This window comes from Saccopteryx leptura, chromosome 1 (assembly GCF_036850995.1).
Source record: "Saccopteryx leptura isolate mSacLep1 chromosome 1, mSacLep1_pri_phased_curated, whole genome shotgun sequence".
Taxonomy (NCBI): domain Eukaryota; kingdom Metazoa; phylum Chordata; class Mammalia; order Chiroptera; family Emballonuridae; genus Saccopteryx; species Saccopteryx leptura.
The window spans coordinates 245,996,770-246,065,777 of record NC_089503.1 but is presented as its reverse complement, the minus strand read 5'-3'; the positions used below and the strand labels follow the sequence as shown (position 1 = coordinate 246,065,777).

Sequence of the window (69,008 nt, the reverse complement as noted above, 5' to 3'; positions counted from 1 at the left end):
CAACCCCTTCTAGGCTGGGGAGCCTCCAGCCAGGCTACCCTCTCTCCAAGCCTCTATTGAGCTCATTTGCAAAATAGGTTACTAGTAAATTAATGAATACATGAAGAAGATTTAGAACAGCTCCCAGCACATAGGAGGCCCCTGCCATCAGCATCAGCATCATTGCTGTTTGTTCGTTTATCTTTCCTGGACTTTGCAAGTTATAGACAGAACATGCAAGGACTGTGGGAAGAAGGGAGCTGCTCTCCCCACTGCAGGGCTGGACTCAGGAGAGATGAGTGAGGTGTTTACCTGGGGTTCAAGGTTTAAGGGGGCTAATCACTAGAGCTGGAGAGGACATGGAGAAACTAGAACCCTCAGGCATTGCTGGTGGGAATGAAGAATGGTGCAGCCACTGTAGAAAACAGTCTTGCATTTCCTCAAATGGTGAAACATAAAGTTTCCATCTGACCCAGCAATTCCATTCCTAGGTAACCACCCAAGAGAAATAAAAACCTATATTCATATGAAAACTTGTACATAAATTTTTTTTTTTCTGAAGCTGGAAACGGGGAGAGAAAGTCAGACTCCCGCGTGCGCCCGACCGGGATCCACCCAGCACACCCACTAGGGGGCGACGCTCTGCCCACTGGGGGGCGATGCTCTGCCCCTCCAGGGCGTCGCTCTGTTGCGACCAGCCACTCTAGCACCTGGGGCAGAGGCCAAGGAGCCATTCCCAGCGCCCAGGCCATCTTTGCTCCAATGGAGCCTCGCTGCGAGATGGGAAGAGAGAGACAGAGAGGAAGGAGAGGGGGAGGGGTGGAGAAGCAGATAGGCGCCTCTCCTGTGTGCCCTGGCCGGGAATCGAACCCGGGACTTCTGCATGCCAGGCCGACGCTCTACCACTGAGCCAACTGGCCAGGGCCTGTACATAAATATTAATAGCAGCTTTTCATAATAGGCAAAATATGGAAATAACCCAAATATCTGTCAGCTTGTGAATTGATAAAATGTGATACATATATATAATGATAAATATATATATATAATGGAATATTATGCAGACATTTAAGAGTGATGTACTGAGACTTGCTACAAACATGGATGAATCTTGAACATATGACACTCAGTGTGAGAAGCCAGACACAACAGGCCACACAGTATGTGATTCCATGTGAAATGTCCAGAACAGGCACATTCAGACAGAAAGCAGATTCGTGACTGCCAGGAGCTGGGGAAAGGCTGGAGAGTGACTGTTATGATTGTTAATGGGGACAGGGTTTCTTTTTGGAGTGCTGAATGAATGAAATAAGCCAGTCACAAAGGGAAAAATACTGTAATTCAACTCATAGGATGTCTCTAGAGGAATCAGATGTATAGCGACAGAAAGTAGTGTAGATGGTGGGTGCCAGAAGCTGGAGGAAGAGGTTAGAACTAGTTTTTTGTTTGTTTGTTTGTTTTTGCTGTTGTTGTTTTTGTATTTTTCTGAAGTTGGAAACAGGGAGGCAGTCAGACAGACTCCTGCATGCGCTCGACCGGGATCCACCCGGCATGCCCACCAGGGGGCGATGTTCTGCCCCTCCGGGGCATCACTCTGTTGCTACCAGAGCCACTCTAGCGCCTGAGGCAGAGGCCATGGAGCCATCCCCAGTGACCGGGCCATCTTTGCTCCAATGGAGCCTTGGCTGCGGGAGGGGAAGAGAGAGACAGAGAGGAAGGAGAGGGGGAGGAGTGGAGAAGCAGATGGGCGCTTCTCCTGTGTGCCCTGGCTGGGAATCGAACCCAGGACTCCTGCACGCCAGGCTGACGCTCTACCGAGCCAACCGGCCAGGGCTAGAACTAGTTTTTAATGGAGACAGAATGTCAGTTTGGGAAGACGAGAAAGTTCTGGAGACAAGTGTTGGGGATGATCACACAACAGCGGGAATGTACTTAATGCCACAGAGCCGTATACTTAGAAATGGCTGAGATGGCCTGACCTGTGTGGCGCAGTGGATAAAGCGTGGACCTGGAAATGCTGAGGTCACCGGTTCGAAACCCTGGGCTTGCCTGGTCAAGGCACATATGGGAGTTGATGCCTCCAGTTCCTCCCTCCTGTCTCTCTCTCCTGTCTCTCTCTCTTCTCTAAAATGAATAAATAAAATTAAAAAAAATAAAAAAGAAATGGCTGAGATGGTAAATTGTATTTATCTACTAATCCATCGACGGACACTTGTTTCCACTTTTGGTTGTTGTGAATCATGCTGCTACCAACATTGACATACAAATATCTGCTTGAGTTCCTGCTTTTTTTTTTTTTTTTATCAAAAGAGAGAGAGAGAAAGGGGAAGGAAAGAGAGACATGAGAAGCATCAACTTATAGTTGTGTCACTTTAGTTGTTCATCGATTTGCTTCTCAGATGTGCCTTGACTGAGGTCTCCAGCCGAGCCAGTGACCCCTTACTCAAGCCAGCAACCATGGGATCATGTTGATGATCCCTTGCTCAAGCCAGAGACCTCAGGGTTTCAAACCTGGGACATCAGAGTCCCCGGTTGACACTCTATCCACTGTACCACCATAGGTCAGGCTTGAGCTCCTGCTTTTAATTCTTCATGATATAAACCTAGGTGTGGAATTGCTGGATCACACTGTAATTCTATGCTCAACTTTTTGAAGACCCGCCATTCTGTTTCCCATAGTGACTGCCGCATTTTCCATTCCCACCAGCTGTGCCTAAGGACTTCAATTTCTCCACAAAAAATATTATTTTCCATTTTTGATAATACCATGCATATGAAGTGGCATCTCATTGTGGCTTTGATCTGCACCTGCCTAATAATTAGTGATGTTGAGTGTCTTTTCACGTGCTTCTTGGCCATACGTATATCTTTTTTTGGAGAACTGTTCAAGTATTTTGCCCATTCTTGAATTGGGCGGTTTGTGTGGCTATTGTTGAGATGTAGGAATTCTTTATATGTTCCAGATAACAGACTGCTCAGATACAGCCACCCCTCTGTCTGTCTTGCCAGCCCCATCAGTGCTGACCACCACCCCGCTGAATCCTACGTGTGTCCGACCCCTTCCCTCCCCACCTACCCCCCTGCTTCGTCCAGCCTCCACCCCATCTCCACCTTCCCACTTCCTCTCTGCTCTCTGAGGTTTTTCCTACCAGGGCTAATGTATCCACTGGGCACAGTGCCCAGGACCCATGGTACCTTTAGCAGTCTGTAACATATTTAAATTTTTTTTAAAGTCAGAAGAAAACAATGGATATAATAATCACAAATATATCATTATACACCCAGTCTAGATGATATCTGGCTGTATACCAACACCATGGTAAAATATCTCAATTTTTTTTTGGGGGGGGGGGAAGAAAGGACCCATGAAACTCATAATGCCACTCTGCTTCCCGCTCTCCTGGAGGCAGCCAGAGGGAAGTTTCGAAAGTCAAATCAGATCATGTTGCCTTCTTTTGATACTCACAAGCCTGTGACTCCCAGCACCCTCTGAATGAATGCGGAGTCGCAGGCCCTGGTGGTCTGCCCTCCTGCACTCCCCATCTCCCCTCTTCTCTGCCCCTTGCCCCTCCCCTCCAGCCTCCTCCTGCTCCCCAGTCTCAGCAGCTTTGTCCCCTCCTCTGGGCGTTTGCACACACACAGTCTTCTCCAACTGAATCGATTGTCACCTAGGTAACCCCTCCCTACATTATTCATTTTAGGGGAAGCCCCCAGGACAAACCTCCAGGCCCCAGCCAAGGTCAGGTTCATTGTCATAAACTCTCCGGGAAAGGGACTCTCCACCTTCTTCTTCCAATTTGTCATTTGGCTCTTATTACAGCATCAAGGCCTCTCCTTCTTTGTAATGGTGACAGTGGGGCTGGGTCACTCTCTGTGGGTACTGTCCTGGGCACTGTGGGTTGTCGAGCAGCATCCTTAGCCCCCACCCACTGGATGCCAGGAGCACTGCCTCAGAGTGACAAACACAGATGTCCCCAGATCTTGTGAAATGTCTTCTGGGGGCAGAGTCACCCCTGGTTGAGAACCACATTAGGGTGGCAATCAGATAAATGCCGCCTCCCCAGCTATGCTTGCACCAAGCGGACTGGGAACCTTTCCTTCTTGCTCCTTCCAGAGGTTTCAAGGCACATACTCTGGGCAGAAGGGACAGCACTAGTCAGTCATGTCCCAGGAACGGGGCTGCATCCAGCTGAAGGAGCGGGTCTCGGAGCTGTGCCAGGGACAGAGGTGGATTAAGATTGGTTGAGGCCCTGGGCACAGAAAAAAATATTGAGCCCCTTAAAAAAAGAGAGAGAGAGAGAGAGAGAGACAGGGAAAATAAAAATACACGTTAACCATATTTTTTTTCATGTTAACCATATTTTTAAATAAATAAAAAATATTATGTACTATCAATGTTAAAATTGCACATATGAAACCAAACTTGGTGTCATTAGAAAGAAGTGTAAAGTTGGAGTTTTGGAGTTTTGTGGGGCCCTTCAGAAGTCAGGACCCAGGGCACTCGCGCCTCTGGCCAGGGACTAAATTATGTCCACCCAAAGCTCTGTGTTGAAGCCCAATATGACTGTGTCTGGAGATGGGGCTTTTAGGAGGTAAAGTTAAATGAGGTCATAAGGGTGGAGCCCTGATCTGATGGCACTAGTGTCTTTATAAAAAGAGGAAGCTAGAGATCTCTCCATAGCACTCACCAAAAAAAGGCCACAGGAGGACAGCAAGAACGCAGCCATCTGCAAGCCAGGAAAAGAGTTCTCACCAGAAACAGAATCAGCTGGCACCTTGATCTTGAACTTCCCAGCCTCCAGAACTGTGGGAAATAAATGTTTATTGTTTAGAAGCCGCCAGGTCTGTGGTGTTTGGTTACAGCAGCCTGGGCTGACTCAGCTGCATTCTGCTTTGATTGGGCAGCCCAATCCTGACAAAGGTAATTTTCATATTGAACAAGATTCATTGAGCACCTACCATGTGACAAGCGCTGTGCAGGGAATGAAAAAGACTAAATCTCTGCCTTGAAGAGGTGATACACAAATGGGAACAATAAACACGAGTAGAAATATAAAGACAGAGATATTACTATAAAGGAAAACATAGATGGGCGAATGAATGGGTGTTGGGAAATTTTAGGGAGGTTCAGAATGGCCTGTCTAAGGCAGTGATAGCTAAGTTGAGACCTAGAGGAAGCGAGGTGAAATCTAAAGGAAGATCTTGCAAGGCAATGAGCACAGCCCATGCAAAGGTCCTGAGGCAGGGTAAGGCCTGGCATGTTGGAGGAACAGAGGAGAGGCCTGTTTGGCTGGAGCAGAGTGAGTGAGAGGGAGAGAATGAGGAAGTGAGGACAGCAAGGGGATGGCGGAAGGTTGTACAGGGCTATGTGGGCCAAGGGGAGGACCTGGGCTTTTACCACAAGGGAAATGGGAGCCCTGGAGGGCTGTGGGCAGAGGAGGGATGGGATCTGAGTCAAGTTTTAAAAGCCTGTCGGCTCTGTAAGGGAGGGATTTTGGTTCTCCTTGGTCACTGCTGTTAGCTTCCACTTAGAATCATGCTTGGCACACAGTAGGTGCAATAAATATTTACTGAAGTAATGAATGAATAATAGCTCCACTGGGGGTGGGGATGGAGGGTAAAAATCATATGACCCCAGGTCACCCAGCCAGGTAACTGCAAGCCAGAGGCTGAACCCAGAGCTGGACAGCTGAGGCCCCAAGAGGGAGTCCCTGTGCCCAAGTGGTGGCCACCTGTTTCTTCCCCTGCCTGTGATTAATGGCCATGCAGCCCCATCCATCACTTGCCAGCCAGTGCCTGGCTCTGCCCGGGAGGCTGTGGGGCCCAGCACTCATTTGTAAGCAGGCGGCCAGACTGGTCTCAGATGGTTGGTGACATGAGACAGATCCTTGCTCCAATTTGGCCCCAGATGCGGCCCTAAGAACCCTAGGGAGAGGGAAGACCAGGATGTGGACCCAAGGGGTTGGGGATGAGTGGGGGCTAAGGGGTGTGGAATGGCAGCCACCTAGACAGTAAGATTTTCAAAAGCCCCAATTCTACCCCAATTAATTAACTGAAACTGTTTCCTCCTTGGTTGCAGCATTCCATCCTGCCTTTCCCTCCCCTGCTGAGTTCTGTTCTTTCTACCCCCTCAGAAAAGCTCCTTGGCTCGGTGGACCCAGCCAGCCTACCCCTCTCCTGAACCTCGGTTTAGTGTCCCCCTCATCTACTCTCCTTGCTTTCTCCCATTCCCACTACCAGCAAAACCTTCTATCCTTCGGGGATGGTGGTCTCTCTGCCGTTCTAAGTCAGGGCTTCTCAGCTGGGGACAAATTTGTTCCCATCCCCATCCCAATCGACAATGTCTACACGTTTCTGCTTCTCAAGACTGGACAGGGAGCCTAACCTGTGGTGGCGCAGTGGATAAAGTGTTGACCTGGAAGGCTGAGGTCGCTGCTTCGAAACCCTGGGATTCCCTGGTCAACGTACATATGAGAGTTGATGCTTCCTGCTTCTCCCCCTTCTCTCTCTCTCTCTCCTCTCTAAAATGAATAAAGTCCTAAAAACTAATAATAACACATAAAAAAGACAAGACATGGAGGATAGGGAGGTGCTCCTGGCAAAGAGTGGGCAGGCCAGGGATGCTGCACAACACCCTACTGTGCCCAAGAGAGTCCCCCACAGAGAACAATCTGAGCCAGCACGTCAGGAGTGAAGACAGAAACCCTGCTCCAAAACCTCCCACAGCGCTCGTGCCCTCCAGGTCAAATCCCATCTCCTCAGTCCAGGAGGCAGGTTCTGCATTGTTCTGGCCCCTGGGCCTCTCCTGCCTGTATCCCACCATGCCCTGCCTCATGAAATTATGGAAAGGCAATAATGCAGAGTCAAGTCTAAGTACCTGGGTTCACATCCTGGCTCTGCCACTTACTGGCTGTGAGATTTTGGCCAAGTCACTTAACCTATTAGTGCCTTAGTTTCCCCCTCTTTCAAATGTCATAATGGCAATACAGGCAGTCCCTAGGTTGCGAACAAGATAGGTTCTATAGGTTTGGAAATGTTTAAGTATTTATAAGCACAGAAAGGTAAAAACAAATGCTATATTAAGACAAACATCTAAGTTGCATTTAATAGGTAAATGTACCTGTTCCAACTTACATACAAATTCATCTTAAGAACAAACCTTATAGAACCTATCTCATTTTTAACCTGGGGACTGCCTGTACCTAGGGTTAAAATACAGAGCCTTGTGTGTAGTAAAAAATACAGGTGTGCTATTTTATTATTATTCATCATTTGGGTCACACTTTTGGACTTTACTATGTGCCAAAATTTCCTTTTATCCTGAAAATTACTTTTTCATAAGTGTGCTCCTTCAAAGGCAAAACCCTGAGTCCCTCTCTGTGGCCCAGTCCTGACCCCACTGTCCTGGGAGTGTCAGTGATCAGCTCTGGAGTCTGTTAAAATAAAAGTGTTTGGTGTCACTCGAGTGCCTTAATGTTGGGAGGCGCCTGCCAAGGTGAGGTCAGATGCAAGTGGCCTCCCAGGAGAATGGTTGTCTGGTCCCCATGGTGTGTGGGAGGTATGTACTGGGGGCAGAGCTAGCTTCACAAACAGGCAGCTCATGCACTTAAACAAGCTCCTGTCTTCTCCAAGGAGGGACCCTGCCCTTGCTCTAACACTCTGTTATCATCATCTCGAAATTCCTAATCATTTTTGATCAAGAGGTTATACATCTTCATTTTTCCCTGGGATCCAAAAATTCTGTAGCCCATCCTAACTGGGGACCCTCATATGACATGGAATCTGTATTCCAGAACCAGATGGAAACACTGAAGAACTTTCCAAAAGTTTGCTTCTTTTCTCTGACAGCATCAAGACTGGCTGCCCTATATTTTCACAGCTTGTCTCTGGCCCCATCAGATCCTGTCTTTATTTAATAGGTTGGAATTTTGCTCAACATGCATTTTTATTTCTTTATTCTTATTAAATTTATTTGGTTAACATTGGTTAACAACAGTATATGAATTTCAGATATACAATTTTATAATCTGACACTTGTATACTCCATTGTGTGCTCACCAACCAAAGTCTAGTTTTCTTCCATCACCATGATTTTTTGGGGGGCATTAATTTTTTTAAAATATTTTATTTATTCACTTTAGAGATAGGGGAGAGAGAGAAAGTGTGTAGGGGGAGGGAGCAGGAAACATCAATTCATAGTTGCTTCTGTTTTGTGCCTTGACTGGGAAAGCCCTGGGTTTCAAACCAGTAACCTTAGCATTCCAGGTCAATGCTTTATCCACTGCACCACCACAGGTCAGGTAATTTTTATTTTTATTTTTAAATTGCATTAAAGTATTATTTATCTTGAATGTTTGTTTTTATGGTGGGGGAGGGGTGCTTTAAATTTTGCTTATTCATTTCACCCTTATCCTAGCCCCTCATCTGCCCAGGAAAAGTGAAGGGGTCCTAACTTTCCATTTTACAGATGGGAAAACCCCAGCCTCATCGGTAGAGGGCAAGCTGCATAGTTGCTGGTGATGATATGAGAATTAATCTGTGTATTTAACACTTGGTGGGGTTGTAACATGCATTGATTCAACAGTTTCTCTGAGGACTGATCTCCACATGGCAGGGAGAGACATTCTATCAAAGCTGAGTCAGGTCCCATCCCTCCTCTGCCCACACCCCTCCATGACTCCTACCTCCCTCAGAGTAAAATCTCAAGTCCTTCCTGCATGCAGCCCACAAGGCCCTGCACCATCTATCTATCACCAGCCACAGAATTTGCAGGGCCCAATGCGAAATGAAACTTCAAGGCCCCTTGTTCAAAAATAATTAGGAATCTCCAGACTTCAACAGCAGATCATGAACCCAAGCAAAGACCCTTCTGGGAGCAGGGCCCTTGTTCCGTGCTGGAAGATGCTAGCCTTGCCCCCTGACCTCATTTCCTCCAAAGGTTCCCCAGCTCCAAAAGTAGGGCTGCCTCTGGGTCTTTGCACTTGCTGTTACTACCTCCTTAAATAAGCCACCATACCCCATACTCCTATTGGCTCACTCTATTACCTTCAGGTCCTTTTTGCAGGCAAAGAGGCCCTCTTTGACTTCCCCGTTTAAAATTGCACCTTCCTGTACATCCCTCCCCTCCTCCCCCCACACGTTTATGTCCCCCATAGCGGCTACCACTACCTGACCTGCCAGACTGTTTGTCTCTTGTCTGTTTCAAGTCATCTCCACCAGGGTTGGGACTTTGTACTACCCTACCCCCAACCCGATGTCCTAGGGTAGAGCCTGGCACACAGTAGGTCCTATACACGTTGTTGCAGCTATGATCCCTAACTTTCTACAGATGAGGAAAATGAGGTTCAGAGAGAAAAGCCAGAGAGCCAAGGTTAGGGAACATGTCTCTGGCACGAATCCAGGTATCCCCGAGAGCACCTGTGGTTTTAGATGGGGGCCACGGAGTCCCTTTTTTGACATGTAAACCGAGGCCAAGTTGGCTGCCAGGGCCACCTAGGCCGGAGGGGCGGCGGCCGGGGGCTGGGGCTGGGGGCAGAGGCCGAGACCGGCCCAAGGTCACCGCGCCGGCGGCCCGTGGGCAGCGGGCTGGGTGGGGATCCGCAGGCCTCCCCGGGCGCGCGCCCCCCCCTCGGCGGCGCGCACGGGGCCCGGGCGGCAGCAGCAGGTGGAGTCGGAGCCTCCGCGCAGCCGAGGCCGCGGCCACTGCCGACGTCGCCGCCATTAGACAATAGGAGCGGCGGCCCGGCGTGCGAGGAGGCGGGCGGCGGGAGGGGCGCCGGGCGCGCAGGAAGCGGGGCCCGGGTCGCGCCGAGGCCGGGCTCACGGAGAGGGGGCGCAGGAAGCGGTCGAGGCCGGGCGCGGGAGGCGGCGGCGGCAGCCCCGAGAGCTGCCGATCAGCGTCGGGACAAAGGCGCGGCCGCCCGGCGCCCCGAGGCGCCGGAGCCGGGGCGCACAGCCGGGGCGCAGCCCGCGCCCCCCGCAGCGACTGACATGATGTTTCCACAAAGCAGGCATTCGGTAAGTGGGGCCCGCGGCCCGGCTCCCCCACCCCCAGGTTCGGGCCCTGCGCACCCCCAAGCTCCCGGCCCGGCCATCCCCCCCTCCCCACTCCCGGCCCTAAGGCCCCCCAGGTCCTCGCCTGGCACCCCCCACCAGGCCGGGGCTTGCGCCCCCCAGATCCCCGCCGAACCATCCCCCTCCAGATCCTAGCCCTGCGTGTGTCCCCCTCACACACACCAGCTCCCTGCTCGGCGCCTCCCCCCAACTCCCGGGCCCGGTCCCCTCTAGCTCCGGGCCCAGTGCTAATTTACTCCCCCTCCCCCCGCTCCCCGACTTGACCCCCCCTGTATCTCCTTGTCCCCCTCCCAGCTTCCGGGTCCGGAGTACCCCCAGCTCCCAGGCGGGGTCCTTTCCAGCTCCCCGCCGGGACCCCACCCCAGTCCTGAGCCCTGCGGTCCGCCCCACACTGAGCCAAGCAGGGCCTGGGCGGCCTTGGCCTCGGGCGCCCCGGGAGCCCCACCAGGCACTTCTAACGCCAGGCCTGCTTTCGGGGCCTGGGAGCGGGAGGGGACCCGAGGCGCACCCCTCCCGGAAGAGTGCAGCCTGGAGGAAGGGAATCTGGGGTAGGGGCCCCCAGTTAATTTTCAGGCTCTGAGAAAGGCCCCTCCCCCAATGAGACTTTGCAGGGAGGCCTTGCCCCCCCCCCCCGCACTTGGGGAGGGAAATTCCCTAGGATGTGTTCTCCCCTCTCGTGAAGACAGTTGGGGCGCTCGGATGTGCACCCCCCTCTCGGCCATTTGGAGCGGCGGTAGAGGGCGCACTCTGCCCCCCACCAAGGGCGGGTCTTGAAACGCACCTCCACAGCCTGGGGGTGGCTAGGGACGGAGTGACTCCGGGCGCACCCACCCCGCCGGCTTCCCTGGAGAGGCGGGGGCAGGAAGCGAGGGCGGGGACCGCACCAGGGACAGTAAACACGAGCCGGGGAAGTGGGGCAGAGTCGAGGGGAGGAGGGTGCGCGCTGCAGCTGCGCCGGCCGCTGCTCAGAGCACCCGGGAGGGAAGTGAGCGATAGCCCCACCCGCCTGGCCCTGACGCGGGTTGTCTCCTCCCCGTAGGGCTCGTCGCACCTACCCCAGCAACTCAAATTCACCACCTCGGACTCCTGCGACCGCATCAAAGACGAGTTTCAGCTGCTGCAGGCTCAGTACCACAGGTGAGCTGGGCCGCGGGTCCATGCCCGGGAGAGGTGGAACCCCCAGCGCAGGTGGCAAGAAGATGGCCTGGAGCAGAGCTAGTGGCTCTGCTATATACAAATACTTGAAAAAATAGAGGTGTAGAGTGTCTTATTGTATGGCAGATGCTGCCCTGGGCACGTTACCGATATTAAACTCGTTAAGTCTTCAAAGCAGCCCATTTCACAGATGAGAAAACAGAGGCACAAAATCAAATCAGTTGCTCAGACTCAGCTATATGGCCTCAGGGACTTGCTCCCCACCCCTCCACCCCAATCCCCACTGTATTAAAAACCTCCCAACAACTGGAGTTGGTGGTGGACCCCCATCTCCCAAAAGAAAAAAGAAATTTAAAGTTTCCCTGAAAGAAAACATTTTGCAGCCTGTTATCTCTCTGCTCAGTTCTGAGGAGAGGGTTCCTGGCATCCAACAAATTTTCATTCTCCTTCCAGAATTTAAGCTTCTAACATTTGCCATATGCTGGGTGGGATATAAGGGGAAGGAACTACTATTTGTATCTTACATTTAGAGAAACCAAGCCTAGAGAGCTTAGGGATTTCTGAGGGGAAGCACAGGAAGGAAGTGGCAGAACTGAGATTTGCACCCAATATCTGGGTTGAAGAATGCAAGTTCTCAAGGACCCTGTTAAAGAAGAGAGCTTTGCCTTGGAATTAGAAGGGGTCCCCAGCTACATATTTCAGCAAGGTCTGTTTAAGAAAATTCCTTTTTATTGCTTTTAGAGTGACAGAGAAGTGGGGGGGGGGAGAAAAAGAGAGAAAAGCATTTATTTATTATTCCACTTAGTTTGTGTATTCATTGATTGCTTCTTGAAGTCTTCTGACCTGGAATCAGCCAGCAACCTTAGTGTTTTGGGTGGTGCTCTAATGGTAACCAACCGAGATAACCAGCCAGGGCTTGGGCCCTCTCTAGACTTCAGTTGACCCACACAAAAGGACCCTTGAGTTTGCTCCAGGAAGAAAGGGGGAGTAGTAGCATATTCTTTCTTCTTTTAATTTTTCCATTGATTGATAAGCATCAACTTATTCCAATTTATTGTTCCATTTAGTTGTGCACTCATTGATTGCTTCTCCTATGTTCCCTGACCCGGGACTGAACTCACTACTGCGGTGTAGTGGGACAGCCCAGCACATAATCAACCCACTGAGTCACCTGACTAGAGACCTCCCCCTTTTTTAAACATGAACCTCTTGGGGTACTTCTCATGTTCCCCAAGTGCTAACTACTGAATATACATCATTTTGTTTAATCTTCCTTGCTGTTTTATTATGCTCATTTCAAAGATGACAAAACTGAGGCATTGATGTTTGAAGGGCAGGCCCACTAACTTTGTTCTGGTCCCATGATATGAAAGGTTTAGAGGCTTTGCCTGGCAGTCCTGGGCTTTTTGAGCCCCTGCAGGGAGGGGGTCCTCCCCTCCTGTCTGGTCCATGCTCACTTTACAGTGAGCACTAGGACTGCCAGTCCCTGATACTGAGGGTCACAGTGCTGCTATAGTGCTGCTATAGTGCTATGTGTCTTCCCATAAGCCAGATCCCTCTCTGAGCTTTGGGGACTCCATCCCACTGGGCCTGGGTTTTCCACTGTACAGTGAGGGGTTCTACCATGTTCATACACAGGATCAGCCAGGCCCTCAAGAAGAGCCCAAAATCCAGAATTTGGGGTGAAATTGCCATTTTTTTTAATGGTGGAAACAAATGAGCTTTATTTATTTATTTATTTTAAATTAGAGAAAGCAAACTCAAGGGGGCCACAACAACCCAAGCTATGCCTCATCCCCATCTCTGAACTGGGTTGTACAGTTACGTCAGACAGGCAGAGTGAAACACCAGGTTCCTGTGGTGACTCTGAGGTCAACAAATCTTTATTGGGTGCTTACTATATGCCAGGCATTATTCTAAGAACATTTCTATCTTAATCCATTTTATCCTCATCACCCCATCCGGGAGAGTTGGTACTGAGGTCCATCCAGAGAAGTAGAAGGGTTTGCTCATAGTCACACAGCATCTAAGTTGCACAGCTGAACTTTGAACTCAGTTTGTCTAGATTGAGTCTGCTGTCAGTCTCTACCTGAGGCCCTCATGGGGGGCTTTAAGAAATGCCCACAGCTCCTCCTTGCTAGGGGAACCTAAGAGAGTCTGGGGCCATGGGTCACCATCTCTTATTACCCAACAATGGAACTTTTACCCTTCAGTGAAATGAAGGCCCATAAGAGGGGCTGGGCCTCATTGGAGATTCCTTGGTGAGTCCAACCCAGAGCCTTACCAGCCAGCCCCTGGCTCTCTTCTGGGTCTCTTCACAGTTTTTATTTGTCCTTCCCCCTTGTTGGAGAGTTTTCCCCAGTGGTTGAGAGTGTGGCTCTGAAGCCAGCCTCCTGGCTGTTCGACCTTGAGCCACTTATTCAACCTCTCTGGGCACCCATCGCATTAACTGTGAAATAATTGATGCTCAGAGTACTGACCTCATCGGGTTTTGGGATTGGTAAAAGGTTGCTTGGGTCTTTGGTTGATCCAGAGTCAGGGTGTTATCATTTTTTATTCTACCACCAGATATGCAAGGCTGATTTCCTAATCTACATTTCACAGTTAGGGAACTTGAGGCCCCCCCACCCTATCGTCACAGCCCCTGTCAAAGTTCGGGGCTCAGCCCAGCCCCATTCCCTCTCCCCATGTTCTTCTTCAGCCTGAAACTCGAATGTGACAAACTGGCCAGCGAGAAGTCGGAGATGCAGCGTCATTATGTGATGGTGAGCCAGCTGAGGTCCAGTGGGTGGGGATGGGGGACCCAGACCCTCCTCCACTACCAGCAGCTGCTGCTCAAACCCTGGCCACCTCCTCTGGGAAGTGTGAGGATTCAGGGTCCACCTTGCTGGACTGGCTACTGGCCCAGGCGGTGGTGGAGGTGCCAAACCACCGGGTTGCAGCCTGGGCCTGCCAGGTCCCCTGGCTGTCCTTGGCAGCCAGCAGAGGAGGCAGTGGCTGTGGAAGCCAGGAACTGACGTGGGGGAGTAGCCGGATCCCCGCCCCCACAATCCAGGCATCCCAGTTCTTAACCCTTCCTCTCCCAAGTTTTGAGAAGAGGACTCCAGGGCTTCAACCCCCCCCCCCATGCACACCTCAGGAGGCTGACACCCCTTGAGGTTGGTGGGAGGGAAGTGGTAACAAGGTATTCTTTGGACTGACATTTGAGACCCTGCCCCTCCACACTGCCAGAATTACTTGATGTTTCATACCCACCAGGTGGCGATTTCTGCATCACAAACCCTTGCTTTGGCTCAGTCCCTAGCCCAGCTCCCAGGCTGTGGAGGAGGCAGAGCCAGACTCTGAAGCTCCCAGCCCCAGAGGGAGGGGGCTGGGCAGAGAGGGACCCAGCAGGGACTAGAGAACTCCAGTGGGGAGCCACAGCCTGAGGAAGGCTGCTTTGAGAATGGGGCACTGTTCCTGGGGTCGTGAAGAATAAGTAGGAGCTTACTGGGGTGGGGTTGGGGGTGGGGGGCTGGAGCAAAGGCCTGGGAACCACTGACTTTGGGGGGGTCAGTGACGGGAAGTCATGAAAGGGTTTAGAACAGGGGCAGGGGCAGGGTTAGATCTGGGGTGTGTGGAGGGGGGCTGCTAGCTCCAGAGCCAAACCCAGCAGGCTTTGTTTATCTTCCATTATTTATAAGCAGGAAGGCAAACTTCCCTGCAGTCTGGGGCCACCCGCAGACAAGACACATAAAGATAAAAGATTAGGAGCCCTGGAATGTGTGTGTGTTTGGGAGAGGTAGGGCTGGATAATCATTCCAGAAACCCGGGAGCCAGGCTGGGACTGAGGCCCTAGAGCTCCTCCAGCTCTGAAAGCATCCCACCAGGTACCTGGGCCCAGGCCTGGTGTGGGTGTCCCCCCCCCCCTCCTGCTATTTCCCTCCCACTTGCCTCCCTCCATCACTCCCTGCTGCATGTCTCTCTTGCTTTTTCCCCATCTCTGCCTCCCCCTTTGTCTCTGTCACCCCATCTCTTTGTTCCTTGAGCCCCCCATCCTTCACCTGCCCCCATTTCTTTTTCTCTGTCTCCCCTCACGCAGTACTACGAGATGTCCTATGGCTTGAACATTGAGATGCACAAGCAGGTACGCCCTCTCGCTCTCTCCATGGCACCCCCAGGCAGGTAGGAGCCCTCCCCTTGGCTGAACACCAAGTCTGCCCTTGTGATTCTGTTCCCTCCCACACACACCCCTACTTTCTCAGGCCTCCCTGGGAGCTTGTTCTGCCTGAGGAGGAGGGGTAGAGGCCTTCTCTAGATCTGCCACCCTGTTGTCTCCTTTTTGTGACAGTGGCATGAGGGTGACATGTACCCTCACTCTGTGCAACCCTCAGATTGCCACTCACACTTCAGCTGTGCTTTAGCCATCTTTGCCCTGAGGCGGCCTCTGTCAGGGATGTCATAGAATAATGATGCCACTATTCCCACCCTTCCTCCCACTTAGTGCTCACTACCTACCAGGCACTGGGTGTCATCTTCCCAGGGCTACCCAGATCCCGAGTGGCTCGGTCTGGATTCCGCTTTTGCCTGCTCTGTTCGCTGCAGGACAGTACCAGCAACAGATCTCACCTTTCCCACTGATTGGATGCCAGTGGGCCCCGTGTGTCTATCCCACCCTGGGCTGAGCTGATCCCTCTTAGATAGAACCCCAGGCCTCTTGGGCTGGTCTGCACCTGTGCCTGCAAGGGGGCTGGGGACTGAAGAATCTGTGTGTTTGTTCTAGGCTGAAATTGTCAAGAGGCTGAATGGGATCTGTGCCCAGGTCCTTCCCTACCTTTCCCAAGAGGTGAGTGCTACCCCAGGGGCTTCAGGGAGGAGGAGGTTGCTGGACCATGAACTTACTCCCGATCCGCCCCACTGCTGTCATCTGGGGCAGCAGTGACCTAGGTCCCCAGGGCACATGCTTCCCCTCTCTGAACCTCCCAGCTACTAACCAGCCTGTGCGGAATAATCCCCAGGCTGGGAAACCTCCAGGGGTGCAGGGCAATAGGAGGAGGGGCCTCACCCTGCTGTGGCATTTCTAGCCTGAGTGAGTCAGTTCACTGTAAAAATGTCAGCTATGCCAAGGGCTGCACTGGAAAAAATTTTTTCCTTGTTTTGCTTCTGCCTTTACACTCCAGAGTTTCACCTGCCAGGCCCAGTGACCTGCTTCAGGCCAGGGACAAGGGGCATGTATGGGGAGGGCACTCTGCACACATACGGAGACATACAAGCAGACATGGATAAACATAGATACTGCACACAGTGCACACACATACAGATAGACACACAGGTTTGTGCAAACATGCAGAGACAGACATGCACAAATACAAATCTGGACACGGACACAGATACACAAGCAGACACAGCTGCATACGGATATAGACGTACACACGTGGACACATGCACACATCCAGGGGAACCAAGTGTTCAGCTCTTCCTCTTCCACTTTTTGAGGTTCTCAGATTAGTTGTAAGGCCTGTCCCACAGACCCCACACCTGCACCCTGCCAGAGCATGTAAGGCCCAGCTTCTGCTCTCTGCCAGGTTCACTGTTGATAATTCATCATTTTCTCTTTAATCCCTACCCATATCTCAGAGACCTTTGGGCGATGTGCATGCCTACGGGTCACTCCAGAAGGATATCATGAAAGCCCCAGACGAGTGGGTTCTGGGGGCCTTGCAGATCTAGCCTTGTGCTTACCTTTCATGATGGGCTTCCCAGCAGCCAAGGCAAAAAGGAAGATAGCAGATCCTAGCTTCTGATAACGGGAGAGATGGACTTTCAGAGAGGGGCAGGAAAAGGCGGGAGATATTCCCTGAACCTACCTTCATACCTCAGCCTTGCCAGAATTCACTAGATTTTCCCCAACTTCAGAAGAACGGAATCTTGAATTAGCAGATCTCACAGCAGCCTCCAAGCTCTTAAAGGAACAGGACTTTCCTGTACATGTGGCCCGGTTGTGCACTGCACTTTTCTCTGCTCGTAGCATCGGATAGGTCATGCATGATTCAAGGATTTTCTCCAACTCACTCAAAGGCCTTCTCCAAAGTATCTGGCCACAGCCCCTTTGGGTCTCCTATGCATCTCCATTTGTCTCCATTTTCCAGATGAAAATTGTGAGGCTTGGTGAAAGGGAGCAGCTGGAGAGAGGGGGCTTCCTGGTGGAATGGAAAGCCATGAGGGATGGGGGGTAGCACTAACAGGCCAGATGGAAGTAGGGCTTCTGAGCTCTGATACAAATCCCCTGTGTCCTCCCTGCTTCCAGCACCAGCAGCAAGTCTTGGGAGCCATCGAGAGAGCTAAGCAGGTCACAGCTCCAGAGCTGAACTCCATCATCCGAGTAAGTCTGGGGTCTGGGTTGGGCAGGAGGATGGCAGATGGCAAGTGGGCCTGAAGGGGCTAACATCCCCCACCCTCTGCCCTGCAGCAGCAGCTTCAAGCCCACCAGCTGTCCCAGTTGCAGGCTCTGGCCCTGCCCCTGACCCCACTGCCCGTGGGGCTGCAGCCGCCTTCTCTGCCTGCGGTCAGCGCAGGCACTGGCCTCCTCTCATTGTCTGCGCTTGGCTCCCAGGCCCACCTCTCTAAGGAAGACAAGAATGGGCATGACGGTGACACCCACCAGGAGGATGATGGCGAGAAGTCGGATTAGTGGGTGGCTGGGATGGGGAGGGTGGGGGGACAACGGGGAGACAAGACACAGAGAGAAATGTTCACCACAAGACAGTATAGCTCGGGATTGGCTTAACTCCGGTAGTATTTATGGTAGCTGCTGGGGCCTTAGCCCTGCTTGTGCTCCAGCTCCAGGCCTCCTTCCTCCCCTGCAGCCCGAATGGGTAAATACCTGCTTGTACCACAGATAAAGCAAACTGAGGCCTGGAGACACAAATGGGAGCAAAACCTCAAGAAGTCTAATACCCCCTGCACTTCCCCATTTCGCACACGTGTAACTGACAGTCTGCCCGCTGGGCCCCCTCAGGGCACACCCCAGCCTCCCATCCTGGCACTGCATGCAAACACAAGGCTAGCTGCCCCTTCCTGCCATGGGCACCCCTGTCTCTCCCTCCACCTCCCACCCACTCACCTCTGCTAGTTCCAGACACCAACGCCCACCTGGTCCCCTCTCCTCACCCACTAAGGGACACAAGTTCAGCCAGGATGAGCAGGGTAGGGGTGGGTGACCCAAGATTCCTCTTCTCCCTTTCCCAAATAAAGATGAGGGTACTCAAGTTGTCTTGTTTTTTTTTTCTTCTTTTTCTTTTTCCAGTATACTAGCTTGTCTTTTAAGAAAGGGAATAAAAAAGAAAAGAAAAATATTAAAAAAAACACCCACATCTGTGTCTGTATATAGCCTTTTAGACTGTCAGCTTTTGTTGTGTTCAGTCATTTGAACTCTGCAGAGAAGTGCAAATGCTGTACCGAGGGTGGGCTTAGCTGTGCCTTTCAAATAAAGATGTGAGAAGGTTGCTGTGTTCCTGCCTCTATGTTGTGGGCTGCCTGTGGTTCCCACTTCCTGGGGAGGAGGGGACTTCTTTCATGTCGGGCTCCCTCCTCTGTTATGGGACCAAAAATGGAGAGACCTAAGTGAGTCTATCTTGTAAGTGTAGTCTATCTCCTGAACTTTATGCATAGACCAGAGAGGGTCAGCTGGAGGCTACAGGTCACACAGCCAGCCCAAGTGCTAGAAGTTTAGCAAAGCTGGTTTCGCGGGTTATAGGGCCCCTAAGTGACATTTTTTCCCTTAGAGACAGAAAATACTGAAACTGCAGAGTCTACCCCCACTGTGAGCACACACATGAACCCTTTTTCCAGATCAGAAAATGCAGGCCCCCTCAGCAGGTCTTTAATCCTTCAAGGAACATACTCTCCCCACCACACCCAAGCCAGATCACCCCTGGTAGAGCCAAAAGGAAAGGAGATATCTTGATATGGGCTTGGATGGGCATAGGGTGGTTAGGAGGGTGGGCAACCATTTTAACTATGCAAGATCTTTTCAAGGACTACAGCACAAAAATCCCACCCTCAGGGAGCTGACACCCAGGGGACTTTTTAAAGTGCAAGAAACTCACCTGTCTCCCAGTAGATTCCCATGAGCAGGGGGCAAGGGCACAGAGGAGGGAGGGGTGGGTGGGCGGTGATGGCCTGTTGGCCTCGGGAAATGTCTCGTGTAGCTAAGGAGAGAAAGAGGATACTGTGTGGTCACACCACCCTCCTGCTGGGTCCCACCTGTCTCCTCTGCAGCCCAAGCACCTCTAAAAAACGCCAGTGTGATGGGGTAACTCCCTGCTTATTATTCATCCTTGTGTTGAAAACCAGAACTGACTGCACTTGGGAAGTGTAAATTGTTACATCTATTTTGGAAGGCTGTTTGGCACCCATCCATGACCCTTCTAGATCCATCCCCCAACAGACATGCCACTGATCCTGCCCCAAAAGACAAGAGCATTCTGAGCTCCTGTAGGTAGTTGTCATTGCCCTGAACTGGAAGCTACCAGCTGTCCAGTAACGGCAGCATGCATAAGTTGTGGCATAGTTGCATCATGGAATATTACACAGCCATGAAAGAGGTGCTGCTGCTACACACAACACCATGCAGCTCTCATACATAATGCTGAGCAAAAGAAGCTGGATATAAGAGTAAATATAGTGTGATTCCATCTATATAAAAAATAAAACCAGGCCCAAGTGACCACATCTGATTACCATTCATAGAGGGGTAAGGGTGAAGGGGCTTTCTAATGGGGCTGGTCACATTTTGTTTCTTAACTTGGGGGCTGAATGTGTTCACTTTGAGATAATTCATCGAATTGTTCATTTACAATCTGTGCTCTTTTGAGTATTGTATTTCACAATTTAAAAATATTTTAAAAATTAATTACCTTTGGCCTCCATAACCCTCAAAATACATTCTAAGTTCTTTACCTAGACCCACCAGACCCTGTAAACCCTGCAATTCATGCTCCTCAGCAGGCTGCAGTCAGGTTGCAACATCTTCCTTTCCTTGCCTAGAGGCCTTTGCACATGCTGTTCCTCTGCCTAAGAAAAGTTCTCTTTTTTCCCCCTCCAGCATTCTAATGCTCCAAGATTCTCAGAAGTTACTTTTCTGAAGGCCTCCTGACTCTCTCCCAAAGTAGGGAGTGACCTCCCCCCCCCCCTTTTGGAAAGTGCTTAGAGCAGAGCCTGGCACAGTCATTCATTTAGAGACCCAACTATGAGCCCAGAGACACAGCAGGGAACAAAACAGACACAAATCCTTGCCCTCCGGGGCAGAATAAACAAATAAGGAAACTACAAAATGTGTCAGGAGGCTTGTTGATAGAGAACAAAGCAGAAAAGGGATGGGGACTGTCAGCTGCATTTTTATTTTTTTGAAATTTGCACACAGAAACAACTCAATACATGTTACCAAACATGTTGAAGACAGACCTGGGTTTGTACCCAGCTCCTACCCTAAGTAGTGATTTGAGGCATGAAGTCACTGGTCTGATAGTAGTTTATGGGAAACTGTTGGGAGAACTAGCAGAAAGCTTGCAAGGGCTCACTAGCTGTCAGTTGATATTATTATCACTGATGTTTCTGGCTGATGAAGAGCACGGGAGGCGGGGTCACAAGCCCGACAGCCCCCACCCAAGGGTCTTCTCCGAAGAAGGGGTCCTGCTCAATCGAGGTCGTGTGTGACCTCGTTTCTCGGAGCCCCTCATCGCCCTCATCCCTCCCGCAAGGCGGGTCTCCCGGGAGTTTAGGGACCCGAAGACCGCGGGGGCGGGGGTGGATACACGATCTCGGCCGGGAAGCCGGGCGAGCGGAGGTGCCATCTCCAACCAGAGCTTCCCCCCCGCCGCGGCCTCCCGTGCTTAACGACGCGCCGCTGGCGACCTCGGCTAATTGATCTGCTAATGGGCCCCGCGCCGCGGTCGCGCCTAATGAGGCGGGAGAAAGGAGAGGAGGGAGCGGTAGGAGGCGAGGAGGGAGGTTAGGGACAGGAGAAGGAGACTGGGAGAGAATGGAGGAGGAGGAGGGTGTTAAGCAGGGAAGGGGGAGCGAAGAGAGAGGAAGAGGGAGAGAAGGGATGGGTGGAGGGGGAGGGGAAGAGAATGGAGAGGAGGAGGCGGTTAGAGAAAAGGGGGGAGAGAAGGGAGGACAGAGAAGAAATGGAGGTGGGGTGGGATGGGGGACGGGAGAGAGGAAGGAGAGGAATAGAAGGGAGGGGGGAAGAGAGGAGGGTGGAGGGGCGTAGAAACTCGGGAGGAAGCTCTGGGAGATGGAGGGGGAAGGGGGAGCGATGCTCCCGGCTCCCTGAACATGGGACTTGAGGGGAGGAGAGCAGCGGGGTCTGGGGTGAACCGATTCCTTTCTTACTACACACACCCCCTCTCAGACCCCGTTCCCTCAGGAAGGCTCCTCCCCTCATCGGACCCTGACCCGTTCTCTCTCCTAGCCTCCTTCCCTTTCTGAGGATCTTCCCAGCAGGTTATCTGAGTATATCAAGGGTGCGAGGACCCACAGCTCTCTGCCTCGATTTCCCCGTTCATGCAATGGTTCTAATGTTCTTAGCGTTGGAGAATCCCACAGGTCCCAGTGGCCTGAGACTGACCCAGCCCGTTCCCACAGATCCCTCCAGCATGGGGTGGAGACTGAGAGTACCCCAGCCCCCTACAGCCAGGCCCACCTCCTCCGGGTTTGGCCTTCCCAGCTCAGCAGGGCCCAGAGGACTACTGGATTCCCCAGCCCGGGGTGGGGGTGGGGGTGGGGAACACCCTCAGAATATGTACTATAACTAGGATGTGACACATTAAACATTCACATTCCAGGCTGGCCAGGTAGTCTGCTGCCTGAAAAATTTACATGGCCTTCCTCCTTCCCAAGTCATCTGAGTGTTTGTAGCCTGAACAAGAACTTGGAGAAGCAACAAAAAGGAGCTATGCTACAGTGACAGTGAAATCAGAGATCTTGATATGATCTCTCCCCTCATTGTGCAGAGGGAGAAACTGAGGCCCCAGCAAGGGCAGGAAAATGTCAAAGTCACAAAACAAAGCAGGCCACAGCTGTGTCTCCTGCCCTTGACTGGCAGAGCTCTTGGTCCCATTCAAGGCAACCAAAAATAATCAGAAAGGGAAAGCAAGTCATCAAGATAACAAATAATGAACAGCTGTGACTTGCCAAGCACCTGTTATGTTCCGACCTTGAAACTGCATCTCTCAATTCTTGAAAATACCCATGAAGGAAGGACTATGTCACAGATAACGAAATTGGGGTTTGGAATTCAAAATGACTCACCCAAGGGCACACAGCCATGGAATCTGGCTTCTGATACAGGAAGGTCTACCAGGGGTCCCCAAACTTTTTACACAGGGGGCCAGTTCAGTGTCCCTCAGACCGTTGGAGGGCCGCCACATACAGTGCTCCTCTCACTGAACATCAATTAAAGAGGTGCCCCTTCCGGAAGTGCGGTTGGGGGCCGGATAAATGGCCTCAGGGGGCTGCATGCGGCCCACGGGCCGTAGTTTGGGGACGCCTGGCTGTGGGGTCCAGGGTCTTAGCCATTTTGTTTGAGAAAGAAGCCCAGTGCATGTGGTCACAGCTGTATGTAATCTCCACCATCACCACCACCACTACCTCAGGGCCTTTCCCTCTGCGTGGAACAAACTGTCCCCAGAGCCACGACACTCTCTATCATCCTCCCCCACCCCACCCCCACTCTTTATCTTCATAGCATTGACTGCTATGCACGGCTTAAGTTAACAAAGATTCCCTTCTCCACTTTCCCCACTCTGATATAAGTTCTTCTGTGACAATAGAGATTTGGTCACTCCGGAATTCCCAGGGCCTAGCTTGGAACCAATGGTACACAGGTGTTCATTGAAGACTGAGGGAGAAAGTGAGGAAATGGCAGAGGAGCTAGTGAGATGGGTGAATCTGGCCCTGCCCTGCAGGACCCTGCCTGCCTGGCAGGAGATGGAGACAAGGCTGAGGCTTCTGTGAGCCATGAGAGGTATTTAAGCAAGGAAGGGGGCACACTTAAGAGGTTTCATGATTTTTTGGGGACTCCAGCCAAGCTGGAGTGTAGACAGATGCAGGGGCTCAGAAAGAAGCCCCGTTGGGTGTTTAGATGTTTGCTGACATTGGAGCTGCAGGAGGGAGCTACATGCACCCTCGCCCACTACTCACCACCACTACTATGGACACCCCCTTCTGAGGGTCTCTCCTGGGTCTCTGCCTTGCTCTACCTCTCCACCCCTCTGCCGCTGGGTGTTTTTGAATCTCTGCTTCCCTAGGTTTGCGTGTGTTCTCTCTCAGATCTGTTTCTCCTTCTGTCCTTCTAGATCTCTCTTTCCTCCCTCTATTTCTCCTTCCTATTCTCCCTGTGTGCCTTGCCTCCCATCCCCACCTCTCAACCAACCTAGCAAGACCTCCCTCCCTAACCTTTGCCATAACCCCTGCCACTGCCCCCTACCACCCTCTCCCCTCTCCCAGCCACCAGGTCTTCTGAGCCCTGTTGCTGGGCGCCTGCAGGCCTGGAAGCCTGCCCCTCCCCCGCCCTTGACCCTCTGCCCTCTCTCCCCTCCCCCCTCCTCACCCTTCCCGCTGCCTCCTAGAGCTTAGCTCATTCAGTTTCCTCCTCCCCTCCTCTCACTCTCCCTTTCTGCCTGGGGGATCCTGGGGTGGAGGTTGCACTCTCGGTCCACTGCTGGGCCTGACCCGGCCTCTTGGGTTGTGCCTGGCCCCAAACGGGGTAGGTAATGGTGGGTTCCCCAAAAGCAGCGGCTTTGGGGGCGGGGTGGGAGACCTGGCACTTTGCCCAGTCCGGGTGTGGGACCCGGGAAGAGGTGGCCCCCAGGCTCTTGACTGTAGTGGCGGTGTGTGTGTGTGTGTGTGTGTGTGTGTGTGTGTGTGTATGACTTTGAACAGGTCCCTAGTGGTCTCTGGGCCTTTGCCCCCCACACTAAGCCAGACTAATCTGGCAGCCTGAATGTATTGGGCACATGCCTGCTGTGTGCCAGACATTGAGTTGGGTGCCCAGAGACCCTGACTTAGGCCCTCTCCACCCTCATGGAACCCACTGGATGGTGGGGAAGACAGATAAATAAATTAGTAAGTAAGATAATTTCAGAGAACAGTCAAGTGCTAGGACGAAAAGTCCAGCAGGGGCAGGAGACAGAATGACAGGATATAAGAGGCCCCTCTGAGGAGGTAACATTTGAGCTGAGACCTGAATGACAGGAGCCTGCCTTGCAAGGGGAGATGGCTGTCAGGTAGTAGGGTGTTCCAAGCAGAGGGAACCACCACAGCAAAACTTGGAGGCAGGGCTGAGTTTTTTTTTGCAGACCCTCAGCCCCTACTTTGCAAGGCCCAGTGATCACACACAAGGTCAAGTGAATAAACCAGCTAGCTCAAGAATAATAACAGTAGCAGGTAGCATTATCAAGGGCTAGCCCGCTTTTCCAGATGAGCAAGCTGAGGCCCTGGGAGGATGAAAGGTCTCAGCACAAACCAGAAGCTGGAGGAGTAAAATTCATATTGCGTCCCCTGGTTTGTTTCACCTACACCTGTGTAGTGCCTACTGGGAGCTGGGTCAGTCTGGGGTCAGGCAAGGAGGATGCCAGGACAAAGGGTGCAGAGGGTAAAGCCCAGACTTGGGATGGAGGGGGCATGGGTCATGTGGGTCTTAGACAAGCAATTATCAGGATGCCCCCAAGGCTTTAAAAACAGGGGATGCCTCCTCTACCTCCCAGACCACACACACACTCTCATAACAATAGCTAAACCTGGTTCACCTATTGAGTTATTTGATCCTATAACAATGGGATGAAGTTGTTTTTTATTATTGATTTTAGAGAGAGGAGAGAGAAACATTGACTTGCTGCTCTATTCATCTATGCCTTCTTAGGTTGATTCCTGTATGTGCCCTGACCTAGGATTGAACCCACCACCTTGGCACATTGGGAGGATGATCCAACAGAGCTACCCAGCCAAGGCTAACAATGGGATAAAGTTTCAATCATGACCTCCATTTTACAGATCAGTGACACAGCAGCCAAAGTAGGATTTGAACCCAGGCCATTAGGATAGTGTGACCTCAGATTGCAGAGGATGTCTGCAGGCTGGGTTGGCACGAAGCAGGTTTTCAGGGGCCCTGGGACCCTGCCCCACATGTTGGGTGACCTGGGACAAGGCTCTATCTGCCCCTCTTTAGGCTTGCCCCTTTATACTCCCCACAAATATGTGGGACAGGTACTGTGTCAAACCTAGGCAGACCATAAACATACAAGCAAATACATAGTAAGTATTTGCTTACTATGAGGCTTCTGAAGGAAATGAAATGAGAGGCTGGCCAAGCAGAGAGGTGGGGACTGATAGGTAGGCCGACTAGGCCAGGCGTCATGTGGTAGTTTTCTTTTTTTTAGCTTATTAGGGTGACATTGGTTCACAAAACCATATAGGTTTCAAGTGCACAACTCACCACAACATCATCTGCACACTCTATCATGCACCCATTGCCCAAAGCAAAGTCTCTTTCTGTCCCCTATCCTCCCTTTGGCCACCTCCACCTACTCCTACCCCCCACTCCCTTTTAGGATGCGGTGTTTGATCCAAGACTGGAAGGAAGAGAAACCATGATCCAAGCAAAAACAGCACATGCAATGTGCAGAGGCAGGACTTGGTATGTTGGAAGATCAAGGAGGAGGTTCATGCAGCTAGAGAGGAGTGGAGGGGAGAGAGGGAGGAGGTAAGAGTAGGGAGGGGACAGGTCAGATCATGTAGACAATGGTGGGGAGTTTGCATTTTATTCTGAGAATGATGGGGAGCTATGGAAAGCTCTTAAGCAGAGGAGAGAATGGTATCTGATTCACATTTTAATGGTTGATCCAAGATATGGGAGGAGCCTGACCAGGCGGTGGCACAGTAGATAGAGTGTCCTACTGGGATGAGGAGGACCCAGGTTTGAAACCCCTAAGTTGCTGGGCTCACCAGTTTGAGCCTGGAATCATAGACATGACCCATGGTTGCTGGCTTGTCCCCAAAGGTCTCTGGCTTGAAGCCCAAGATCACTAGTTTGAGCCCAAGGTGCTGGCTTGAGCAAGGGGTCACTCGCTTTGCTGTAGCCCCCCATCAAGGCACATATGACAAAGCAATCAGGGAACAACTAAGGAGCTACAATGAAGAATTGATGCTTCTTATCTCTCTCCCTTCCTGTCTGTCCCTCTCTCTGACTCCCTCTGTCAAAAAAAAAAAAAAAAAGGAGGAATGGAGAATGAATGCCTACCCCAGCTGTGGGGTGGGAAAGAAGGGCCCTTTGGGGCATACTGGGAGTACAAATGGTTACCCCTTACTGAGAATTTACTATGAATTGTGTTAAGTACTTTATAGGCCTTAACTTATTTGAAGATTCTATTATCAACCTCATTTCCTCCAGCCAGGGTTCACACTGAGCTCCTTGTCACTCTTTTCTCCCCTGAACTGCCCAGTTCTTGCCCAGGGAGAGGCTGGAGTGCTTCCTGCCACTGAGACTATGGCAACTTTACAAACCCTAGTAGAAGTAGGGTACAGAGGCCTACAGTCCATGAGTGTGTCCACCTCCTCCCATTTCACAGCCAGATAATGTTGAGGTATACTCAGCAAGAACAGGAGTGAGAGTTCATAGCTCCTCAAACGAAGAAAGACTTAAGGTTGCCCCATCTTGCCTCTGTCTACTTTGCATAAGGGCAGCAATTTTCAACCTTTTTCATCTCATGGCACACATAAACTAACTACTAAAATTATGTGGCACACCAAAAAAATATACTTTTTGTCAATCTGACAAAAAATATAGGTATAATTTTGATTTATTCACATCAAATGGCTACTGTTATGTTGGCTGTTGTCATTTTTATATTTGACAATCTGAGAGAAAATAGGTCAATTTCCCTGACTAAATAGTCAAGTATTACACATTTTTAAAATGTACGTGGTACACCAGTGTGCCTCTTGCACTGGTTGAAAGTCGCTGGGTTAGGATGATACAAATGCAATGCTTAAATGAGACATTCCTACGCATTCTGCAGAACCCAAGTTTAAACACCCCTACCTCACATCTAGGAAACCTCCCCAACTTCCCAAACAGGGACCTCACTCCTGGCTGAGGCCTCACCCCCACCCTGGGTCCCTCCTAGCTCAGACCTGACCACAGGGGCCTAGGAGAGTTCTGCTTAGCCCCCCCCCCCACTTCCTCAAAGTTGGGAACTCTCCTTGAGTCCCTGGAATAACCTAGCACTGGCTACTCACAGGTAGGACAGCTAAAAACACTGGTTTCATGAATAAGTCTTGTCAAACTATGTCACTATAAGGTGAGTAAACTGAGGCCCAGAGAGAGGCCCTCAAGAATCTCAAGGTCACGTGAATCAGTGGGCGCTAGAACCGGCTGGAGGGCTCCCCATATTCCTGGATGGAAGGAAACGTGTGTGTGATTTTTTCCAGGGGGTGGGGGTTCACCGCCAACCGTGGCAGAGAGGGAATCGAGGCTCTGAGGTCACCCAAGAGCCCTAGCCTGCGGGAGGGGACAGGCCTGGCTGGTGGCCCAGCAGCTCTGCTGGGAGGGCGGTAGGCAGAGGTTGGCGATGTCGGAAGCCAAAGGCTTGGCCTCCCCAAGGGAGCCGCTTTCCCGGCCCGGGTCGGATCAATGGGCTGTAATTATACCGCGCCGGGCCCGGAGCCGGCGGGGAGGGAGCGGGAGCTGGCAGGAGCTAGGAGGCGGGAGGGAGAGCGCGGGCCGGAGTGGTACCCACGTTACTTTGATTGACAGCTCAAGAGGGCGCTGCGCGGGAGCTTCTGGGGATCGTAGTCTTTCCAAGAAGCCCTGCTCCAGTCTCCCCTTACGCTTGCGCTGGGGGAGACTGAGGCATGGGGGCAAGTAACATCCGCCTCCCCCTCCCACATCGGTCCTTCTCTCCCCCATCTGACCTGGGGACAAAAACAAAGCGGTGCCAGAAACCTCTAGGCTTCCGAGATAGTCTCAGCTCTTCCTTGAGAGGCTTTAGTGTGACTTAACGTTTCTTTATCTCAGTTTACCTACCAGTGAAACTGGGCGAAAGGCGCCCAGTTGGCCCATCAGCTGGCCGGGTTTTTGCAAGGAAGCTGTTGAATAAGAGGCTATTGTTTTTAAAGGGAAACCCATCAGACTCAGGGGATGGTTCTCTTCTTCGTTTTAGGAGACTAATCGAGCCAGATCCCCCTCCAACCTGGCCTGGCTAGACAGTCCACGAGGGTCTCAGCCTCTCATAGGGCGGGGGGAGCCACACTCTTCACACCCCGCAGGGAGCATCTTGCCGCCTTCCAATTGGCCCAGCCAATTTCAGTGCCTCCTGCCATTGGTTGTCAGCTTCTCAATTCCCATTCGCCAGAGCCCATTGTGATGTCACGGACCCATGTGGGAGCGCCGCAGGCGGATTGGCTGGCGCAGCCAGCCAACCGCCGCAGAGAAAGGAATTTCCACAGTAGCCGAAGCGGCGAGGCTGATTTAAGGTGGTCTGAGCAAGCCAGGGTCCCAGCGCTGCTTTTCTGCTTTTACACGCACACTCACACGCACCTGCACACTCACTCACCCACCCACTACCACCACCACCAAAGCCCCCCCCCCCACCAGTAGCTTTTCAGCTTTTACACACACACACACACACACACACACACACACACACACACACACACACACACACACACACACTGGCACCAACAATAGCAGCAGCAGCAGCACCACTACCCTACCACCATGAAAACCCAACCAGGAGCCTGGACTGAACCTTTCTGTACAGTGAGAGGGAGAGATAACAAACTAAGCTCATTCCCTCATTTTGCAACTTTTTTTCTGAATTTTGCAGATGGGGAAACTGAGAGGTAGAGCTTGAAGCCCTCCTGGTGGCAAGTGAATTAGTTGGGGAAATGAGAAGGTTGTGCTACACAGCCCAGGCTGTAACTCACACCTGGCAAGGCCTTTCCCTGCCTTCTGCTCTGGCCGGATGTGGGATTTCAGCGAGTTATGGAGTAACAGGCTGTCTAGGGATCCTCCGATCTCACAGACAGTTCTCAATTGAGCCTCCCCAAATTCTCAAAACTGCTTCCAAGCTGAGGATGCTACTGCTTAGAGGAAAAAAAAAAAAAGTCTGCTCCTTGTGTGTGGTCTTGTGGCTTCTCAGGCAATCCACAAATCTGTATTTACCATCCCCTGTAGAGTGTGCCTGGCTAAGAGATCTAAAGACTGGTGGGTAAAGGTCCGTCCTTTAGGAAACCCCCTGTGAACCCACCAGGCAGAGCCCCTGTTCTAGTGATAGGTCCCTCAGGCCCTGGGTCTGCCCCTGTGTCCTGGCATCAACTACATGGGCCCTGAAGTGTGTGTCCTCAGCTCCGTCTCTTGTCCCCTTTTCAACCGACCCTGGGAACCCTCTGGGCAAAGCTTGAGGCTGGGTCCTTTCTAGGGCCCCAGAAATCTATCATGAAGAGGTGGTTATAGAATAATTATCCACTTATCTCCAACTTTAGACAACCTGTGTTTAATATGTGTGTGAGGAGAAGATGCCTTTTGGAGAAGATGCCTGGGGGAGGTGCCTTTAGGGCCAGGCTTGAAGAAATGGATTTTGTGCAGGCAGAAAAAGATCTAAGGCAATTTGAGGAAGAGATAAGCAAAGGCCCAGAGGTGGGAAAGAACACAGATTAGGTAATCTGGTTGGTGTAGCTGGAGCAGAGGGAGTGTTGAAAGTGGTAAAGGGAGGTGAAGCTGTGCCAGGCTGGGAGGTGAAGGGCATCTGCGCTAGCCTGAAGATCTGGGAATTTGTCCCAAGGTCAAGAGGAAACAATGAGAGGGCTTTGAGTGAGGGAGGGCCAGACTCAAATGGAAGGCGTCAAGAGTGAAGGCTGCTCAGAGCCAGGGAGCCAGCTTGAGGTCCAGTGGGAGAGGATGAAGGGCCAATGCAGGCAGGGTGTTGTGAGGATGGGGAGCATTGGTTGCATGGCAGGTGATGGGGAGAGAAGAGGCTAGGTTGATGACTGGTGCTTTGTCTTGGGGGATAAGGGTAGACGGTAGAACCTAACAGGTCTGAGAAGATGCTTCATCTATAGGCCTGGAGGACATCCAAGGGAGATGCTCAGTTGGTGGCTGGGTCTAAAGGTAGGGACCAGGGGTGGAACCAGAGCTTGGAGCCATCCTTATGAAAGCAGTCTAAGGGCATGGAGGTAGGGGGAGGAAAGGCTGCCTGCAAAAGTTTTCAAATGAGGACTTCACAAAACCCTCACCCCCACCATGAACCATAAGCATTGTGGAATTGCGGAACTCCCTTTTTCTTAGTATTTCCCAGCAAGAGTATGGTCAGTGATTGCTACCTTTAGCTACATCAGCTGTTTCTTCTCATCCCACTTCCTGTTAGTTTATTGAGTATTTACTATGTGCCATCTCTGCAGGGACCAAGACAGGCTTTGTCCCTAGTACTAGGAGGAGACAAATAATGACTAGAAGAATACAGGAAGAAACATGATCATGTCAAAAACAAAACAAACTCTGTTAAGACCTAGAAAGAGAGAGAGAATAGGATGCAGTGTTTGAAAAATAACAGGGTCAGCGTTCTTTAAGTGGGTGGCCAGCAGGGGCCTTTCTGAGAAGGTGACATCTGAACTGAGACCTGAATGATTGGAAGCAAGGAAACAGTTCTTTCAAAGATCCTGAGGCAGGACTGTGCCTGGTGAGTTGAAAGAATAGTGAGGAAGGAGGCTAGTGTGGCTGGAGCAGAGTGACTAGTGGTGAAAGTGAAGGGAGATGGGATCAGGGAGGGGAAGAAAGTGAGGAGGTTTGTACAGGGCTTTATGGGAACAAAGAGGAGTTTGGATTTTATTTTGACAGCACTAGGGAGCCATGTAATACTCCCTTTAAAACATACACACTCTAAAAAAAACAAACAAAAAAACACATACACACTCACAGGATCTCTCTTTTCCTCCCCACCCATGGCTTTCTGTTTTGTTTTGTTTTTAAGATTTTATTTATTCACTTTAGAGAGGAGAGACGGAGAGAGAAAGGTGGATAGGATCAGGAAGCATCGACTCCCATATATGCGTTGACCAAGTAAGCCCAGGGGTTATTTTTGTTTGTTTGTTTTTTGTTTGTTTGTATTTTTTCTGAAGTTGGAAACAGGGAGGCAGTCGGACAGACTCCCACATGCGCCCGACCAGGATCTACCCGGCACGCCCACCAGGGGGCGATGCTCTGCCCATCTGGGGCATTGCTCTGTTGCAACCAGAGCCATTTTAGCGCCTGAGGCACAGGCCATAGAGCTGTCCTCAGCACCCAGGCCAACTTTGCTCCAATGGAGCCTTGGCTGCGGGAGGGGAAGAGAGAGACAGAGAGGAAGGAGAGGGGGATGGGTGGAGAAGCAGATGGGTGCCTCTCCTGTATGTCCAGGCCGGGAATCAAATCCGGGACTCCAGCACGCCAGGCCAACACTCTACCACTGAGCAAACCGGCCAGGGCCAAGCCCAGGGTTTTGAACTGGTGACCTCAGCGTTCCCAGTTGACACTTTATCTACTGTGCCACCACAGGTCAGGTGACTTTCTGTTTTTATCTTTCGGGTCTCTTCTCCAAAGTTAACCTCCTCAAAGAGGTCTTTCCCAGATACCCCAGATAAGTAAGTTTTCTCTTGTTCACTTCTATCACTGCTCCCTAAACTCTTCCTTTGTGCAAATAATTCCATAATTACCATGTTGTGATCTTGTTGTCTGAACTTAAAGACAGAATCTGTTCTCCATCTACCATTGTATTCCTGGTGCCTAAAGGATGTCTGGCATATAGTAGATACTCAATAAATTTGTTGTCTGCAAAGAGATATTTTTAAGTTTGATAAGGACTTTTGTATGCCTTCACTCACCTATTAACATGAGTGCAGACATTAACAAGAGTCGAGAGTTTTTCTGTTTTGTTCCCTGCCATCCCTATTGCCTAGAGCAGTGTCTGGTCCAGAGTAGGCATTCAATGCCTGTTTGTTGACTGACTTAATGAATGACCCTGAGGTTTCTCCTAAGCAAGATAGGAATGAGAATGACCCATGTGAGTGTGAGGGATGTTCATTGGATGTCTGAGGTCTGGGGGTGGGGTGGGAGGTGGAGCCCCTGCCCTTAGAGAGACCTCAGTCTGATGGCAGATTCAGCTTCTATTTTTAAAAATACTTTATAAAATTTTTATTTATTGATTTTAGAGCGAGAAGGGAAGGAGAGAGGCAGGCAAAAACATTGATCTGTTCCTGTATATGCTCTGATATGGAATGGAACAGGCAACCTTTGTGTATCTGGTCCATGCTCCAACCAACCAAACTATCAGGCCAGGGCAAAGATTCAGTTTCCATTTTTATTAGGACCTTTGCCTTCTAGGAGCCCATACATAGTCTGAGAGGGTAGACAGCCTAGTCTGCTGCTGGTGGCAATTGGAACACAAACTCCCATTCTGGGATTTTACTGTGTGCCCTACCAGGCTGAGGGCTGTTCATGTACCAGCTCATTTAAAAATAGCCCTAGCCCCTGACTGCCATTTTCAGAGAATACTGAAACCCAGAGTGGGAATAAGCCTGGATCTTCCCAGCACCTCCTTTCCTCCTCTGGGCCTTTGCATGTGCTATTATTCCCTTTCCCCTGGGGGAAGGCTTCCCTACCAGCACTTGGCAAGGCCGTTTCTTCCAGATCCTTAAGTCTTAGCTCAGGTCCTCAAAAGGGCCATTTCTGACCACAAATAGCTCCCTTCCCACCAAGCAACTCCCCACCGTGGACCACCAGGTATTTATTTGTTTCCTTGCTTTTCTTTCTTGAGCTCTCCGGGAGAGAGAGGGAGGTCGATGTTTGTGTGACTTTAGGCGAGTCTCAGTTTCTCCACTGGGCACTGGTCAAAAGAAGAGGGTGGGTTCCGGGGGCTACGGCTCGCGGTTGGGAGGGCGATGAGTGGACGGCTGGCGGACCGGGTGGGCGGCCCCGGGGGCGGCGGCGCCACCTTAAGGCGGCTCTGCCCGCAGCTCCCGGCCGAGCCCCGCCAGAGGGAGGCGGCTCGGAGCGGGGCCCGCCGCCCGCGCCTCCGACACCCGGACGCGGCTCGCCGACCTTCCGCGACCGCCGCCTCGCGCCCCTGCCCAGGGGAGTGGGCCTAAGCGCCGCTCTCAGTCCCCGCGACCCCTCGCTCTAGCTCGGGGGACGCGGGGGACTCCGAGGTCCCCTGCCCCACGCTGCCTCGGCTTCTTTCTCTTGGCAGACCCCCGCCCCCAGCCTCTCTACCCCCCCACATTGTCACATTCTGGCGCGAGGTGGGCTTCCTGAATCGGCAGGATGTATCCCCAGGGAAGGCACCCGGTGAGTGGGGTCCCGGGATGCAGGGGTGGGGGACCCGGGCACCCGGGAGCTCAGACCCTGACATTCCCCCTAGACCCCGCTTCAGTCCGGCCAGCCCTTCAAGTTCTCGATCTTGGAGATCTGCGACCGCATCAAAGAGGAATTCCAGTTCCTTCAGGCTCAGTACCACAGGTGAGGGGCGGCGGGACACCCCGCCCGGGAGACCCGGGATTTCACCCGCGAGCTCACCTAGGAGCCCGGGGAGAGGGGCGGGACGAAGGGGCGGGCCCAGGCCAGGCTGGGCCTCAAGGGTGAGAGGAAGAGGGAGGCCCTTTCCCGGGGCAAGGAGAAGGTTTCCTGGTGGAAGCGCAGGTGAGGTGGATGGGGACGCTTGGTGCTGGGGTATTGTGAGCCTAGGAAGATGTAGGGAAGGACTGGGACGGGGTTGGGGGTAGTATAAGGAAGTGGGGAGGGCTGAATCAAACCCATGTCTTTGAAAACTGGCCCTGATAGGGGGTGCCCGTGGGTCTCCCTTGGAGGAGGCAAGAGAGTAGGGCCCTCATGCCCTGTCTCTTTCCCAGCCTCAAGCTGGAATGTGAGAAGTTGGCCAGTGAGAAGACTGAAATGCAGCGACATTATGTCATGGTGAGGGGTTAGCATGCCAGGGTGGGGGGATTGGGAAGCAAGGCTCAGGATGTGAGTGCGGACTCACTGTGCCATTCTGGGGTATGTCCCTGCCCCTCTCAGTGCCTCATTTTCCTTATCTGTAAAGTGCTGGTTGGGATTCGAGGCTCTTTCTTCTGGGATTCTCCCAGCTTAAGAACAATAAGATAAGAATGTCCCCTGTTCTCATGGGCATCTCTGAGGGGTCAGGGTCTCTGTGTACCATCCTGAGAGAGTGGAGGGGGGACCTGCGTTCCTCTAGGGGGTCCTATGGGACTGGGACAATCTATATTCTGCTGTGAACCCCCCAGCCCGGGGGCTCCTGGAAGACCCAGAGTCACCCAGCCACCCAGGGCTGGGCATCCATCGGCACCGTGGACATTCCAACTGGCTTTTCCTTTGCAGTACTATGAGATGTCCTATGGGCTCAACGTTGAAATGCATAAGCAGGTAACTGTATTGGGGATAAAGGTGTTCAGTAGGGAGAATGGGGGTCAGGAAGCTGTGAGAAGGACCCCAGTGCTAGGACAGTCTGGGGCAAGGCAGATCCAGGGAACAGGGGTCTTAACCTGAAATCCCTAGGACCAGGAGGCCAGATATTATTAGCCCTTGGGATAGAAAAATAATTCTGAATTTCTGGAGCCTTCGTCCAGTAGCTGGAGACATTGTCCAGCAGAGAGGGGAGTAGTGAGCAGGGCCAGGTATCCCTGTTAAGGATGGCTCGTAGCAGAGGCCTGCAGCCAGGTCAGGGAGGTTGTGAAGGTGACTTCTGTTCTGGGAGAGAGCCAGGTGGACAGTCTTGGAGCTCCCTTTTACCCTGGCAAATCTGACATTTGGAGATGGATCCTGAGGGTCTGAGATGACTTCAAGCTTCTGTTGCTGTTTTGAAGGGTCTGAGATCGAATCCTAGTACTCTGAGGTTGTGAGACTCTCCTACACTTCAAAGAGTGATCTTAAGGTTCTGAGTTAGAACCAAAGGTTCTGAAATTGACTTCAATTTTCTAAGATTAACCCTGAGATACTGAAACTGACCTCAAGGTTCTTTGATGACTTCTAAAAAGATGAAGATTTTGAGATTGATGGAATTTTCGATTCTGTCCATCAGAATATTAGAGCCAATGGGCAGGGCCTAGTGTTGGGTCCTCTGGGTAGACGGGCTAGGAATGTAGAGTGCCGGGGGTGTTTGCCCTGGTGTGCTTTTCTGGGTGTGTGTGGGCTCTGCTGGTTCTGGTGTGGGTGGAAGGGAAAGTGTCTTCCTGAAGCATGATGTGGTTCCATGGGTATATGAAATAGACTCCCTTATGGGGTGGCAGGCATGGGGTAGGGCTCAGGTGATGAGATCCTGGCTCTGCCTTCCTGGTGGGAACATTCCCACCCCTGATACACACAGCACACAAACACCTCTATAACCCAGGCAGAGGCAAAGCACGGGCTAGCTGCACACACAGCTGGATAAGCCACAGCCACCTCTTTCCCACCCACAAGGCTTCCCTTCTGTTCAGCCTTAATGGGTCCCCTCAACCTCGACCCTGCCTCCGATGAAGCCTACAGGTAAAGCCACACTGTTTTCACTCAACTCTATACTTCTTACACTAAGTGTGAGCTTTCCTCACACCAACCAACTCTTCATTAAACACCAGTGGGATGGTCTACAATTCAGCTCCATTCTGACACTCTCTGCCTAGAGTTAGTGCAGACCCCACAGGTTCAGGGATCAGCCCCACAAGGCTCCCCCTCTTCAGATGCCAGTTGCAAGTCTGGGCCACCAGTACTTTTGACCACTTGGCTGTAAATTGGGGGGCTCCTACCACTCCCTCCATGAGTTTGATAATTTGCCAAAATGGCTCACAGAACTCAGGAAAGCTCTTACTTGCTATAACCTGTTTATTATAAGGGTTATAATTCAGGGACAGCTATATGGGAAGATGCATAGGGCCAGGTATGATCACCTACCAAAAGCTCTCTAAACCCTGTTTTTACAGTGTTTTTCTTTTTAAAAACTTCAGTTATTTAATTTGCCCATGTTCTAGAAAATACCCTCAACCCCTTGGGTCCCCAAATCAGCCCAAGGAGCTATTAGGGACTAGAAGTGGCTGGGTCCTCAGCAGAACGCTAAACTGGGCCTAGGGGAGTGGCCCACTCTGCCAAGGGCCAAGAGAGTGACAGCAGATGCCCGACCCTGGGGGAGGGGCCAGAGGAGTGGCCTGTCAGTGGGGGCTGAGGGCCAGAAGCCCTGGGAGGTGGCCCCAAGCCATGGAGGTCACAGCGAGGAGCCTCTGCCTGTCCCTGGAGTGCTCTTCGCTGCAGTGCTGGCTCCAGGGTAGTAGGAAGAGGCCAGAGAAGTGGGTCTGGACAAACAGCAGCTCCCACCATGTCATGGGGAGTGAGGTCTGGAGAGGCCAGCCACATTGCCAAGAGTCTGCAGAAGCACTATGAGCGGTACATGGCAGAGGCCAGGAGACTGAGGAGCAGGGTGAACCCAGCCAGACCCAGAGTAGTGGTCAGCGGGAGGAGAGCCCGTGCTGGGTCTGGCAATACTGCAGGGGCAGCAGCAGGCTGCCTGTTTCCAGCTGGAGGTGCCTGGCCCTGACCCTGGTGGGCAGATGGAGTAGGGGGGGGACATGTGATATTGAAGAATACAGTTTGGAGGGAAGTGAATGCTACCCAGGGTCTGGGTGTCATCTCCCAGCAGTTGCCCTTGGTAAATGAGTTGTGCCTACTGCTCCTGGCTGGGAAACTGGGTCCTTTTCAGGGAGCCAGTTGTGTCATGGGGCCAGGCCCTGGTCACTTGCTTTGAATTACTGAGTAATTTCAGCTGTAGTACAAGGGACTCATGGGGGTAGGGGGCGACCCCAGGGGTCACAGCGTTGCTGGGAGCCCTGTGCCAGGCTCTGGTTGTATAGCCTGACCTCTGTGTCTCAGGCTAGGGGTCTTGGCTCCTGGGGCCTCCTCTCTGCTGCTGCTGGTGACCGCCATTGCTCCGCTGGTCTGTGCTGGTGTTGGGGTCCCTGATGCCTGGGGCAGTGGGTCAGTGCCCTGTGAGGTGTATGTTGAGACCCAGGCGAGAATCAACATCAGAAGGCAAGCACCCTGAAAAGGACCATCATCTCATCACCCAGCCCTTTAGCCAGGGCCAGGGTATCTGCCTTTTCTACTGCACTACCGAGTGCCCAGCTTAGCCAGCTCCATAGCAGACTCGGGCACTTCTAGGCCGGAGGCACTGTGGTGGCACATGTCTGAATGCACCCACTCCTCTGCTGTGTGGAGGCTCACTACATAGGCAGGATTGATTAGATTATTGGCCACTGGTGACTGACTCCAATCCTGATCTCCTCCCTGGAGGTCAGTGGATGGGGCTAAAAGTTGCAACCCTTTAAGAAACTCAGGTGTGGTTGAAATGGGCTTGTTACAACTAACCAATGATACCTTCCTGCACTCAGAAATCCCAAGGGTTTGAGGGGCTCTATGCCAAGAACTGGGCACAAAGATCAAATACATATTTGTGATACCACACCACAACAACTTCCCCTGAGAGTGCTGCACTGAGATTTCTACCCTGGGTCGCAGAGGAGACCTAAAGAGGGACATGGGTTCAGCCAGAGCTCAAACCTGGGGCTCCCAGCGGAGGCTCCCCCTCCAAGTCCCCTCCCAATTGCTTCCTGCCAGGCCGAGATTGTGAAGCGCCTCAGTGGCATCTGTGCTCAGATTATCCCATTCCTGACCCAGGAGGTGAGTGGGCCTGGTGGGGGCGGGAGGAGAGCTGGAAGACTGAAGCGGGGTGGGTAGGGTTGGATGCTGCAGGCACTGGTTCTGCTGAGTGGCTTAGGGGCCTGGACACTGGCTGGGGCATGGGCTTCAGGGATGGCAGGTAGAGGCTGAGTGTGAGGAGTGGAGCTCAAGCTGCATAGGCTACCTGGGCCTGAATTCTGGCTATGTGCTGTGGCCTTGGGAAGAGCAAGCTGCTCGTCCTCTCTGTGCTTCTGTTGTGAAATTTAGAAAAGCTAATACATACAAGGTGGTGGGGATGATGCTGGGTGCTTAGTAAGCACCCAATAAAAGTTAGTCCTTACATTATGCTCAGTGAAATAAGCCAGACACAGAAGGACAAATACTGTATGATGTCACTCATAAGAGGTCTCTAGAGGGGACAAACTCATGGAGATAGAATCATGATGGGAGTTGTACCGGCTACATTTCAAGTGCTCAGTAGCCACACATAGCCAGTGGCTTCTGTACCCAACAGCACAGATAGAGAAAATTTAATCATCACATCATAGAAAGTTCTATAGCATTGAACGTTGAATACAGCACAGCCACCAACCACGTCATGGATGAGGCTTAAAACATAATGTTGAGTGAAGGAAGCCAGACACAAGAGAACATAGAAATTGAGACATGAAATAGTTCCACATGGGCAAACTCAGGCAGGTTTGGGATGGCAGTTGTAGGTGGGAACACGATACAGAAAAACAAAATAGTGCTTTCGCAAAGGTGAGGAGGGGCATTATAACAGGCAGGCAGGGTGTATGGGGCCACCTAGAGGCTTCCAGTTTCTATTTTCGGACCTGAGTGGTTGGTGTATGAGTGCTGATTTCTACAGTGGTTCTTTACTGAGGGTGATCCTGCCTCCAGGAGACACTGGGCAATGTTTGGGACATCTGTGGTTGTCACACTGGAGGTACTCCAGGCATTGAGTGAGTGGAATGCTGCTCAATCCCCTACAGTGCCCAGGATGGCCACAGAGAATGGTCCGGTCCCAATGTCAGCAGTGCCGAGGAAAGACCCCAATTTATTATTAATAGTTTTAACTGTACTTACATGCTTTGTTTCTTTTTTTCTGTTTCATGATTTAATAAGGAAAGGGAGAGCTGGATAGAGGAAAAATAGCGAGTGCCAGGGCAAGGATGTGGGGAGAAGAGGAGAGCAGGCCCCAGAGGGCCCTGCCTGGGCATACGAGGCTCCAAGCAGCCAGGGGGTTCTCCTGAGCGCCCCCTTTCCCACATTCCCCACCTCCCAGCATCAGCAGCAGGTGCTACAGGCCATGGAACGTGCCAAGCAGGTGACTGTCGGGGAGCTGAACAGCCTCATTGGGGTGAGTCACCCTGGCCCCTGCCCTGCCTGCCCTGGAGAGACCTCACTCCCAGATTTCCACAGCAGTAGATGCTAAGGCTGGGGTTGCTGTGTGGGCAACTGGCCTGGGTGGACCCTGTGCCCACTGTCCATGGCCTCTTGGGCTAGGGGTACTACTGGGCACCCAAATCCCCCCACTTGCCTCCGGCCCACCCCTCCTCCTCTCTAGCAGCAGCAGCTCCAGCCGCTGTCCCACCACGTACCCCCTGTGCCCCTCACCCCTCGCCCATCTGGGCTGGTGGGTGGCAGTGCTACAGGGCTGCTGGCCCTGTCTGGAGCACTGGCCGCCCAGGCTCAGCTGGCTGCCGCTGCCAAGGAGGACCGGGCAGGTGTGGAGGCCGAGGGGTCCAGAGGTAAGTGGGCAGCATGGGGTGGCATTGGCTGGGGGATGTGTTTGGGGGTGAGGACTGGCAGGCTACTCTGCCTAGAGCACCAACTCATATAAGTGCGAGGAAATGAGTGAGGGGGCTGCAGGGCCCCTTTATTTCCGACTGGCTGTGTGTCCTTGGGCAAGTTACTTACCCTCTCTGGGCATTTATCTTATTGGAATGGGGAAGGCATAATCCACTCCTTACAAGGGTGTTGGAAGAAGAAGGGAGATTCTGAGCTGGGAAGAGGGCTTTGTAAATTGTATAGGGCTGTGCCACATCTGGCACCACGGGAGATGAAAGCCTCATTATTTTTCCTTTTCTCTCTCTCCTTTGTCCCCAACCCACCAGTGGAAAGAGCCCTGAGCAGGGTAAGTTGAGGGACATCTGGGAACTTGCCCTCTTATATAGCATTTGCTTTGTATTCATGTGTGGCTAAAACTGCTTGTTCTGAGCTGATCAGGGCCACATCCAGCCTTCAAACTGTGTTGCTGGGGATATGCCCATAGGCTAGAGTTTTATTTATTTAAAATTTTCAATCATGAGCTATTTTTGCAATTGAATGAGTGAATGCATGCCCATGGTAGCGTTCTATCCATCCTTCCATTCATTAATTTATCCAGCCCGTGGTAGTATTTTATCCATTCTTCCACTCATTAATTGATCAGCCATTCAATATTATTATCTACAAGAGCACTGCCCAACAGAAATACTATGTTAACCCTGTAAGTAATTTATTTAAAAATTAATTTTGAAATAATTATAGATGCAAAGGAGGTTGCAAAGAAATGTGCAGGGAGGTCCTATGCACCCCTTACCCAGCTTCTCCCAATGATAAAATCTTATAAAACCAAAATACAGTATCAAACCCAGGAAACTGACATAAGCACAACCCATGGAGCTTATTCGGATTTCAGTTTACAAGCATTCATTGTGTGTATGTGTGTTTGCAAATAGTTAGTTCTTTGTAGCTTTTTCAAGTTTAGCCTTGCACCAAAATCACCACAATCTCCTATGCAATTATAAATTTCCTAGTAGCTACATTAAAAAAAAGTTAATCAGGTAAAATTAATTTCAGTAGTATATTTCATTTAATACAATGTATCCAAAATGTTTCAACTTGTAATCAACATAAAAATTACTAGTTAGATATTTTACATTCTTTTTATTGAACTAGGACTCTAAGATCCAAATACATTTTGTACTTAGAGCTCATCTCAACTTGCACTAATGCCCCCCAGGGGACACTGGGTGATGTCTGGGGACATTCAGAAGGTCCCATTTCCCAGATGGGATGCTTGAGGCACAGATAGAGCCTAATAACAGCGGTGAGAATGCTCAGTCTTGGCTGGGCCAGGATGCAGTCTAGGGGCCCAGGGCCCTGACCCTTCTTCCTGCCTGGCTTCTCTCTCTCTGCAGAGTTCATCCCCCTCTCCCCCTGAGAGTGTGGTGGAGGAGGAGCAACCAGGGGGCCCAGGTGGCAATGGGACGCAGCAAGCTGAGGAAAAAGATCTGTCGGGACCTTATGTGAGTGGGGGCAAGAGGAGGATTGGGGTATGGCCTTGACCTGCCCCAAGCCTTCCAGAGCCCAGCTCTGTCCATGACTCTGACTCCAGAGCCTTCCATAACTCCCCATTGCTCATGGAGCACTGGCCAATCAGTTGGGCCAGCCTTAATTCTTTAGTTGCTTAAGTCACTGCAGCCTCTGGACCACACACTATTTTCCCACCTCCTGGCTTTTGCTCTGGCTGTTCCCTCCCTCTAGAACCCTTTCCCCCCTACCTTTCAGAGACCAGTTTCTCCATCAAGGTACAAAAGAACTGCTATCTCCTGCAGGAAGCTGTCCCTGACCGCCTCACTGGAAGGCAGGGACCTCCTCTCTCGTTGTCAGAGTGACTGCTGCTCCCATAGTTTCAAATTCTAGTGCCCCAGGGATCATGCTGAAAATGTAGCTTGGGACTGAGGCCAGCTGCAGTGGGTGGGGTAGCGGTGGGGAGGGCACTTGTCCCATCTAGGTGAGCAGCTGTGACTTGGTCCTAGCTGACTAGTGGCCAATCCTGCTGTTTCTCTGAGAAGACTTTAATCTTTTTAAAAAAATTTTATTAAACCTAATAGCTTGCTTTGTAAATGTCAGCAAATAATTTTGCTATAAAGAAGAAAACTGGGGATAAGGAAATCAGAACAAACCCACCCACTGGGCAGATATGGCCTCCAGGCTGCAACCTTTGGTCTTCCCCTGGTTTCCAGCCAAACCAGAGGGCAGCCCAACGTATTTCTTCCGAGGGCAATGGGGAGCCATAAAAGGATGTATAGCAGATGTGGGGATAGGTTTTAGGAGCATCTCTCTGGGCCTAGCTTGGGGGGCTACCTGGAAGGGGCAAGGCTGCAGGCCAGGAGTCCAAGAAGGGGTAAATGTCTGTGTTGGGGCCTTGGGTATGGGGAGTGGGGTGGGCAGATGGATGGGTGAGAAGGAGCTATGGATGGCTCCTGGTCTCTGGCTCTGCTTCATCACTGCACAGAGGAGGAAACTGAGGTCCAAGGAGGGCTGGGAGGCGCTCAGGGGCCACCCAGCAAGTCTTGGCACCCAGCACTATCTCCCTTGTCCTTCTCCAGGAAGGACCCCCCTACCTCCCACTCCCCACCCCCAAGCCCTCCCTTGTGCTGAACAAATGCATCTTCCCTTCTGACTCAAGCAAATGTGTTGCTGTAGCCCCAGAATTCCTATCCAACCCAGTGCTGGGTGTATGCTCTCCCTCCTCAGTAGATGTGAGGGGGTGTGGAGGCAGGGGTCTGGTCAGGGTGAGGTCTCTCCCCTATGTCCCTCCAGGAAAGCGATGAGGACAAGAGTGATTACAACCTGGTGGTGGATGAGGTGAGTTGAAGTCCAGCCTCCTTGACTCTGACCTCCAGAGACGGGGAACTAGATCTGGACACAGCAAATAGTGGGTTTTCTGGAGTACGGGGATCCCAGAGGGAGTGGGGTTATTGGTTCCCTCTCTGTGGGGCCTGGGGCCAGGGGGAGTAGGGGTTTCTGACATCCTTTCCATGGCACAGTGGGGAAACTGAGGCTCAGGATACAATGGAGATGGGCAGCAGAAGTGGCTTCAAGCCTTGGCTTACTCTGTGACTTTGGGGGAATGACTCCCTCTTCCATGGCTGCTTCTTTCCTTATCTGTCTTGTGGGGGAAAACCTTTATTAGTTGTTGCTGTTTGTGGTTATAGAGTAGGTCCTATCATTAAACCCATTTTACAGATGAATAAACTGAGGCACCAGGAGGTTTCATGATCCTCCCAAGGTGGGTAGCAGGTGCCCTGTCTAGAGGTTAGAGTGGAGTTCAGGAGGGAAATAGAGGGTCTCTTTTCTCACCTACTTCATCCCCCATTCAACATCACCTCCTCAAACCCAGGACCAACCCTCAGAGCCCCCCAGCCCAACTACCACCCCATGTGGAAAGGTGCCCATCTGCGTCTCTGCACATCGGGACCTTGTGGAAAGTCCAGCCTCCTTGGCTTCCAGCCTCAGCTCACCACTCCCCAGAGCCAAGGAGCTCGTCTTGGTAAGGAGTAGTAGGGGAGGCCTTGAAACTTTATTTGGGGGCCTGGAAACAGATACTATCCCATTAGACATGGGGCCATGAGAAATTGGCCAGGCTAGTGTGGTCCAGCATTATTCCAGATTATTTGGCCACCTTCCTAACCTACCTCTACCCTATCCAGGTGATATTTCCTTGATGGAGTCACTCTGTTGTACCTAAATAAATATTAAAAGGCAACTTTCGCCCTGGCCCGATAGCTCAGTTGGAGAGCATCATCAGGAAGTGCAGAGATTGCGTGTTCAATCCCCCACAGACAGCAGCAGATCAATGTTCCAGTCACTCTCTCCCTGTCTCCCTTCCTCTCTCTCTCTCCAAAATCAATACAATAAATATTTAAAAGGCAACTTTGCAAGTAAACTTTGTAAATACATATTAAGAGGCAACTCACCATCTTATGTGGAAGTCAAGTATCTCTTGCAATAAATAGGAAATTCCCCCAAAATAAACAGTGAAACTGTAGAATGGGCCACTCCCAAGGCAGACTTCACCCCTGCAAGTATTAAGGTCTTTGAGAGGCATTGAAGACACACCAACCCCAATCTGAGATGCTGTCCCTGCCAGGAACCAGGATTAATATCAGAACAACTTTCTCCTTGTCTCTTTCTAGGTTTAATGCCAGGCATAGAGACCACCTAAGATTATTCCCCCTGGGGAATTCTTAAATCAGTTCCATTGTCTTTCCCCCTCCCCAAATCACCCTTGCCCTGAACCTACATCCGAGATTGCTTCAGTTTCTAGACTTACCCTCCCAGCAGGTTGCTATGGCAACCGTCAAGGTTGGGGCTCACTTTGCATCTCATGTCCCCTGCTCCTACCCCAGACCAGAGAGGGGGAGGGGCAGCTCTGTTCTAATGGAGAAGCCCCCTGTCCCCACGCTATCTCCCTCCTGGTGGGTGTGTAGGTGTGGCTGTCACAATACTTGTCGTTTTGTGATGAAAAGATAAGACGTAACCAACACAAGACAAAGATGTGAAGTCTCTAAAAAGGCAAAGTTGGTAATGGCAGAAAGCTGAGACAACCCAGCATGCTCCTATGTGGAGGTTTGGCTTCCCCTCGTCTCCAGTGTCCCAATGGGGAGGAACAGCTGTGGGGGACAACCCCTTCCCCATGGGTGGAAGGAAAAGTCCGCCAGTACTAAGTGCTGTTCCTTCATCTGGGAGAATGCTGTGTGGTCTCCAGTGTCATAAACCCACCCTAGACCTTCCCATTCCTTGTCCCCATAGGATCTAACAGCCCCCAACTTTGTCTCTTGCCTCCATCTGTGGTCCCCACTCCCTGCAGGATGTGCCATGCTGTGGGCCCACCTGGCTTCATTCTGTCTACCCCGCATCCCTGATCATGTACTCGCACTACATATCATACGTATGCACAGTTCTTGACATACATGTGCCTGTTGGTTCCCTTCACTGTGCATGTGTGTGCATGTGTCCGGGTGCCCACTTGGCATTCCAATGTGTGCAGACACTCATGTGCCCCGTGTCCATGGGATCAGCTGCAGGGCCCATTCTCCTGCTATGTGCATGTCTGAAAGTATCTGAAATCACAGAGGTGCACTGCCAGGTGCAGCCAGCTCCCCTGAGCCCTGGCCTGCCACTCTACCTGCTCCCTTTTCCCACCCATTTCTGACCAGATCCTTGGCCTACAAGGTGCCAAGTAGCTGGTGTTGTTCAGTACTGGCTTTTCTCCCCAGAATGATCTTCCCGCCAGCACTCCTGCCTCCAAGTCCTGCGACTCCTCACCGCCCCAGGATGCGTCCACTCCTGGGCCCAGCTCAGCCAGTCACCTCCGCCAGCTCATTGCCAAGCCAACACCTTCCACAGACAGTATTGGTGAGCACCTACCGGTGACTGCTAGAGAGGGTCTCCTCTCTGGGGGGGGGGGTTCTAGAAAGTAGTAGGTGGTGGGGAGAGGCAGGAGGTTTGGGTTCCAGCTTTAGCATTGCCTTGATCCTTTTCATGATTTTGAGTTAGACACTGGCTCACCCTGGGCTTCAGTTTTCTCTTTGTCTTGGCTTGACAGGTGGCGAAACTGAGGCCCAGAGAGAGGAAGTTACTTATCGGGGGCTTCAGCCTAGTGTACAGGAAAGACAAGCTTTAGAGTCAGATAGGCTTAGGTTTCAGGCCATACTTGGACATTGCCAGCTGCATGACCTTGGGCAAGGGACCAAATCTCTCTGAGCCTCAGACTCCCCATTAGTAATGTGGGGATGACAGTGTTCTTCTTTTCTGTTTTATAGCCAGGTCCTGTACTGGTTTTGGGGTCCCAGAAAGAAATCATCCCTGGAACTTGCCCTTAAGGAGCTCCTAGATGATGGGGAGGAGACCCAGACCCCAAAACTCCCAGTCCTGTGTGATCATGGCTGGGGTAGAAGAAGGGCCCTAAGACAGGCCAAGATGGAGACTAAGAGTGAGCTGGAGAGGCTCAAGGATATTCCTTAGATGTTGTTAGACATTGTGTCTATGTTTTGAGGGATGAGTAGAAGCTCAGAAACTGAAGAAGGAAGGGAAAGGAATGTCATCCAGAGGGAACCACAGTTGTAAATGTCTAGAGATATGACAGGGTGTGGTGAAAGCTGGATTAGAGAATAGGAGCCCTGAACCTCAAGGTGCTGGCCCAACCCCAAGGGAGTGGAAGCAGGATCTGGGTCCAGGGTGTCTGAAGACCTGTCTTTGTCTTTTCTCACTCAGCCCTGAGGAGCCCTCTAACCCTGTCCAGTCCCTTCACTGCGTCCTTCAGCCTGGGCTCCCACAGTGCACTTAATGGGGACCTCTCTCTGCCCAGCTCCTACGTCAGCCTCCACCTGTCCCCTCAGGTCAGCGGCTCTGTGGTGTATGGACGCTCACCCATGGTGAGTCCTCAGTGTGGGAGATGCCAGAAGGTGTCAGCAGGGCCTAAGAGCTGGAAACTGGAGGGAAAACCAGTTGTACAAAGGAAAACAAGGAGTTGGGAGAGGGAGGAGAGTCCTGGCCTGGCAAATGTGAAGATAATGTGAGGGTGTTAGTAGTTCCACAAACAATACAAATCGGCACCTGTGACTGTGGAAAAAGCAACTATGATTATGCTGCATTCAGAGGAACAAAGATGCCTGACCAGGTGGTGGCACAGTGGGTAGTGTCAACCTGGGACCTGAGGACCCAGGCTCAAAAACCCCAAGGTCGCCAGCTTGAGCATGGGATCATAGACATCACCCCATGGTTGCTGGCTTGAGCCCAAAGTCGCTGTCTTGAGCAAGGGGTCACTGGCTTGGCTGGAGCCCCTGATCAAGGCACATATGAGAAAGCAATCAGTGAACAACTGAAGTGCTGCAACTATGAGTTGATGTTTTTCATCTTTCTCCACTCTTGTCTGTCTCTGTCTCTCAGAAAGAAAAAGAAAAGGAACAGAGAGCTTTAGCCAAGGGAATTGAAGGTCCCTTCAGCCTCCTGGCAGATGCTGTCAGTTGTTAGTCCTGATTTTTTAAGGGACAGTGACAATTCTGGTAGATTGCAGAGGAAGGACTAGCCCGGGGAGCAAATGGGAAGTGATCTGTCACAAGGAGGAATTGAAGGAGAGATGTGAGACCCTGGTTTGCGGTGGGGGGAGCAGAGAGGGTCTAGAGTGGCCCTGGAAAGCAGTACTGGGACCGATGACTGACTGTGAGCCGTCCCGAAGTGGGTCAGGATGCCTTCAGAGGGAATAAAATGCCTGTCACTGGAGATACCCAGGGCAGAGGTTAGGTGGGCACTTGCAAGAGATGTCATAGAAAAGGAATCAGCAAATGTTTTCTGTAAGGGGTGGGATAGTAATTATTTTTGGCTTTGAAGACCAGTCGGTCTCTGTCACAACTTCTCAACTCTGCTTTATGTAGCTCAGAAACCACTGTAGACAACATATAAATGAATGAGTATGGCTGTGTGCCAATAAAACTATTTATAAAAACAAGCAGGGCGCTGTAGTTTGCAGACTCCTGTTCTGGACATTAGATGGAAGATTCTTCAAGATCCTTCCAACTCTTGGGCTCTAGGATTCCCTGGACAGAGACCTTGGATTTCCCTTATGTGAAAAGCCTCCACTCTCCTATTTGTAGTATGGGAGAGGAGAGGGCGTCTGTGCCTTCTTGGGGAGGGACTAATAAACACATTGAGGGTCCTCTGATGAACAGAGAGGGATATGGCAGGCAGGGAGCATGGGAGAGGCACACATGGGTTTGAGTCACCTGCTCTGTGACAGCCCCATTGGCATTTTGGCAGATGGCATTTGAATCTCATCCACATCTCCGAGGGTCATCCATCTCTTCCTCCTTGCCCACCATCCCTGGGGGAAAGCCGTGAGTACCAGGGTGGGGCTCCCTGCCTCCCCTAAAGGGACTTCCATGTGGGGTGGTGGTTAGAGTTCCCTGCTGCCTTTCCAGAAAGTCTCTTCTGTAAGATAATGGGAGCTCCCATCTACCTTAGGCCCACCTGCTCCCTTTTCCCTTCTTCCTTCTCTCTGGAGAGAGTGGTAGGTAACCAGCAAAATTTAGACTAGTGGTTCTCAACAGAGGTACACTTTGTTGCTTCCCCACTTTAGGACATTTGATGATACCAGGTGATATATTTGGTTATCACAACCAAATGCTTCCAACCTCTAGCGGGTGGGGGCCAGGGATGCTGCTCAACACCCACAGTGCCAGGATGGCCCTCCACAGAGAAGGACCTGGCCCCAAGTATCTATAGACCTATCTGCCATGGTGGGAACATTCTCCACTGGCTGCTGTCCAATCTGATTGCCATCAGCTACCTGTGGCTTTTGAGCACTTGAAATGTAGCCAGTGCATCCAAGGAACTGAAATTTTAAATTTATCTTTAACTTGCCACTTGTGGCTGGTGGCCACTGTTGGACAGCACTCTCTGGAACTCAAAGTATCTTTGTGGACATTTACTAAGTGCTTATTGACCCTGCACCAGGCCCCCACCTGGACACCTTTCTTTTGTACGATGCTGACTGTCCCACATCTCCTTTGACCATATGGTTCCCTTCCCTAAATGCTGGGGCACTAGGCAGCCTTTCGGGGAGAGGGTGTGGAGGTACCCCCCATATCCTCCCAGGCGCCCTTTCCCAGTACATCATGCCCACCTCCTGTTCAGGGCCTACTCTTTCCATGTGTCTGCGGATGGGCAGATGCAGCCAGTACCCTTCCCATCGGATGCACTGGTGGGTGCAGGCATCCCACGGCACGCACGGCAGCTACATACACTGGCACACGGCGAGGTGGTCTGCGCAGTCACCATCAGCGGCTCCACGCAGCACGTGTACACGGGAGGCAAGGGCTGTGTGAAAGTGTGGGATGTGGGCCAACCTGGCGCCAAAACTCCAGTGGCTCAGCTGGACTGCCTGGTAAGGCGGGGCAGGGCCTGTAACATGGATGGGGGCAGGGCTCGCAGGCAAGTGGCCAACAGGGTGGGGTCAATATGCCAACAGAAGGGGCACTTATAGGCCAAGCCCGCAGGGATTATCAATCAGTGGGTTGGAGTTTATAGGCAAACCAAGGGTGGAGTTTCAAGTCCAATGGGGCGAGGCTTATAGGCCAGTGGGGTTGGAGCTTATAGCCCACCAAGTGGGGCTTACAAGCCAACCTAGGGTAGGACTTCCAGGCTAAACAGTGGTGGGATGCGGCTTCTTCAGCCAGGCTCCTGGAGGCAAGGCTGGGGGGTCAACCCCAAGCCCTTGTTTCTGTTTTCTCCCAGAACCGGGATAATTACATTCGTTCCTGCAAGCTACTGCCAGATGGTCGGAGTCTTATCGTGGGTGGTGAAGCCAATACCTTGTCCATTTGGGACCTAGCAGCACCCACGCCCCGCATCAAGGCCGAGCTGACCTCCTCAGCCCCCGCCTGCTACGCCCTGGCAGTCAGCCCTGACGCCAAGGTCTGCTTTTCCTGTTGCAGTGATGGCAACATCGTGGTCTGGGACCTGCAGAACCAGACCATGGTCAGGTTGGTGGTGGGTGCCCTGGCACCTTGGGCAAGCCCCTGCCTCCTTTCCTTTTATGCTGTGGGGGCAGAAGAGTGGCCTTGGAAGATGCTGGAACAGCACCAACTCCAGGATGGATTCCCGGGCCCTTCTCCCTCTAGGCAGTTCCAGGGCCACACGGATGGTGCCAGCTGTATTGACATTTCTGACTATGGCACTCGGCTCTGGACAGGGGGCCTGGACAACACCGTGCGCTGCTGGGACCTTCGGGAAGGCCGCCAGCTGCAGCAGCATGACTTCAGCTCCCAGGTGCCCAAAGGGGTCCAGCAGGAGGGGGATAGAAGCTCCAGGAATCTGGCCTCCCTTCCTCTCCCCCTGAGGCACCCACTCCCAGGTGCTGGGCAGGACAAAATACCTGCTGTGTCACTTTTCTTGTCCTTCAGATACAGGCCTTCCCCTTTATTCTTCAAAGACAGACACAGGGAACCACAAAAGAGCTGACTCATATTACACTGTGGGGCTGCTAAGACCCTCAGATCATCTTCCCAGGTGTTCTGGCCAAGCCATTCCCTCATTCCTTTGTTTCTCTTTGTGTAGCTGGTTTTTCTACCCAACCATCAACCTTTGACCCCACTGAGAGCTTCTGACCACCCCCCCTCCCCACCCCCCACCATCCTAGGACTCACCCTAGGGGAGCTGCTACCTGAGAGGAAAAGTAGAGGTTGACATAGGAGCTGGGCACAGGAAAGTCTTTGTTGATGACTCTGTGGAAATCCAGGCTGAAGGATGTGGTGAAGGAGCTGGACAGAATTAGGGGGCTTCTCAGTGCCGAATCAAGGGCAGGTCTTCAGGTACTCTGTACCCAGATCCTATCTCCCAGTGCTTTGAGCGCGGTGTGAAAGCTCCTTGGCCTATCATTAAAGGCCTCTGTTGTCTGTTCTCAAACACACCATGCCCTGTAACATCTCTAGTCCTCCTTACTTATTGTTTTCTCTAGCTGATATGACTTTCTTTCCTTTCTCCAACTGGTAAACTCCTACTCATCCTTCAAAACCCATCCAATTTTCCCCCTCCTTGAAACTCCCAACTTTCTGTTCTATTTTCTCTTCTCTTTAGCTTGAATATTTTCTTGGTAGGGAAGTCAGGGTTGCAGGTCCATATAGTTGTCCATCCTCTATTGCTAAAACTTAGATCGGCTGTATACATATCAGCGGATCCCATGATGAGTGTCTCTTACCCCACCTGGGCACCAGGCTCTATATAGGAACATTTCAATATGACCAGGTGAGAACATGTGAAACCTTCCAGTCTTCTCTCTGCTATATATTTATGTTTCTTTCTACACATCTTATTTGTAAGATTTTGCAAGGTTTAGGCTGGAACATGATCTTATTCCTCTCTGTACCTCATGTGGGGTGGGGCACAGAACGATGAGGCCACTAAATCCTTTCAAATCATAGTAAAAGGTATTGGCACGTAGGGAAAGTTCCACGTTGGGAGTCGCAAGGCCTGGTCCTTCACGAACTTGCTGGACTTGCTGCATGACTTTGAGACAGACTTGGCCTCAGCTTCCCTTCCGCCATCTGCTCAAGGGGAGCGACTGTCCTTTCCCGGCTTTACCCTCCACCCCCTTTCCCTCCCTTCCAGAGCTGTGTTCATTCAGAGCAGATAATGGATGTGAGGCCCCAGGGTTCCATGTAATGTTGATTAATATTAATGATTTGACATGCAGTTGCCTGCTGCTTCTAGGCCCTGGGCCAGCTGCCTCTCCACACAGGGGCCACAGCTAGAGAATGAGAGTGTTGGACCTCTCCCTCCTCCCAACCCTTTTCTGGGCATCTCCCACCATCCTAAGGGGTTTTGACTCTACCTCTTCCCTCTTCATCCTCAGATTTTTTCCCTGGGCCACTGCCCCAACCAGGACTGGCTGGCTGTCGGCATGGAGAGCAGTAATGTTGAGATCTTGCACGTCCGCAAGCCAGAGAAATACCAGCTGCATCTTCATGAGAGCTGTGTGCTGTCCTTGAAATTTGCTTCCTGCGGTGTGTCTGTCTGGGGCTGGGGTGGGACTCGAGGGCACTGGGACAGGATTGCCAAAATGCAAAATGAAACAAACGCCCTACAACAAAAACACAGTTAATTTTTTTCTAATTGATTTTGGAGAAGAGGAAGGGAGAAAGAGAGAAACATTGATTTGTTGTTCCACTTATTTATGCATTCACTGGTTGATTTTTCTATTGTATATGCCCTGACCAGGGGTTGAACCTGCAACCATGACATACTGGGAAACCGCTCTAACCAACTGAGCTACCTGGCCAGGGCCAAAAAACCATTAAATTTGAATTTTAGATAAACAACAAATATTTTGTTAGCATAAGTATGTCCCAAATAATGCACAGGATATACTTATACTAAAAAGCAATTAATTTTTTAGCACAAATATATCCCAAATATTGCATGGGCTGTACATATACTAAAAAAAATGATGAAATACTTGGGACACATATGCACTAACAATGATTTGGGTTCATTGAGATTCAAATGTGACTGGGCACTGTGTATTTTACCTGACCAGCCCTCTCCTGGGGGCACCCATTTCTTGAAGACCAGATGGAGCCCCAGGGCCTTGACTTTACCATCTGGAAAATGGAAAGATCAAACTTCAGTTCTTTAAGGGGCCTCATGTTCCCAAATGAGGGCAGAGGTCCCCTAAAGGGAGAAGACAGACCCACCTGTCCCACTGTCCCATCTCTGCCTGCAGTCCCAGGCTTTCTTGACTACTTCCCTCCTCGAGCCCTCCTGCTCTCCTTCCTCCAGGGCGGTGGTTCGTGAGCACTGGGAAGGACAACCTGCTCAATGCCTGGAGGACGCCATATGGTGCCAGCATTTTTCAGGTATGTGGCAGTCTGGAGACCTGCCCCTGGCAGGATGCCATGTGCCCCAGGGTGGCTAAATTGGGAGTGAAACAGGAGCTGCAAACCTCAAGAGCTGGTAGCTACCAAAGCAGGGTTGGCAAACTTCAGTCCACCAGCCACATTGGCACACAGCCTGTTTTCCTTTTAACTGTGGTAGAATGCCGCGGACCAGCGGGGCTCCTAATAACGATGCAGAATTAAGGAAACACACTTATCAGAGCAAAAACGATGGGACCAGGAAGATTCTTCAACATGCCTGGCAGTATCAGAGCGCCCCATAGCCCCAGTTTGCTTTATTATATAGCCATATGCAAATCAAGGGCTTTGATACAAAGTTGCACATCCAAGGCTAAGACAGGAACTCTCCCAAGGCAAAACAGGATGTGTTAGTGAAATCTACCAACATCTGAAAACAAAGAGTCAGAGGAAGGGGATGTATATTGCTTCCAGCAACCTAAGGAAGCAAGTGAAGTGGGTGCAAATACTCATCATCATAGCCAATATGGAGATGGAGTGGGGAGAACTTAGCCTTTTGCTAAGCCTGGAATCTACAATGGCTCTTTGCCATTTACGGTCCACAACAGTAAAATATAACAAAATTTACCATCTTAACCATTTTTAAGTGCATAGCTCAGTGGCATTAAATACATTCACATTGCTGTGTCACCATCACCACCATCCATCTGCAGAACTTTCTCGTCTTCCCAAACTGACATTCTATCCCCATTAAACACTAATGCCCCCTTCTGTTCTCCCAGCTTCCCCCACCCCAGCACCCACCAATCTACCTTCAGTCTCTATGAATCTGCCTCTATTAGGGACCTCCTATGGGTGGAATCACATAGTATTTGTCCTTTTGTAACTGGCTTGTTTCACTGAGCACAATATTCTCAAGGTTTATCATTTCTAACATGTGTCAGAATTTTCTTCCTTTTAGGGCTGAATAACATTCCATTGTCTGGATGGACCATACTTTATCTATTCATCTGCTAATGGACACTTGGTTATTTCCACCTTTCGGCTATTTTGAATCATGTTGCTGTATGCTGCTGTGAGCCTTCACATGTTTTTATGTGGGCACATTTTCATTTTCTTCTGGGCATATATGTAGGAATAGAATTGCTGATAATTATTTAATCATCATTGGAACTGCCAGACTTTTCTAAATTTTCCATTTCCATCAGCAGCACAGGAGGGTTCAAAATTCTCCCCATACTCAGCAACACATTATTGTCTTTTCTATTATACTTATCCTAATGGGTATGGAGTGGTTTTTACATTTTTAAAGGGTTGCAAAAAAAAAAAAAAGTATATGAGGTTGATTTGTTTAGCCTCTGGACTTAATGGCTAACGTCATATTTGGACTTTAGGCAAAGCCTGAAAATGCACGTAGCCCTCTGCCGTGCTGTGGTCTGCCTGGTGCACATCCTCTCTGACTTCGCAGGGAAGGGTAGCATTCCAGTTCCATCTCTCTCGGTATTCAGATAACAGGGGTCCTGCCCTTGCCAGGAGCATTATTACCGTTATTGAAGGAAAGGGCCTTTCTCTGGAACAGGTGTTGCTTCCTTGCTCTTGGTTCCCACTCTGGGATCTCCCGAGTCCTGTTTTGGCCTGATCTTAACTATAGGCTCATCTATGGGGGGCCAGCAGAGGCTCCAGTCACCTTGCCTCTTCCTCTGAACACCATGCAGCTGGTCAGGAGCTTGCACCAGCCTGTGCCAGTGTCAGCTATGCCTCACCTCTGCCTTCTCTCCCTCTCCTCCCTTTTACAGTCCAAGGAATCGTCCTCCGTGCTGAGCTGTGACATCTCTGGAAATAACAAGTACATTGTGACGGGCTCAGGGGACAAGAAGGCCACCGTGTATGAGGTGGTCTACTGACAGAATATCCTTCCTTGTACCCCTGGCCCTATTCCTGGGGGAAGGGCGTGCAGAACAGAGACCCCAACACCCACCTCTCCAGTTGTACCTGTAGGCACCAAACCTCATCTGCTTTCTGGCCAGCCACTTCACATCTTACCCAGCTGGATGTGGGGATGGGCTGGCAGAAAGACGGGAAATAAATGTATTTATCACACTTGCCTTCTGTCTTGGGCTGGGGAACTGGGTACCATTGCTTTTCTTGGACAACTGTTCTTTTTTTGTGGCAGAATCAGTGAGAGAGAAAGATAGGGACAGACAGGAAGGGAGAGAGATGAGAAACATCAATTCTTTGTTGAGGTTCCTTAGTTGTTCATTGATTGATTTCTCATATGTGCCTTGACCGTGGGGCTACAGCAGACTGAGTGACCCCTTGCTCGAGCCAGCGACCTTGGGCTCAAGCTGGTGAGCCTTGCTCAAACTAGATGAGCCCACGCTCAAGCTGGCGACCTCGGGGTCTTTTTTTTTATTTTATTTATTATTATTTTTTATTTATTCATTTTAGAAAGGAGAGAGAGAGGGAGAGGGAGAGAGAGAGAGGAGGGGGGGAGGAGCAGGAAGTATCAACTCCCATATGTGCCTTGACCAGGTAAGCTCAGGGTTTCAAACCGGCAACCTCAGCATTTCCAGGTCGACGCTTTATCCACTGTGCCACCACAGGTCAGGCCGACCTCAGGGTCTTGAACCTGGGTCCTCCTCCTGTGACACCACCTGGTCAGGCTGGACAACTGTTCTTGAAGGTCACCTTCTAGCTCTGTGACCATAGGTGCCTTTCCTTTTTCCTAATCTGGATGAGATAATTTATTATGCATGAAATACTGTGAGATCCACTATGAGAAATGAGTTGTATTGGGCAGTGTGGCTTAAGTCTTGCCATGTAACCTATCGTTCCCACATCTCAGTGGTTGAATACAATAGATATTTCTCAGTCAGGCCCGTGTGGCATGTGGGACTTGACTCCAGGTAGACACTCAGGGCTCCAGGCTGATGGAAGTTTAATGACCTCAGTATGTAGCTTCAGGGTCCAACCTAGCAAGGAAACAGGTCAACTATGACTTAAATCCCAAGACCTGCTCTGGCTAGGTAGCTTGGTTGGTTAGAGTGTATTCTCAAAGCACAGAGGTTGCTGGTTCAGTCCCCGGGCAGGAAACATACAGGAATAGATCCATGTTCCTGTTTCTCTCTCCCTCTCTCTCTCTCTCTCTCTCAAATCAATTAAAAAAAAATTAAATCCCAAGCCCAAAAGTTTCACATACCACTTTTAAATGCCAGCCTTTTGGACAGAATCATCCCAAGATACTACCCATATACAAAGGGTTGGGAATTATCGTGGAGCATGTAGCTACTTGGGGTACAGTCACATTTCCTTTGAGACCCTGACATAACTCCTAAGAGCCTGGTACTCGATGCCTGGCTCACTGTCATCATCAAAGCAAAAGTCAAAGTCCAAGAGTAGGTGGCAGCTAAACCAAGAAGAAACAGCCATTTGGAGGGGTCACAAAAGGCAGAGGGCACAGCATGTGCAGAGAATCAGCAGTAAGGAGCTTGGCCTGGTGAAAACTCTAGGGCAGGGGTGAGGAGGGTTCCTCAGCCATAGGGGAAGACAGGTCTCCAGATCAGACTTAAGCAGAGAAAGCTGTGAGAGTGGGAGCTAGAGAGCAACAGGGCTGGTAGGGGTGGTGACCATCAGAACTGGGTTCTGGAAATTCCTGTGGGCTGCCACAAGGACCACGGGTTAGAAGGGGCTAGGGGGCCAAGCAGGATGCTGCTGGGAACTTCTGGAGGGAGATCCCTGCTGGAAAAAGCCACACCTAGGTGGAGTTTCTAAAGGTACTTTATGGAGAAAGAATTCTGTGGTTAAGGAAGCAAGCTAGACTTGTTGACACCATTTGGGATGCTTCTTATTATGGAAGGCCAGGTGAGCAAATGGTGATCTTGTGAGTCTGACTGAGAGGGTCAGAACTCTCGCCTAACCAGACAGGTTCTTGGGAAGGACCAAGAACTCCATTACTGGAATTGTGCAGGAAGTGGCAGAAAAACCTCTCCATGAGAGATTAGCTCAGGGGAACAGGAAGAAGTGCTCCATATCCATTCCCCCAGCACTGGAGGTTAGTGGCTTTGATCAGATTCTCAAAAAATGCCGATTCAAAAGGTTCAGAGACCTAGGCTGGGCGAAGTACTTGCAAATCTTCACAAGATGGCCAGTGTACAAGACACAACCTGATCAGTCCTGCTTTTTCCAACTGCTTTATTACACACGACAAAGATCACTAGCATACCCATCATGCCCCTCCACTTACCCCCCTCATTAGGGGTGGGGGAGGACCCTGAGATGACAGTGGTGAGCCCCTCAGTATGTGATCTGGTACACTGAGGCATGGTCCCTGGACCCTGTGGCGATCAGGCGGTTGTTAGAAGACACGTCACAGCACATGACAGAGGTGGTTTCAGGTACCTGGGAGGATCAGGGAGCACAGCAAGGGGGGATCACTCACCCTTGCCCCTAACTATGCCTGTCAGTTCAGATGTGGTCTCTGTGGGGCTTTGCTTTGGGACTCCCGGGCTCAGTCCCCGAGTGTCCAGGATATTCAACACTGCCTGCCCCACCCTCAGCCCACCCCAGTACCTGTAACACCTTGGCTCCTGTGGGCATGCTGTGGATGCTGACCAGGTTGTCCATCCCGACGCTCACCCACCACTGGCCTTGAAGGAGGTCGAGGGGCACCAGGTCTCAGCTGGCAGCTGAGAGCCATACCCCTAGGGATCTGGGAAATGAAGGGAGTCCCCACCTCCCCCATGTCCCCAAGGACAGCGTCACTGAGAGTAGTTCCTGCTGATGAAGGGTGGAGTAGAGGAAGGGGCTCAGGACATGTCTCAAAGGATTGGGCCCAGTCAATCTGAGTTGAGTGGGCCCCGTGGGAGGCTGGGGGCCACAGGGTACTCCTCTACTTACTGCTGGCCACTCACCGAGAGGAGAGAACTTGAGACCGAGGATGGTGCTGTCCTTACAGCCCACCATGTATTTCTGGCCCCCAAGGGTGGGCTGCAGCCACTGCTGGCCATTGGCTGTGCCCACCAGAACCCAGTCCTCCCGGGGGTTGGGGGAGAGGCTTATTATCTGGGGGTAGGTAGCAGGAAATAAACTGGTCAGGGCCCTGCCTGGCCTAGGAGGTGGGCAGGAGCACAGGGACCCATGCCAGGTTGCAAGGCCCCAACAAACAACTTTACATCTCTAGGCCTCAGTATGCTCATTTGTAGAATGGGTTGGTTCTCTCTATTTTATAGGATTATCAAGAGACTGTGAAAGCATCCAATGCTATTTGGGCAACAGGAAAGAGCATTTCTAATGGTCCCTATTCCTCCCAGCATCACCGTACTTGGGATACCATTACCCTCCACTCTACCCTCCAGTGCCCCCTCCTTCTTTAGCCTGAGGCACAGTTGCTACCTGGCCAAGCAGGCCCCATCCCAGTCTACACACCTGAGACTCAAATTGGTATTCCTGGGGCTCCCCGACAGTCCTCAGGTCCCAGCGCCGCAGGCAGGCATCCAGACCCCCTGTCCAGATGTTCCGGTCCTTGACAACAATGCTCTTGGCTCCATTCGGGGGGCCCTGCAGGTCCCTGGCCGGGAGGCATCAGGAGGGGGGTGGAACTAAGACTCTAAGCTTTGGGCCCAAGGAACATCACCCACCCAACCACCTCCAGTTGACGGATGGGGAAACAGATAGACAAAAAGTATTAGGACTGGGTTTTGAGGAAACAGCCCAGCCAAAATTTGAACCCAGATCTTCAACTCTCTCAAATCTCAGTTCAAGCAGGCAAGGGGCTTTAGCCTTGAGACTTCTGAATCCCTGCTTAGCAGATGAGGTCAAACGGGCTCGCAGGGTGACCCCATCCACCCTGGGGCCACACCTGACTACACCCTGGCTCCGCAGGTCCCAGATCCTGATGGTGCCATCAGTGAAGCTGCCGAAGGCCAGGTTGTCCTCCAGGTTGGCAGCCAGGGCCTGGCAGGTGAGACCTGCAGAGGGTAGCTCATCTCTAATGTGCAGGGAGGGTGCCATCAGGTCCCACACACTCACACCAGCCAAATTGTGGCCCCCCGTCAGCAGAGTAGTGCTGTTAGAAGCAAGTAGGCAGGTGAGCAGGTAGGCTCCGGGGGTCTGGAATGGGCAGAGGCACAGATGAGCTTCCTCCCCTGTAGGTAGCTCTTCCTGCTCCCACAGCCCCACCCCCTGGAGCCAGCCCCACCCTCACCTGTACCCGCAGGTAGCTGTCAGGGAACTTGTCCTCCATCATCTGGCTGACCAGGCTCCACACTCTGACTCCACCTCTGCCACAGGTGAACACATGCCTCGTGAAGCTGCTGACTGCTGTGGCCAATACAGGCTCCCTGTGTTTTAGTATCCGTATCACCTTCATTCTGTGTGGGACAGCAAACTTCTTGGATTGCCAGGGCAAGGCATCCGGCCTCTTCCATGTGTCTTCCAAGTCCTCGGGGTCCCAGCATCTTAGAAAGGGAGACTGCAGGGTCACCAGCCCACCTGTGACCTCTCTGCTCAGACAGGCACCCAGCAAGCCCTAGAGAGGCTTTGTTCTTTTTCAGATAAGAGGGTTTCTCTCAGGCCTCCTTTCCCCATTACTCTACACTTCTCCCAATCTCCTACCCGTCCCCTCCAAGTATTCTCTCTCCCCCCTAACCAAATACCACTTCCTTCTGCCTGGAATGCTTTGTCCCATCCTAGAAAACTGCTCCTCCTTCAAGGTCATAACCATTATGAACATCCCTCCAGGCAAGCCGTCTCTCCCACTTCTGGGCTCCCCAAGATTCAGTTCACAAGGTTGGTACTGTCTGCATCCAGCTCCGACACAGCCCCTCTCCCTCCCCAATTCCTTAAACCTGGGCCAGTAATGTGGGGAGAGGCAGTGAAGCTGGTGTAAAAGTAATTCAAATCGCATATCCCTACCCAGACCCCTCATCTCTACTTATTGAGGACTCCACTGTGGTGATGGGAAAGGGTGAGCACACCCCTATACCTCCGGTCTCCTCTGCAGAAGTACAGATAGGAGGGACAGTTCCAACACTTACATGGGTTTCAGAAAGGGATATGCTCTCCTGGCAGGCTCCTGTGGGTGGACCAAGATCACAGCTAAGCCATGTTGGCTCTCTCTTTCCCAGACCCCAAGACTTGTGGTGTGTGGGGGAGGTACCAACTCAGGCCGGGGTCTCACCTGAGCCACACAGGAGAGCATCACCCCTGGTGCCATGCCTGGCCTTGTGCTCTCTTCTTGGAAACCTGCATGGGAAATGTGGAGGGGCTCAGGTGGACTGCAAACTGGGCAGAGACAAGAGCAGATTAGCAGCAGGCATAGTCCCCTTGGAACAGGCTGCCTGTTCCCCTCTCACAGGGATTACCGAAAGCATCTTCGGTATAGGGTTCTGTTCCAAAGTAGCATGGATCTGGGTCCTGGCTATCCTGTACACAAGAAACGGGGATCTGGTCAGACCAGAGGGTCTGACCATGGTCAGTCTTAGAACCAGAAAATCTTAGGGAGGCCAGGCAGCAAGGACAGGACTAGTCAACTGCCCAAGCCCTCCCATCCAGGTGGGGCACAGTCCTGACTCCTTAGAGGGCTTGAAAGGACTGAGGGTGGAGGAGGTAAACCAATCCCACAGAAACTTGAATGCCCCCATGTAGGGGCCCAGCCAGTATAACCACCTAGCCCATTTACTTACCAAGTTTGGCACCTGCTCTGTCACTATGACGATGGGAGGGGAAGAAAGTGATGAAGAGAGACAGGAGAAGGAGAAGGGTCAGCCTGTGCTGCCCTCCACTCCATCCAGGGCCACCCTCCCTGCCCTCAGAGAGACTCACATTTATGTGTTGGTTGGTCCACCCGATTGTGGGTCCCAGCAAAAATCTGCCAGAGTTGCTGGGTCAGAACATCCTGCCAAAACTGGGGCTCAGAGTCCCAGGATGGCCTTGTGTCTAGCTGGTAGACTTGGGAGTGGTCCTCTCCAGAGGGCTGCTGGAGCCAGTCAGAGGACCTCGTGGCCATGATGTGTTCGAATTTCGGCCCCTGAAGATTGGAGGGCTGTGGAGACTTGACCCCTGGGGCCTGGGAAGCCTTGGGGCTGGTGGGTCCCCAGGAGTCCTGGTCAGCCTGTTCAGAGGAGATCTGGCTTACATGGTACTGTCAGCACCAGGTTGTGAGGGAGAGAAGCCTGTTCCCACCCCTCCCGGAGGACCCAGAAACCTACCTCTCCTGGCTGGAAGCCCAAGGATTTACTGTAGGTCTCCATGATCTGTAGGAAATTTTCTGCCTAGGAGGTAATGTTATTTCAGCTAAAGTTTTGTCATCAGACAGCCCTGGGTATGAACCCCCTCTTGCAAGCCAGTTTCCGTGTGTGTGAAACGAGGGTATATCACCCCTGAACATTTTGGAGTGACTCTTGATAACAGAGCCCCCTGCACGACATCTAGCATAAAGTAAGTTTGTGGTACCCAGAAGCCAGCCTTACCAGTGGGTGATAACATCTAATCCTACAGGACAGTTGCTGTTACCACATGGCAGAAAGTGGAGTCAGATTCAGGTTCACATCCCAACTGTTTTCTAGAGATGTTTGAAAACTAAAACCTGAATCCTTTTGTTTAAAAATGGCTTCAGGAAGCAAAAACAGTGTGTACATTTGTCTCCATGTGGGGACAACATTTAAATTTGCTTAAACGCTGGAAAACCTGGGCAGTGGTGGCGCAGTGGGTAGTGTCAACCTGGGATGCAGAGGTCCCCCCGAGGTCACTGGCTTGAGTGACGGGTCAGTCACATGATCCCAAGATTGCTGACTTGAGCCCAAAGATCATTGGCTTGAAGCCCAAGGTTGCTGGCTTGAGCAAGGGGTCATTGGCTCTGCTTGAGCCACCTGTCCCCCCTTCCAGGCACATACGAGAAGCAATCAATAAACGGTTAAGCAACTACAATTTGATGCTTCTCACTCTCCCTTCCCGTCTCTCTCTCTCTAAAACAAAAACAAAAAAAACAAAACTTTGGAAAGATATTAAGAAATTGGTGATTACCTTTTGGGGAGAAGGACTGGCAGTACGACAATCAAGAGACCTGATGGGAGGGTCACTTACATTATTTTATATTTAAAATTACATGTGACCACAACCGATTCCAAATTTCAGTTAAAAGGTTGTATGGACATGGAAGGGACTGACTGATTTATCTCTAAGTTTCCTTATTCCTACCCACAGTCTACCTGTCTGTTCTTTTAGGACATGCTCCTTCCTACCAAATAGCCTACTCCCTTTCTCTATGGCACTGATCTGACACAGATACCAGTTTTGTTTTTAACCTCTCCTTCCATAGGACTGTGCAGCCCTGCACAGTAGTTACCAGCCACCATGGCTATTAAAAAAAAAAAAAGTTAAGTACAATTAAAAATGACATTCCTGCCTGACCAGTGGTGGCAAATGAATAGTGTCAACTTGGGATGTTGAGGTCCCAGGTTCAAAACCCTGATGTCGTCAGCTAGAGCACAGGCTTATCTAGCTTGAGTGTGGGATCATTGCTGGCTTGAGCAAGGGGTCACTGGTTCAGCTGGAGCCCCCAAGTCAAGGCACGTATGAGAAGCAATCAGTGAACAACTAAAGTGATGCAACGAGTTAATCCTTCTCTCTCTCCCTCACTAAAAGAAACAAAACACCCAGATATTCCTGCCCTGGCTGGGTAGATCAGTTGGTTAGAGTGTTGTCCTGATATACCAAGGTTGTGGGTTCAACCCCCAGTCAGGTCACATACAAGAATCAACAAATGAATGTATAAATAGAACAACAAAATAAATACTCTCAAAAAAAATTTTTTTAATTGATTTTAGGGGGAGAGGGAGGATGAGAGGTATTCATTTTTGAAGTTCAACTTAGTTGTACACTCATCGGTGGCTTCCAAAATATGCCCTGACCAGGATTGAACCTGCAAACTTGGGATTTCTGGGTTGCCATATGACACTTTGACTGAGCTAACTGGCCAGGGCCAATAAAGCAAAATTTTTTAAAATTACATTTCACATTCCTGCAGTTCCAGCGGCCACATTTCAAGTGTTCAACAGCCCCATGGGGCCAGTGGCTGCTGAATCAGACAGCACGGCACCTAGAACCAAGGGCAGCGATTCTTAGAACATGCCACCCTCCAGCTGAGGACACAGAGCAAACAAGCTTGGAGCCTCCCAGCCAGTGGTCCCAAGAATTCACAGAGTGGAAATGTGTGTATGTGCAGCTATATTTAGTCTAGTACTAAACTAAACATAGTGACAGCAAATTGTTCTAGAGCTGCCTGTGTAATGGGGTAGCTGCTAGCTTTATGTGACTATTGAGCACTAGAAATGTGACTGGTACCGCTTAAGTCAAGTTAAATAGCCACATGTGTCCCAAGACTACCATTTAGGATAGCATGGACTTGTGTCTTGGCTGGCCTATGGCTCTGGAGGTGGATGCCCACTCCCCTCCAGGTAGACACCTAGAAGCTCCCCAGAGTTGTCTGGCCCAGGGCAAACTCCAATGTACTGGGAAAATGTTCTGATTCACAAAGAAAGATAATTAAAGAAATGCAACAGAAGCACCAATGGCAGTCAATTCCGTTTAACAGGCACTCCTGGCATTCCCATTTTGCGGATGAGAAAACTAAGCCCTAGAAGAGCAGAGCCAATTTCTCAAATTCAGAGAAAGCATGTGGCCAGGCAGTATCTACCTGCATCCACAAGATGTCTGGTCCCTCACCTGCCTGTTGGGCAAACAGGATGGTGGTGGGAGGACTGGATTATGGGAGCCCCTCTCTGAGCCCTCAGCACTCAAGGTTGCTGCCTCCTGGGGCCATCAGTGATGGATTTCCCAGCTGGGCCTCCCAGCAGCAGGAGGCCCAGGGGAGCCTTCCCCAATTCGCCCTGGCTCGTTAATGCGCAATTTACTGGCACTTTAATGCACTCAGCATGAAAAGTGCTGCTCCCTCCTGCCTGCTAGCTGGCCTTCCCTGGGGAGAGCTGTGTGAAGGCAGAGGGTGGGAAGCAGGGGGGCTTTGGTGCCAACTGCTGCTACTGCTTGGGATTTTAAATGCACAGCAAGGAGGCTGGGAAAACAAGGAGGGGGAAACGGGAGAGGGAGGTGGTCTGCTCCAGGACGCAAGGCAGTCAAGTCTGCTAGGGATCATCACTGCAGGTGGGAGGACCCTCCCGGATTAAGCAGCAACAGAAGTAGCCCATTTCAGGGCCTTGCCACCCTACTCCCATCTTGATCTTCAGTGCTGTCTGGTTCCTACCCAAAACATGGTCCACAATCTGATTACTTCTCACTACCTAACTGCTCTAAGTGACAAGCATCCCATACCTGGATGGTCCCAACTTGGTCCTCTGGCTCCAGCCCTGGCCTGCTATATATAGTCCATTCTCCCTGTAGCAGCCAAAGGGTGTGTGTGAGCACCTGAGTCAGGTCCTGTCCCTCTGGCTACAGCCCTCCAGGGAGGGCTCCCACCTCCCTGGAATAAAAGCCCAAGTCCTCATCATGGCCCACACAGTCCAGCACAACGTGCCCTCACCGCCTCCCTCTCTCTGCTCCAGCCACACAAGCCTTTCTATTTCTCCAACCTGCATGGCATGGTCCTGCCCCAGGTCCTTTGCTTGTGTTTTTCAGATACTCTCATGGCTCCCTCTCCTCTCTTCTAGTTCTCTGTTCAAGTCACTTTTTAGTGAGCCTTTCCTGACCACTCAGAAGTATAATCCACCCCCATTCTGGTCTCCCACATCCCCATGGAGCTGCTTGACTGATTCCATACCCACCTTGCCCAGCCCTCACCATCTGACATTTCTGTTTACCAAGCTCCTCTCACCCCAAGGGCAGGGGTTTGTCTGTTCTTCTTTGCTATTTCCCTGGCGCCTACAACAGCATTTGGCAAGGTGATGGATAAATATCTGTTGAATGAATAACTGTTCTGGTTGCTTCCTGCTCCCCTCCCCATCTGTCTCTCTTCCCTGAGCTGCCCACCCCAGCCCTTGCTAAATCGCAGACATGGCCCTGGCCCCATGCCAGTCACATCTGGCACAGGCAGAAAGCCCTCCCAGCACCCAGGAGAAAGGAGCCAGGTGGCAGGACAGGCAGGAATGGAAATCATGCTTCAGCCTGGGCAAGGCGCCCTGTGAGGGGAGCCAGGCCCCCAGTGCAGACCTGCTTCTGGCTCACATGTGAGCCAGGCCCTTGAGAACTCTCAGACACATGGAAGATGGTAATCCGGGTGTGTCTGGCACACATAACAGGCCCTTCAGAGTGGAAGCAACCGACCTGCAAAGTGCTGAAAACGCCCCTGGCCTCATCTGAGCCATGCAGGGATCCAGGGAGCAGGCCAGGAAGAGGTTATGAGAGGATGGGAAATACACTCCCAAGATGTGGGGAACTGCTGATGTCCTGGGGGAGAGAGTCCCAGGTCCTGCTTCTCCACTGATCACAGTCCTCCAGGGCTCCCACCTTCCTGGGGTAAAAGTTCAAGTCCTCCCAAGGCCCAAAGGCCTTAAACAATCTTCCCCCATCCCTAATCTGTCCTTATATCCTCCCCCTCTCCTCTGCTTTTCAAGGAGGGCCCACTGTACCCCAAACTCCTGGCAACTCACTCACCTGCCTGTGATGCTCCTGTAGACACTGCCGAATCTCCTGGAGCTACAAAGGAACAACAGGGATCATACTGGGCAATGGTCAGTAAAAGTGGGCAAGGGTCTGGAATTTGAATGCTGTGCATACTTCTCCCCAGCTGTGTGACCCTGAACAAGTCACTCTACCTCTCTGGTCTCTACTCTCATCAAATAGGATACCATCTCATACCCTCAGAATGGGAGCTAATTGGAGAGACCCCTGGATGTCATTCTAGATGTGAAGGTTAAAGGCCTTCCCAGAGACACTCTGCCCTCCTTGTTCATTCTGCTTTAGCCACAACTGGCCTCCTTACTGTTCCTCCACTCACCACACACCATACCCGGGGCCTTTGTACATACTGTGCCCTCTGCCTGAACACCTTTCCCTGTTCTTTCTAGGGGTGGCAGGAACCCTTTATCCTGTGAACATCACTTCTTCTGAGAAGCCCTTCCTGACTACCTTAGCTCAAAATTTTTACACATTTTCATCTCATTACTTTTTTCTTTTAGTTCTTACACTTTTTTAAATCTTGTTTCTCTGTTTGTTTATTTGTCCCTCTCCTCCTCTTCCTTTAGAGCTGCCCTGTCCAATTAGGTAGCCACTTGTCAAGTGTGGCTATTTAAATTTAAACCAGTTAAAAATTCAGGTCCTTGCAAGTACTTTATTGGCACGTGTGGCTAGCAGCTGTGGACATTGTTGATACAGAACATCATGGAACCCTGGCGGGCTAGCTCAGTTAAGAGTGTTGTCCTGACATGCCAAGGTTGCGGGTAGGGTACACAAGAAACAACTAATAAATGCATAAATAAGTGGAACAGCAATCAATATTTCTCTCTCTCTCAAAATAATTTTTTTAGATTTTATTTATTCATTTTTATTAGAGAGGAGAGGGAGAGAGAGAGAGAGAGAGAGAGAAAGAGATAGAACAGGGGGAGGAGCAGGAAGCATCAACTCCCCATATGTGCCTTAACCAGGCAAGCCTGGGGCTTTGAACTGGCAACCTCAGCATTCCAGGACAATGTCTTATCCACTGTGCCACCACAGGTCAGGCCTCAAAATCAACTTTTAAACATTTTAAAAGATCATAGAAAGTTCTAGAAGCCTGATCAGACATTGACCTGGGATGCTGAGGACCCACATTTGAAACCCCAAGGTAATGAAGGCTCATCCCGCTTGAGCGTGGAATCATAGACATGACCTCATGGTCACTGGCTTGAGCCCAAAGATCCCTGGTTTGAAGTCCAAGGTCGCTGGCTTGAGCAAGGGGTAGCTGCTTAGCTGAAGCTCCCCGGTCAAGGCACATATGAAAAAGCAGTCAATGAACAACTAAAGTGCCACAACAACGAGTTGATGCTTCTCATCTCTCTCCCTTTCTGTCTGTCCCTGTCTCTCTCTCTCTTTCTAGCTAAAACAAAACAAAAACTGAAAGTTCTAGAAGACATCAGCACACTAGAGAACATACACTCCTCAAGGGCAGGGACTCCAGTCATGTGCTGTGGGCTGAGGAAACACTTCCTTTAAATATGAAATTTCTAGTTTTCACAGCAAGATTATTATTAAGAAACACTCACACGAAGCTGGGGCTCAATGAATTTAAGTCATTTGCCAAAAGTTAGCAACATAAATAGAGAAGAGGGTGTCTCAAAACCCTGTTCCTGAGGCCAAACAGAACAACAGCCTTTCCAGGTGCTGCCTGGTTTGTGGCTCACCAAGTAGTAAATGTTCTCCACCTGTGCTGGCAAGCGAGGGGGTATCCTGTGGAGAAGAAAGAACAGCTAGAAGTGGGAGGGCAGGACCCTTCCCCAGAATGAGCACAGTCCCCAGACTCCTGGCTGGGAGAGAATGAGGGTCTCTTCAAGGGGCCACATTTAAGGTGATGTTGAGATAAATACAATTTTAATGCAGCATTTGTGGTCACATATATATACGTATATATATTTAAATGCAAGCAAATTCACACTGAACAACAACAAAAAATATTTAGGCCCTGGCCGGTTGGCTCAGTGGTAGAGCGCTGGCCTGGCGTGCGGGAGTCCCAGATTCGATTCCCGGCCAGGGCACACAGGAGAAGCGCCCATCTGCTTCTCCACCCCTTCCCCCTCTCCTTCCTCTCTGTCTCTCTCTTCCCCTCCTGCAGCCAAGGCTCCATTGGAGCAAAGTTGGCCTGGGTGCTGAGAATGGCTCTGTGGCCTCTGCCTCAGGCACTAGAATGACTCTGGTTGCAACAGAGCAGCGCCCCAGATGCGGGAGTCTGTCTGACTGCCTCCCCGTTTCCAACTTCAGAAAAATACAAATAAATAAATAAGTAAATAAATATTTAAATAAAAGCCAAGTTTAGTATTACTGGTTTTCTTTTTTATTTCAGGCTCCACCATTATTGGTTCTGTCTTTTGGGTCAGGGACTTCTGTCTGAGCCACCAAGAGACCAGATAGGATTCTTTCCCTCAGTGGGATTTAGGGCCACAGTGGGACCTCTGGACCCCCATGAACTGTCCTCACCTAGGGAACTGCTTCTTGAGCTGATCCAGGATGCCCTGATTATTCAGGGTGGGAAGGCTGGCCTCACGATGAGCCTGAAAAGGTCAGTGGAGGATGAGATGGGATACTAGGACCTAAAGGTAATTTGCCTTCTCTTTTGCTACTTAACTACCCATGGAGTATCTTCCATTTTGCATCATGCCTTAAAATTTTAAAGTATTCCCTTCTCTGGCCCTTAATGGAAGAAAATTTGCTCACTCCTGGCCTATACTGTTAGCAATGGTCATCTCTGTGAAATAAGATCTGGAGGAGGGGAATTTTGTTTGTAAAATATTGACAGAACAGATAATATAGTCATGTGTTTTACATCTGGATCATAAGAAATAAGTTTAATTAAAAAATACAAGTGCCTTGTTACCTGGCAAGTATGATGGGTTAGTGACCCCATTAAAGGCCTACCAATCCACCCCACGTTCTTCTATTAGAAGCAGAATCATGCCTGACCCGGGGTGGCACAGTGGATAAAACATTGACTTGGAACACTGAGGTCGCTGGTTTGAAACCCAGGGCTTGCCCAGTCAAGGCACATATGGGAGTTGATGCTTCCTGCTTATCCCCCCCTTCTCTCTCTCTCTCTCTCTCTCTTTCTCTCCCGTTCTCTCTCCTTTCTTAACTGAATAAAGTTTTAAAAAAAATTGTTTTAATTCAAAGAAAAAAAGCAGGAAAATTATACATAAGCCTAGCCTCCAGGCTCTTGCCCCCTCCCCCGGGGGTTAACACCATACTGCACTCTCCTCACCAAAGTGCCTGGGGGCCTTACCATCCTTGGAGGGTGCCCCTGAGGGCTGAGATGGCCACACAAGGACATCTTCAGGCAGTGCTCACAAGGACTCTACAAGTAAGGAGATGGCAAGTCCTGTGGGCAGAAGACTGGGCAGTGACATGGACAGATAAGCCCCCCTCTTCCGCTCTACGCCATGTCTGGGCCTCCTGCACCACTTACCATGTTCCCCCCGCTAGGATCTAGTCCTGAGCTCCCAACACTATCCTGATCACCAGCACCCCACTACATTCCCTCCAGCCTATGTTCATTCATCAAACAGTAGTGCTTGCAGCTGTACAGATTAATGGTGGGGACCCCTGGGGTCTCACCCTATGGGGTGAGGGGGAAGAGCAGTCAGGGCTTGGAGAGTCCAGAGTAGGGAACAAAGCTCAACCTCAGTTTTGATACAATTTCCTAAAGCATGGGAGAACACCTCTGGAAAAGGGTTTTGATGGATGAGTAAGAGTTGGCCAGGTGAATTAGGAATTTCTCAGGTAGGACAGACACTTCTCTACCCCAATCACTCCTGCAGCACCAAGTCCCATCTTTACTTCCCTTCTGCCCCTGGACACCCCTCCAAGACTCCTCCTCAGCCCGGTGACCTTGGAATTCTCCAAAAGACCCGGGGCTTACTCACTTCTCCTAGGATAGAGGTTCAGAAAGCGCAAGAAGGAAACTGCGGGGGATCACCAAGTTTTGGCCTTGAGAAAACACCGCCCCTCCTACCCTCACCCGGGGGCCATTTGACCTGTGTTGCCCCGCCCCGGCCCGCCCTGTTCCCGCCCCGGCCCGCCCCGGCCCGCCCCGGCCCCGCCCCCGGCCCCGCCCCACCGCCACCTGCACCGCGAAGCAGATCAATGAAAACTCAGAAGCTGCACGTGGGCTCGGGCTCCGGGGGCGGGAGCCGAGGGTTCTGACCAATCGCAAGGGCTGTGCCCACGTGGCTATCGGCCGCCGTCGT

The 69,008-nt window shown here is 51.3% G+C and overlaps 3 protein-coding genes and 1 pseudogene across 19 annotated transcripts; 2 read left to right on the top strand and 2 right to left on the bottom strand.

The window, feature by feature from the left end:
- Positions 1-9,569: 9,569 nt before the first annotated feature.
- Positions 9,570-18,692, top strand: TLE5 (TLE family member 5, transcriptional modulator). The gene is made up of 7 exons (XM_066343318.1): positions 9,570-9,996; positions 11,093-11,190; positions 13,910-13,973; positions 15,290-15,334; positions 15,971-16,033; positions 17,495-17,569; positions 17,657-18,692. The coding sequence occupies exons 1-7, from the start codon at positions 9,970-9,972 to the stop codon at positions 17,876-17,878; spliced, it is 594 nt and encodes a 197-aa protein (XP_066199415.1). The 5' UTR covers positions 9,570-9,969; the 3' UTR covers positions 17,879-18,692.
- Positions 18,693-33,277: 14,585 nt separating this feature from the next.
- TLE2 (TLE family member 2, transcriptional corepressor) lies at positions 33,278-54,231 on the top strand. Of its 5 annotated transcripts, none has more exons than XM_066343288.1 (20): positions 33,278-33,571; positions 33,657-33,742; positions 34,132-34,195; positions 34,619-34,663; positions 37,880-37,942; positions 39,231-39,305; positions 39,513-39,696; positions 40,063-40,082; positions 41,131-41,238; positions 42,539-42,583; positions 43,119-43,268; positions 44,998-45,136; positions 45,995-46,155; positions 47,537-47,613; positions 48,413-48,662; positions 49,013-49,260; positions 49,399-49,546; positions 51,129-51,279; positions 52,055-52,131; positions 53,925-54,231. In XM_066343288.1, the coding sequence occupies exons 1-20, from the start codon at positions 33,548-33,550 to the stop codon at positions 54,030-54,032; spliced, it is 2,223 nt and encodes a 740-aa protein (XP_066199385.1). In that variant the 5' UTR covers positions 33,278-33,547; the 3' UTR covers positions 54,033-54,231. The 5 variants fall into 5 exon arrangements, with proteins under 5 accessions (XP_066199385.1, XP_066199375.1, XP_066199394.1 ...); XM_066343278.1 differs by having other exon boundaries at positions 33,645-33,742; positions 39,516-39,696; XM_066343297.1 differs by having other exon boundaries at positions 33,645-33,742; positions 45,995-46,119.
- LOC136389754 (transmembrane and ubiquitin-like domain-containing protein 1 pseudogene) lies at positions 36,516-37,801 on the bottom strand (annotated as a pseudogene).
- A 2,052-nt stretch (positions 54,232-56,283) lies between the features above and the next one.
- On the bottom strand, positions 56,284-68,779 carry TLE6 (TLE family member 6, subcortical maternal complex member). 13 transcript variants are annotated; one of them, XM_066360978.1, is made up of 18 exons: positions 68,685-68,773; positions 68,024-68,116; positions 67,246-67,319; positions 66,456-66,501; positions 64,732-64,773; positions 63,454-63,516; positions 60,336-60,398; positions 59,950-60,253; positions 59,811-59,833; positions 59,490-59,550; positions 59,306-59,409; positions 59,163-59,200; positions 58,331-58,583; positions 57,986-58,236; positions 57,553-57,694; positions 57,039-57,189; positions 56,698-56,774; positions 56,285-56,526 (listed from the first exon to the last, which is right to left on the bottom strand). In XM_066360978.1, exons 2-18 carry the CDS (start codon positions 68,090-68,092, stop codon positions 56,422-56,424), a joined length of 1,866 nt encoding a protein of 621 aa, XP_066217075.1. In that variant the 5' UTR covers positions 68,093-68,116; positions 68,685-68,773; the 3' UTR covers positions 56,285-56,421. The 13 variants fall into 13 exon arrangements, with proteins under 13 accessions (XP_066217083.1, XP_066217075.1, XP_066217080.1 ...); XM_066360983.1 differs by having other exon boundaries at positions 59,306-59,370; XM_066360980.1 differs by having other exon boundaries at positions 59,950-60,238.
- Positions 68,780-69,008: the final 229 nt, after the last annotated feature.

Coding starts and splice junctions, on each gene's coding strand:
- TLE5 (XM_066343318.1), top strand. CDS start 9,970: ATGATGTTTCCACAAAGCAGGCATTCG. Junction 9,997..11,092: donor TTCCACAAAGCAGGCATTCG/GTAAGTGGGGCC, acceptor TCCTCCCCGTAG/GGCTCGTCGCACCTACCCCA. Junction 16,034..17,494: donor TTCCCTACCTTTCCCAAGAG/GTGAGTGCTACC, acceptor CCCTGCTTCCAG/CACCAGCAGCAAGTCTTGGG.
- TLE2 (XM_066343267.1), top strand. CDS start 33,548: ATGTATCCCCAGGGAAGGCACCCG. Junction 37,943..39,230: donor TCCCATTCCTGACCCAGGAG/GTGAGTGGGCCT, acceptor CCCACCTCCCAG/CATCAGCAGCAGGTGCTACA. Junction 48,663..49,012: donor TGGCTCAGCTGGACTGCCTG/GTAAGGCGGGGC, acceptor GTTTTCTCCCAG/AACCGGGATAATTACATTCG.
- TLE6 (XM_066360978.1), bottom strand. CDS start 68,092: ATGTCCTTGTGTGGCCATCTCAGCCCTCAGGGGCACCCTCCAAGGATG. Junction 60,399..63,453: donor ACCAAGTTGGGACCATCCAG/GTATGGGATGCT, acceptor ATTACCTCCTAG/GCAGAAAATTTCCTACAGAT. Junction 56,527..56,697: donor CAGGAGCCAAGGTGTTACAG/GTACTGGGGTGG, acceptor TGATCCTCCCAG/GTACCTGAAACCACCTCTGT.